At 32.6% G+C, this 72,089-nt stretch overlaps 1 protein-coding gene across 1 annotated transcript; it reads left to right on the top strand.

The window, feature by feature from the left end:
* The first annotated feature begins 26,480 nt into the window (after positions 1–26,480).
* On the top strand, positions 26,481–71,291 carry LOC134689812 (mucin-2-like). Its single transcript, XM_063549778.1, has 9 exons — positions 26,481–26,648; positions 49,245–49,608; positions 50,318–50,365; positions 52,349–52,467; positions 62,532–62,599; positions 63,214–63,413; positions 64,370–66,412; positions 67,222–67,341; positions 67,500–71,291. The coding sequence occupies exons 1-9, from the start codon at positions 26,625–26,627 to the stop codon at positions 67,604–67,606; spliced, it is 3,093 nt and encodes a 1,030-aa protein (XP_063405848.1). The 5' UTR covers positions 26,481–26,624; the 3' UTR covers positions 67,607–71,291.
* The last annotated feature ends 798 nt before the right edge of the window (positions 71,292–72,089 follow it).

Below are 72,089 nucleotides of genomic sequence, written 5' to 3'. Positions count from 1 at the left end.
CATAACATTAAAATCTTTATAAATGATGAACTGTTATTTTTTGGGGAAATCATCCCATGGAAGATGTAAGTGGTGTTTTAAAGATGCAAAGTTTCTGTTGCTTGTTTGGTTGGTTGAAATTGTTTCTGTCAGAAGCAACAATCAGTCTTCCAATCTGAAGTTGACTGCTGTAAAAAAATCAGTTAGCTGTGATTCTAGATCTGAAAACCACAAAACATACATATATATATAGATCAGGCTGTTAGCTTTCATATTTTTTCATTTTCTAATTTTTGGCCTTTTATGGCTGAATAGATATGCAGTATTGGTCTTGTGCATTGTTGAAGGCCAAATGACATATGAAGACATATAGCTTACATGTGACTTGTATGTGATTTTTTCTCATTGGCAATCAAACCACTTTTTTTTCATATTTTTCATTTACATGTTTACATGTACCACTGACAGGAAATAAAGATGACAATCAACCACATATTGTGCTAATCTTTTCATTAAAGTTTCATTTAAAAAGAACAGTTATCTCAGTAAAGGACACATTTTGTGGAAGATGAAGAAAAAAAGCAAGTTTGAACAAAACATTCAATCATGATACAGCTCTGAATTTTTAATAGGATTAAATATTTGAAAAAGAATATGGTTTCTAACACAGAATAAATATGGTACATGTATAAAGATAAAGTTTAATAGATTAAGCATAAAATCAAATTAAGATTTCAAATTAAGTTAAATTTTGGATCCTTTGTAATTCAATTTAAATAAACTTCATAACATTGCCCAACAAGAATGTGTACTGTGATAGTGCATAGATTCCCCACTCAAACTATCTTTTTTTTGTGTTTAGTGGACTGTGAACTTGGGGTAAAAACTCTAATTTGGCATTTGAATTAGAAAGAGCATATCATAGGGCACATATGTATATATAAAAAAAAATATATAATAGAGTTAATTTTTTTTTTTGAATTTGGATACTTTGGACCTAAAAAAAATTATAAATTTTAAAACCAGACCAAAATTAACAATCTAAATATTTAGCATTGGCATTTTGTTTATGAAAGAACCTAAGAATTCAATTTTTGTAAAGAATTTTTTTTTAACCATTTTTGAAATCAACATGAAACAATTTAAAATGGGGTCATTGCAACTTCTTAAATTTAAATACATTGTCTAATTTAGCATATTAAAGAACCCAAATAATGTAATTTATTTTGATATGTTCTTGTCCTTAACATTTGTGTAAACATGCATGAACTATTTGTCATAGGACATAAGAAACCAACAACCAATCAATTAATCTAACAGGTGAAGTATCTTCAAAAGTATCAATAAAAATTTCTCCCTTTTTTATATTTAAAATGGAATGCAAAATGTACTAGCAGACAGTTCATTAGTCATTGTTAGTTGTTGAATAGATTATATAGGAGCCGCCCTACATGTACATGTACTACATGTATTCGTACTACAAATTAAATTAGTTTATTACATTGGTTGCAATGAACTACATTGGTGTGCCAGTTAAATAAAAACCGATAATTTCACATGTGAAATAAATGTGGTTAATTCATTCTCTGACGTCATACAACAATAGGCGATGTCAAGAAGTCGATATCGTCGGATCAAAACAAATTGTAAATGCGTAGGTAAAACATATAGTTCCTTACATTTTGTACATTGATTTCATAAGAAAAGGCCATTAGCCAATGTAATAAAAAGTATAACTAATCGCCTTATTTGAATATCAAAAATAAGACAACTTGTGACCGAACGCCACTATGGATTAAACTCGTTTATAGTCCATGCGTCGTTCGGTCACGCATTGTCTTATTTTTGATATTTCAGTACGGTGATTAGTTATACTATAAATAAAAGAGATTTTTCAATTGGAAAACCAAGTTAACAAAGACATGTTCAATAAAACTGATGTATAACATGTATAATTATTATAATAAAATTAACGGTACCAATTTTGTTTCGACAATACATGTCTCTTCAGTGATGCTCGTGGCCAACATATTTGAAATCCAAAGCATATATAAAAGATGAAGAGCTATAATCCAAAAGGTCCAAAAAGTATAGCCAAATTCGTGAAAGGAATCAGAGCTTTGCATGAAGGAGATACATTCCTTAATTTATAATAATTTCTAATATTTTGTAACAGCAAATTTTAATAACACAAAAAAATCCGTATTTTCATGCCAGTACCGAAGTACTGGCTACTGGGCTGGTGATACCCTCGGGGACTAATAGTCCACCAGCAGAGGCATCGACCCAGTGGTAGTAATAAAATTAACGGTTCCAATTTTGTTGCACCAGATGCGCATTTCGATAATACATGTCTCTTCAGTGATGCTCGTGGCCAAAATATTTGAAATCCAAAGCATATATAAAAGATGAAGAGCTATAATCCCAAAGGTCCAAAAAGTATAGCCAAATTCGTGAAAGGAATCAGAGCTTTGCATGAGGGAGATACAGTGATGACATATATACTTTGTATGTTATGATAACCATATAATATATAAGTTAAGAATATCTTGCAAGTATCTTGTTCTTTACATGTATTTAGTTTGACCTGGCTATCGTCACATTCACAAAAAATCATCAGCATTGCTTGCATCTATTATAGTCCTACAAATGAAAAGTGAAAAAGCTATAAAATAATTCTTCAATTTTGTATCACAGGAAATGTAGGGTAGTGTAGCATCACTGTGCATGTATTTTTTGTTTCTTTTAAAAAGGGCTCTATAAGTATAATTTTTAAATAATAATTTTATTTGCAAAAATACACCCATATGGGTCAAGCAAACACAAATAAAAATGTACAACATTTAATACAGACAGTGAAGAATTACAAATATAAACATAAAAAAACATAGTTATAAATGGTAATTAATGTAGCCTTTGATGGACATGGACCTCATTTTCGCAATTCTAATGATTGCTTTATAAAGTCACCAATTTCTGTCAAAAGCTCAGATTTAGGATTTAAAAGTTGTTTTAGCTTTAAAAGTGGTTGATAATTTGTAAAATCAGGATTTAAATTATTAATCTTTAAAAATAAGCAATCTCTTAAAGTTGAGTTTAGTTTGCAGTATAGTAAAAAATGGTATTCATCATCAATTTTATTACAAAGTTTACATAACCTTTGATCTCTGGGTACATTTTTATATCTTCCCATTTCAACTTCTAGGTTATGGTCACTAACCCTTAATTTAGAAATTAATTGTCTGGTTTTAAAATTTGATTCTTTTAGTAAATAATTTTCAATTTTTATCTCAGTTTTTATTCATGTTATTTGACCATATAGAAATAATTTCGAACTGTCTGTTATAGAAGAAAGTTTATTCAAGACTTTTTTTGTATAAAATTCATGTGATACCTGTTTAAACTTCATCTTTAAGGAATATTTAATTTTATTGTATGGTTTATCACAAGTTTCAAAATCTTTAGCATTTAATCCAGTCTCTTTAAAAATATTTAGAGCAAATGTATACCAACTATGAAAACCATCATTATGCAGGGACTTATTTAACTCATAGGCTTCTTTTAACAGAGGATTAATATCATGGGTATGAAATCTACAGAAATATAGCAGAACTTGTGGTTTAATAAATGAAGCCATAGAAAATCTGCCCAGTTCTGTTTTTGCTGAAATATTACATGCAGTTTTCCTAAGTCCTAGGACAGATTTACAGTATTTGTTATGAATCATTTCATAGCAAAATTTATCTTCTAACGACAAAGTATCACAAACAGAACCATGTTGTTCTGAACGTTTCAAAGATTTAAACATGGATAAATAATCTTCCATAAACCATACCTCACTATTATATAATAAAACAGGTCTTATTAAGACATCAAAAAGTTTGCATGATAAATTAACAGGGATGGATTGAAAGTTAGAAAATCTACTTTTTACAGCAAATAGGACCTTCAATCCCTTTTTTGATAGTTCTTGGATAGCATTTTTAAAATTACCCTTATAGTTAATAATGTTTCCTAAAAAATTGTATTCTTTAGTTTCATTTAATTGGATGTTTTTATAGCATACCACAGGGGTGGGAGAAAATTTATTCTGAAACGTAATAACTTTAGTTTTTTTAGTATTAACTGTTAATTGCCAGTCATAGCAGTACTTCTCTAGTTTATTTATTGCATTCTGCAGTCCTATATGTGAACTTGACAATTCATACACTACATACATGTACATGTAAGATCCCGAAATTGAACTTTACAAAAGTTTGCAATGCTTTTGATTTTTTTTTAGGTTCCATGGCCTACATTGTATAATAGATCATTAAACAAGAGTATTCTTTAGATAAAGTTATCAAGTATTTCATGTACAGTATGTTGTATGTAAAACATGTTTTGAGTGCAGCTTTACCCCGATATAGAAGCTTTTTTTGTAAACAAAGAGCTAAAAATGTACAACTTCCATTAAAAACTATAAATTTTGATTATTATCATGCTTATGGTTTATAAATTATTTTTTAAGCAAAAAATTAATATACATAGATATAGGAAGATGTGGTGTGAGTGCCAATGAGACAACTCTCCATCCAAATAACAATTTAAAAATTAAACCATTATAGGTTAATGTACGGCCTTCAACACGGAGCCTTGGCTCACACCGAACAACAAGCTATGAAGGGCCCCAAAATTACTAGTGTAAAACCATTCAAACGGGAAAACCAACGGTCTAATCTATATAAACAAAACGAGAAATGTACATGATGTATTTTGTACCCTGGTTAATAGCTTAACAATTTAAATTCTGTCCTAAGCTGACAAGGACATAAATATTTTGACCATTCTAATCCTCCCCCTTTCTTTTTGGTAATTAAATGGTCCCAAGATTCATGCCATGTACATTTTTATAAGGGATATACTGTAAATTCTAAAAAAAAATGCGTGGATTTATTATTTCGATTTTTTAATTCAAAACTGAAATGTGATTTTAACTTTTGCGATATTCAGAAATATCCTGTTTGTTTCATATAAAAAATACTCAAAATGTGAGTTTTAATTAAATTGCAATTAATACCCTTTCACATTTTACACAATAATAAACACATTGATATAATTCTGAATTTACAGTATATTATTTGTTTGCACTTGGCTATAGAAAACAGAAAAGATGTGCTAGAAACAGGTCAGGTGTAAAAGAATATTCACATGCCCTTTCAACTCCCTCCGTTCTTTTTTTTAATCTGGCTATTGTATCAAATGTTGGTCCCCTTATTTCAGATTGACTATATAGTGGGTCTTTTGAGGGTCTAAACGTGATACGGGATTGTCAATTTTTCGTAAGCGTGACACGGGAAAGTCAAATTATTGTGCCGTGAAAACAGGAATTAAGGTCTAGCGGGACAAGGGAAATTAAAAAAAAATGAGAACTGCTTCGGTGAATAGTATAAGCAGGATACGGGAATCTAACAAAACAGTAAGCGGGGTTCCGGGATCAGAACCCACCAATGAGACCCCTATATATGAGGAACTAATGAAAATTGATTGTAAAGAATTGTACTTGATCCTAGACTGATTTTTTTACTGACATAAGCAATATAAACATTTTAGCTAATTAATCAGTAAACATGTCATCTATCTGCTCATAATGAAAGTGATTAGGTAACAAGCTTTTAGAAACAAATCCGTCAATTTAACGGAATATTTCCTACAGTAGTCAGATTTGCTAATTTCTCCGGCTCGGGTAAAAGGGTTATCTTTACGAACAAATTCTGGAGCTGGTTTGTAAAAAACATAACGTTTAATTTTTCTAAGTTGTCCTGTGTGCAATTTGCCGAAACCGTCAATTTGCAATCTTTCTAGATCCACTGAAAATTCAAAATATAAAAATATAGATTGATTTATATAAATTTGAAATTGATTTATGCATATTTTATATATATTTTTTTTTAATTTAGAAGTAGATGCTAAATTTGTGAGGTGTTTTCTTTTTCTTTTTAAACTAACTATTTCAAGTGGTGTGCTTCTATATTGTTGAATTTGGAATATAGCTCATAGGTTAACATGTTGTACGTTTCTGCTTATTAACTACAGATTATTTATTAATTAAGAGTTTATTAAGAATTCTAGAAAGTAGATCGATATGTATTTTCAATTTCAACTGAGATTGTGTTATGCAAAACATAACTACCACTATCTGTTGTGTCCAATGTCATGGTGATTTGAGCAGATATTATTTATTGTACTTGTTACAATAAATGTTAGTCAAAAGACATAGTTTAAAATTTTACTCAATAATATTAATTGCCAATCTTAATTACCGGTATTAAATTTAAAAAATCAGATGGATGTATTAAGTTTTGAGTTAAATGAAGGTTACACATGGCCTACATAAATTCCTTGGGAACAGAAATTTTTGATTCATTTTTAACTGAAATTTGGTATTAATTACTTGTTTAAATGAGAATCTACAAACCTTGTTTGTTGTCCATTGTTTGCATACTATTTTGGCCTTTCTGTCTACTATAAATAGTTTTAAATACATGTGGCTGTGAATGTTTTCTCATTGGACTGATATATTTCATGATCCATTCGCTGAAGTTATAAACCATAGATTGTTCTACTACAATAGGATTTGGAGTAAAAGAATTTTCAAATCCTTTGATTACCACTTGGGTTAATGACTCTGTTTCCATCTAAAAATAAACATATCAAATGATATTCCATAAATGATGCAGATAATATGCACATTTATAGATCTACAATCTTTTTTGTTATAAGTAAAAGACCTTAAGTATATTGAATGTACCCTTTGTTTTCCTTTTTGAATTGTTCTACACTGGTCATTTTGGAGCCATTTATAGCTTGCTGTTTGGTGTGGGCCAATGTTCTGTGTTGAAGGCCGTACTGTGACATATAATTGCTTACGTTAAACTACATTGTGACTTGGATGAAGAGTTGTTTCATTAGCTCTTATATCAGTGATCAGTCTTATTGGTATTGAATTAAGGGACAAAAAAGTATAGAATTAGGCTTTAGTCCTTTAATATATATAACATAGTGAGACAATAACAGTTTTAAATATTTAGCAAAGCTGCACTAATTTGTTACCTGTTACTTGTTTCTTAATGTTATAAAATGATGATTCAGGAATTCCTAAAACTGCTCTCCAAGCCGCAAAACAAATTGGAACCGAACCAATGCTGAAACTACATTTTCCAGTTGAACTAAAAATACAAATAAAAGAGAATTTGAGGCGTTGTAATACTATGAACACTACAAAGTTATGACCCCTTCTTCAAACATCTACTTTTAATGGTTTATGCTCATTGCTGAAAACTATTCTTAATTGAGTAGGATTTCAGTTTTAGAAGGGGACTATTTATTGCCATTCCATTCTGACAGAAGGCTTGATATTATCAATGATGTTCTGTGTCCAGACTTGCTTTATTTCCTTAAAATTATTTTCTTTTCTTTTTATCATTTATCTTTTTTTTAATATATGTTGAATGCTTGCCAATATTTTAATAGCATGTGACTAGTTAAACTTACCTTGTATTTTAAGTATAATGGTGTCCATAATGTACTGGATTTTTTTCTTGTTTGGTCTTAAGGCAGTAATGTTATCTTGCTAAACACATATCTGCCATTGGAATCCCTCCTAAGCAAAATAGGGAGCAACAAAAAAACTCAAAGTGTCTCCACTGGCAATAACTTATCTGAAAGGTAAACAAGCCATAATTTAATATAGTATATGAATGCGAACAGTTATATGTTATTTACTACTATAGATCTGAATGATAAACAAGAGTCTCTCAAGAGCCTAAATCGCTCACCTGTATTTTTTTGCTTAAATCTTTCATCAATGACTATTTTTGGTGTTTATCTTTATCTATAAAAATATTCTAGACAATAACCAAAAACTGCAAAATTTCCTTTAAACATGTTAAATCATCAATAAGTCGCAAACTGCATTTGACCCATATGTTCTTTTTTTTAGACATGGCAGGCATGTTTGTTGATGAACAAAACTTCAGATATAATTCATAAACTCAATCACCTTAAGAAAATTAAGTTAAAGCTTTAAAGTATTTGGCCAAGTAGTTTCAGAGCAGAAGATTTTTAAATGAAAGCAAACATGATTGTATTGATGACGAAATTGTGTAAAATTGTCTTTAAAGGGCAATAACTCCTTGAGTTATCAATTAACAATTAATGTCATTTGACTTATTTATAGATCTTACTTTGCTGAACATTTTTGCCATTTACACTCTCTTTTTATCTATCATTATATTCAAGATAATAATCTAAAAATGCAAAATTGCCATTTATTGACAGCATCCCAGCAAGAACCTGAAATCTCTTTCAAGTGTTTTTTAGTGAATTTTGTTAAGATCTTTCATCAATGGTTATGTACTTTTGTAAATTTGAAGAATATTGGTCAACGTTTAAACCAGCAGCAAACTAATTGCAAACTTCTTTAGGTCAAATATTAAACCAATTTGGGGACAACATATGGCATACACATTTATTCATTTTTTCTTATTTGGAAAACATATTTGGTTAATGTATTCTGTAAAAATGACATATTTTACACTTACTTTTCTTTGAGTCTTCATTTAATTTTCTTTTCTTTATTTTCAAATGCATATCCAATGACACTAAAATAAATTTTTTTACATGGTGTTAGTTAGCGAAAAGAGAGCTGAAATATAATAATGTAAATTATGTGAAGAAAAATATTTTGAATGTTATGAAGACTTGGTACTTGTCCAATCTTTTCAACTTCCATCAATGATCAAACAAGAATATTATTTGACAAACGTGTAAAATTTTGCCTGCTTCACCTAATATAATGATCAAAGACAATAGCAATCCAAACTAAGGAGTAAACAAAGACTCATAAAACCAAAAGACATTTACATCAACAGTTAAAAATAATAAATAAGAAACAACACTAACTCCACTAAAAACCGGGAGTGAAATCAGGTGCTCCGGATTGGAAAGAATTTCCTGCACCGTATATCGCACCCGTCGTATTATTTCTTGGTTCAGTCCGGTAATGATGGAAGGTTATTATGACTGAGGAAGAATATCCGATATGATTTCTGACACACTTTTGTCATAATGGCCAATCAGCTCATGATGGCGACCGTCAAATTTCTTGAGTGATGACTTTAATTTGATTGATTCATAGCCCTGTCGTAGCAAGTTTTGAGAAAGCAGTATTCCTCGCTCAACAAAATCAACGTTTTTTGAGCTAGCTCTAGAGCAACGCTGGGATGTTGCTAGAAAGAAATGGAAAGTTGACTAGAGGTAAATTGAAATCATCAAGTTTGTCATTATTTTTGGTATTTAACCTACCATCAGTAGTTATTTCGAGAAAAAGGTCTAAATATGAAGCAGATTTATCTGTGTCGGTTGTATCTTTAATTTCAAATTTATGTTTTATATAAGCTTTGTTTAGATCAAAAGCTATTAAAATTTTACCGACATTCCTCGTCAAATTCATCAGACATATCAGCCTCACAATCATGGTTCACCTGATCCTCCTCATCATCAGTTATACCCAACCTACATATGTTATTACTTTCATCAGAATCATTATCATCATCATCACCATTCCAATATAAATTGAATCTTATATATCATGTATATATCTATGCATGTGGTAGGATTATTCTATAACTTGCTTTTTGTTTGATAAAAATAATATCTTGATCGAATTTCAATTGATTAGTAACATTGCTTACAGATGTATTTAGGTGAGGTTTAAGAATTTGTTTACATGTTCGAAGTATTTTTTTTTCATTCATTATAAGGTAAAATGTATTGACTGATTTTTTTTTTAAATAAGATGTTATATTTATTTTAGATTAGTAAACACAATACATTTTATTTACAAACTCACATTTCACATTTTTTGCAAACGCTCCTTTTATGTGTCTTTGAATATCCCTCATGGATAGCATGGGTCCTTCTAAATGGCAAAGGCATCTTAAAACATTTTGTCTAAAAAAAATTTACTTTTCCAAGTTTGTTACTTTCTTGTCTAGGGCTGTTCATAATTGCCTAAAACAGATTAATCATAACTGTATATTTTGATGAAAGTTGTGCACAATTGCTGGAATGCATTTTAGTGATATAACCATCATAACTCCAACTATTTAACATATGATTCTAATTTTGGACAAGGCACATCATAGAAAAAATGATGATTTACATAAGTTTATTTAAATATATTGTTGAAGGGTCAGTCTCTTGCGAAAGAGAAAAGGGACAGCCAGTTTTCATCACAAAACCAAATACAAAAATCATCATCATACATCCTCTTTAGAGTAAATATGGTTTATCTGGTCAATATCTAATTGCTCAGGGTTATCATCGTTCATAATATCATCAGTCTGTATCATGATGTCGCCATAATGATTAGCTGGTATGTCTCTCCCATCTGCATTTATAACTCCACCATTTGCTACTGCCTCATCATCTGTTTTTGAATTCATAGATAGGTTGGTCTTTTCATGAGCATTACTGATCTCATGGTCCAGAACTGCACTGATCTTTCTGTTGAACAGCCTGTTATGAATTTATTTTGCCCCTGTGACCACTTGAACCCGGTTTATTTGTGTTATAATAATCTTCACAGACAGAGCAAGTCATTGTGTAATTTTTAAACTTCAGACACAGTTGATTTTCTTGCCATTTATTGTCCAATTTCCTTGCTGGTCTGTGTGTCTCATATAATTTACTTTATTCTCTCTTAGTTCGTCAGTTTTTTTCTTTTTTGTAGCTTAACATGGAATAGCTCTTTCCGTCTATTTTAAAAATACAATCATGTTATAAAAATTTGAAAATACACATAAGTAGTATTTTACCGAAAAAACGATAATAATAAAAAAAAACAAGACTGGACAATAAAAAAACACGGGACATTCGGAAACAAATTTTACCAGACCAATCAATTATCCACCGGATTTGTCCGACGGTCCGACGAATTTCGTGTAGTCTGCGGAATTGCCAGATATTCATAATTTAAAGATAAGCTGTATTCTATCTTTTAGTAACCCTTCTAAAATCTGTCTACCCCAAAAAACAAAATCAAAATGGCGATAAGGGAATATAAGTATAGATCACCCTTGATCTTCTTTGCTAAAACCATTTTTCTGCTATGCGGGATGTATTAATACGCAGCCACGTCCGTTTAAAATGGGAACGTTTTATCCGAGGATTTATTTAAAGGGATTGCCACGCTCCTCGTTAAGAACCTTTACAAAAACTCTTTTGAGGGTACGAAGGTGACTTTTTGCAAGAAACAATTCCCTTCCCAACTGATCCTCATTTCCAATAGGAGTCCAAACTTCCCAACTTTCATCATGGACAAACCATTTTACAAGACATTTCCAGTAATTTGTTCTCGTCATGTACACAAATTAAATATTTTCAACTGGACTTTAGCAACCAACAAATAATCACGCAATATTATATCTGCTGTCATAAAAGGTATCATTTTTTTATGATGTCGAAAGCGCATCTTGAGAACAATCAGTAAGTGAACGTCAATGTTATAATAATCGCTTGGTCGACACCTGTTAAAGTGGAATATAGGGGGTATATCACTTGCAAAGTTGCTTCTTTAAGGTTATATCCTCAATGCTCTTTAACTTTGTACTTGTTTGGCTTTATAAGTATGTTAATATGAGCGTCCCTGACGAGTTTTATGTAGACGAAACGCGCGCCTAGCGTACTAAATTATAATCCTGGTACCTTTGATAACTATAGCATTAAAATACGGATTTTGATTTCATTGCTTATTTTAAATTTAGAAACAATTAAGAAAAGTTCGGACTTCTTGACCTGATTAGGGTGTACTTGATGTCCTTGGTGGCTTTATCAGCTCTGCAACGTGTGTCAAGATTTTGACCTCGAACATCACTTGAAAGACACGATATGAGTTTTCAAAATACACATAACAGCACTTTAATTTAACTGCAACATGATGTATTGTGTATTTAAATTCCAAACATTCCACAAGTTTAAGTCAACAGAACAAGTGTGTTAGTGCATGGCTTAGGGAACCGTTCCTTACAGAAGGTAACAGGGCGGCTTGGATCAAACACAAATGTTGGTAATGTTTTAAATCCTGTAGTGAACGTTTGGATAATTTCAAATGGCACACCAGTCTCTTCTTCCAAGAAAATGACGTTTAGGGAGCTAGGATGAAATTTGAAAAAAATAGGCAGGACAGGAGTTTTGAGTAAAAAAAAAAGGCAGGATGAGACACTTGCAAAAAAAAAATAGTCAGGACGACGATTAAGGTAAAAAAAAAAAAGTCAGATTAAATTAAAAAAAAAAGGCAGGACCGAACAGAGTGAAAAATAAAAAGGCAGGACAGAGATTACAGCTAAAAAAAAAAGCAGGACAAAATTTTTCATCCTAGCCCCCCCATAAAAATCAAATGGTAGCTCCCTTACTTTATATAACCTTTAATATATCTCCTACAAATAACGATTTTCACTTTTTTCTTAAATTAAGTTCTGGACAATATCAGGTTGAGGCTAAATTTTTTTCGAAATAACTAAAACACGGTGTATATTCGGAATGCTTGCTTTCAGATTCCGGAAAAAAGTAAAATCACAAAAATACTGAACTTAGAGGTAAATCATTTCGGAAAGTCCATAATCACATGGCAAAATCAAATAACAAAACACATCAAAAACTAATGGACAAGAACTGTCATATTCTTGAATTGGTACAGACATTTCCAAATGTAGAAAATGGTGGATTAAACCTGGTTCTATAGTGCTAACCCTCTCACTTAAATGACAGTCTCGTCAAATTCCATTATATTTACATTGATGCGTTAAATAGTCAAAAACACATACTTTCCGATATTCCAATCTCAAAATAAACAATTCAATACCGTTTTTCAGGAATGAAATTGTGGTTGACGGAACAAAACAGATTACCAGGTATCGAGATTCATGATTTATTATCACATACACTTGTAGATGAAAGTGATTTCGTTTACAACAAAACTGCGTTCCCTTGTTAGTCAGAGAGCACTGTCAAACTTGTCACTGACATTTATCTTATTGACATTTTCCGAACTTTCTCAACATAGTTTTTTTTTTAAAGTTATATAGTATCATTTTCATACAAAATGTAAGACAACAAATAATTTTATCAGGTGTTTTCCCCGTTATTCTGGTAATCAATGTGTAACGCTTACTTTAAGATTTCGGAAACGCTTACTATGAGATAAGGGAAACGCGTACTTTAAGATTTAAAGGGCACCAGTTCAGAAAAATGTAGTTCGACGCAGCATTCAATACGAATCTTTCCCTAACATATATATATACAAAGGATACAAGGGAAACAAGATCAAGATCTTTTATTTTAAGCGCCATTGAAAATACAAAATATTTTATCAGTTGTTATTTTACACATTATAAGACCGTGGAGGATTCCATGATGGAAGGGTTCCCGGGATCAATGCATAAAAAAAACATAAGGTGGTCCTTTTTTTAGGACCCCCCCCCCCCTTTCCTGTTTTTTAAATCGCTGGAACTGCCTCTGTAATCACCGTGCATCAGTTATTTCAAATCACCCTAAACAAAATTCTTAATTTTTGTTTCACTGATTTTTTATTTCTGACCAAGGGGGTAGGAGTGAGAATATGGAACATGCGTTGGGGTAAGAGGTATGGATAGAAGCTGGAAACGTAGACGTTTGGTTAGGCAAGAGAGAGTGTCAGTCGCCCCCGAAAGCACCGGGGAAAATGCCTTTTATAATTTTGTTGACCGGACTACGGACGACCAATTCTTACTCTTGACACTCAATCACTTTGGGAAAAGATCAAGTTCATTGTTATGAGTCTTAAAAGGTTTTTTTTTCTGCGCATGAAGGTTCCAAAGGAAAAAGTCAACTCGTAATTATTATTTGAACTAGCCCAGGAAGTAATTGACTCGTTCAATTTGGCTCTGAAACTAAATAAGCTTGCTTATTGACTTAACCATGTGCATGCAATATGCAATTAGAACTTTTTTTAATGATGTTTGTTATTAAAAAAAAAAGATGGATCCTTTTCTGGGTTCCTTCGAAATCGGGCTTCTTTTTATCAGCAAATTATTTTATGACTAGACCCTATATTAACTGTCAATATAACATATGATTAATATGACTTATTTATATTGTCAAAAAATATAATTATATACATAAATATCTAGTAATTGGTTGCTGTGTGTACATGGGAGAAAAATACCCTTATATCTAATCAGTTGGGGCTGCATATCATTTGTATGCAACTCAAAACACCATATCTGTTTAAAGGGGAATAATCCTTACAGAAATTGATTGATTGTCTCCCATATTACTTTCTATTCCATGTGCATGCAATAACTGTTCAGAGTTCTATTGTCATGTATTTCATTTTATTATTTCATTGTTATAACAAATCATTGTAATCATTGTATGAAATTTAAAACCCGCAAGGGTCCATAATTGGATTAATAAAGTATTCTTATTCTTATTCTTATTCTATTGTCCAATTCAAGGAAATAATATCCATTTTTAGCACTTAATTTAATTGAAACATAAGAATGGGTGTCATATCCACCTTTTTAACATTTCAAAATAGACACGTGGTAACAGTTAACAGCCGCGTCTGACAACGAGGAACTTCTATATCCCCGTGACAAGATTTATCTCTCTTTGTCCTTGAACATCGTAATGGGCTAAATAGCAGTATTTCTAATTAATGTCGGACTTCTAATAATACGGGTTTCAGTAAAATATTCTGAGGATCTGATCCAAAGAGTACGAAATATGAGTTTAGTTGTAGAAAGGGGGGCTTAAACCCAAATTTGAACGGTTCCAACGAGCTATTTTAAATATAATGGGAGAAGCAAAGTCATAAATGAATATAATTAAAATCAAAATACAAAAATAAAATCAATGCATAAAATTCAAATAACTACCACAGCAAATAAAAGTTTCAGGGTTCATTGGTCAAGTTTTGTGGTTAGGTCCTCTTGTAATATTCTATTGAAATACAAAAACAAATATTTGGTGTGCAAAATGTACATATATTTCAAATATTTGGTGTGTAAGATGTACACATATTGGCCGTACGTTAGCCTTTAGTTGTTAATTTCTGTGTCGTTTGGTCTCATTGTGGAGAGTTGTCTTCTAAGTTCCAATTAAACCACATCTTTTGTATATGTGTTGGTGTCATGTCTGTCCGGGAGGGTTCATCAGACCGTGACCTAAATTTCATGTTATATTATACAAATCTAGCGTTTGTACGAGGTCGAAACAAGGATATATTGATCTGAAAGAAGTAAATTGACTGAGGACGAAGTCTATAATTGTTATATTATTAATGTATTTGAGGATTTTTTACCGTCGAGAATATAGTTTAACATGTGAATATTCCGGAACAAACCAAATTGGTTAAAATGAACAAATTAATAACATTGCCCAATATAACATAAAAATTAAAAGCATATTGCACGGTAACAGTTAATGAAAGCAAAATACAGCTAAAAGTACTGTAATAAATAAGCCAATACTAAGCGTTGAATAAATAATCTCTTTACTTTGATCATACCACAAATAAACACTTAAAAAATTCTGTAAAGGAAACGAACATTCAACTTCCAGGTGAGAGGGGGGTTATGCGGTTTTTTTTCTAAAAATAATTTACTCCGATCCCCAATTCGATGACAAAAATGTGTTCTGGTCAAGCATGCAACTGTCAACAAATATTATTCAGGATATGAATTGTCCATTCGTTTTTTAAATGTTTTGTCATTTGATTTTACCATGTGATTAGGGACTTTCCGATTTAATTTTTCTCAGAGTTCTCAAAAAATAAATGATAATTTCCCCTCCCCCCCCCCCCCCTTTTCAAGTTAAATGGTTGCTCCCTAATTAGGAAATGCATCTACAATTTAATGAAGTATTTCTGTTGTCTGTTTTCAAATGAACTTAAATCGTGACAAAACAATGTTGGATTAATTAGCAGTGCAAGTAAAATGGAGAATGGAAAGTACTTACATCAGATTCGGACATCACAGATCTAATCACCAGTGCTGATCTGTTAAAGGAACAAGAAGATAATCCATATATCCCAATTGAACCAAATCCCAAGAAATGTAACGTTTGTTATTTAGAATTCACAGAAAAATGCAATCTGAGTCGTCATATGAAAAAACAGGGATACAATGGAAACATGTCAGCAATGCAACAAGGTGTTTTACACCAAATTTGAATTATCTCGCCACGTTGACCCTTTTCATAAACATATAGTTTTTGAATGTTCTACATGTGAGAAGAGATTTAAATCAAAAACAGGCCTCTCGAACCATAACAGAGAACATTCCGACCAGTTCCGTTATCTTTGCACGTGGAAAAGGCTTCAACTACAAAAGACGGTTTGAGGGACACAAAGCGGACCATGACAATTAGAGAAAGTTCAGCTGTTCGAGATGTGCGAAGTCGTTTCAGTACGAAAATAGTAGAGATTTTCGCGCATGCGTAAACCCTGCACAAGTCAAATATTCATGTCTAGTGAATTCTTCACATGTAAGGGTAAGGAAAGTAGCTATCAAACCTGATAGCTGTTTTTCCCTCAGAGAAGGTTAACGAAATATTTTCCAGAAAAAAATCAGTATTTTCAAACTGAAAAACTGCCATTTTAGAAAAAGGCCGTGGCCATCTTGAAAAAATGTTTTTTTTAATGGCCAGCAGTGGTTTCTTAAAAAGTATATAATAATGATGCTTTGTGGTAATTTTCATGCTTGTATCATCATTTGCACAATTCCTTCGAATTTGCCTGCTAATATCTTTCACTATAAGTATCACATAAATTAACTTATATAAAGATTCATGGCAATGGAGTCAATATCAGATGAAACCTGTCAGGCAGACACTGTACACCTTACGATAATTCCATGGACCAAATTGTATGAATCTAATGTTTATGGTAATTGAAAGATAGACTCACTGAACCATGGAAACAATACATTGACCGATGCAATGAACATTATTATCTAGAAAGACACTGTTTTGTTTCATTTTGTGTATCCAAAATATATGATGAATCTCATCTTTTGTTATTTTATATACTTTACATGTCTAATCAAAACAGAGATGCAAACCAAGAGATTTTCTATCATGATTGTTTACGCACTCCAAATAAGCTAAGCTAAAACCCTAAATTCCCTTTTTTTTTTTAAATAAATGCACCAATGCTATTTCTAATTGTTCAGTGGAGTGCCACAAAATATTGATCCAACAGAGATGTTCGAGTAGTTTTAATATAAGAACCTACCGCAATTGACCGTATTCAATCTCGATGGTTCAGTTATTGTGTTCCTTACTTTTTTTAAAGAAGGTACATGACTTCAATTGTTTTCGTTTTGACTGAGTAGAATAACAGGTTCATCACTTACCCCGTTTTAAAATGTTTGTTTGGGTTTTTTTTTTTAATGCCTTGAGTTCAAGTTTAATTTTTGTAGCACGATTTGTTGACAAACTGAATTAAAAAATACATCTGTTAAATAAAAAGTGCTGATTTGTGCAATTTAAAATATATATTATATCTCCTTTTCTCTAAAATAAAGATATGAAACAAAATCAGTCATATAAAATATACCACCGACTCAGTCCCTTATTTACGAACTAACCTATTAATAATTTCTGCCACTGACACATATTTTTTTCCCAAAATAACTAGTAAAGATGAACTTGCTGCACTGGATGGCAAATGAGCATTACTAGTATATTTAATCTTAAAGAATATAAAAAAAGATGATGTGGTATGATTGCCAATGAGACAACAGTCTAAAAGAGACCAAAATGACACAGAAGTCGTGTCATGCATGAAAATCGGAACGCATTTGTTTCCTAATATCGGAAAGCAGTTGTTTCCCCAAACGATGCTGAAACAGAAATATCTGAAAGACAGCGTTTTTTAATATTTTTTTAACGGACAATTTGTAGTAAATTAAAATATATTTTTGATATACGGATATGAATAAACTAGTTAGTGGTCAATAGAGGATTCGATAACTGGCTAAAACTAATATGTTTTAAACAGATTCATGCACATGAAAGGCATTTTTCTGTTCCATGATTTGCAGTGTTGCGGTTGTTGGACCGTTTACGACCTGATTTAAATCTTTCAAAATGACATGCGTTACACTTCTAACAAGTAAAATAACTCTAATGTTCCGTGAGATACATAAAAAAAAACACCACATACAACCAGATCCATATTTAGCACCTGACTTCTGCTTTTCCGTCAACAAACATCTGAAAGCAAGCGTTACACGTATCGGGAAGCAAGCGTTACCGGCGATTGAATCTGAAAGCAAGCGTTCCGAATATATACCGTGTACAAGGGAGGGTGGTAAAGGGATAGCTTGCACAGAAAAAAACGTAAAATAAGACTTAATTTCACGTTGAACGTGAAATAACTTCTGGCATGAAAAATAAATACTTTGACGTGAACCTTTTGATACTGAGTCATTGTCTTCTTGTATATATTAAGTCTCTGTGTTACTTGATATTCCCGATTTAGTGAACATATTTTTGATATAATTGGTTGACGGCTTTTAAAAGTGATTTCTTGACTATCCCTGCCAAATGTTTGATTTTGATTTGAAAAATACCGAGCATTCAAAATAAGCATTTGAGAAAAAAAGGTAGAATCACAAAAATACTGAACTCGGAGGAAAATCTAATCGAAAAGTTCATTATAAATCACATGGCGGGCAAAATCAAATGGCAGACGCATCAAAAACGAATGGACGAGAACTGTCATATTCCTGACTTGGTACAGGCATTTTCAAATGTTAAAAATGGTGGATTGAATGCCCACTTTCTTGACAATGTCATCAAATTCAACTATATTTGAACTAAATAGAAATAAATAATAAAATAGTCAAAGTATGGGTACAGCAGTCATCATCGTGTAACAATTTTAAAAGAAACAATTTAACAGACCACAAAAACATCTAGAGTGTTTTCGGCTGAATTCGGCCACTTAACCTACTTTCTCGTCTACTGGTTACACACTTAAACGTAAAATGTATTTTAGTCAACATGGTGAATTTGGTTGTCAACCTATGGAATGTTAATGCATATTTAAATATCTGATTGAGGACAAGATATGGAAAAGTTCATGTTCACATCGAACATCGTAGGGAGTTTTCGGCACAGATCGACGTCAAACTTGGGCCGGACTTCGACTATTTCCGGCCACTAATTTTTCGATAGGATTCCAGTCAAATTATTCTTTTTTGTTATGAATGCATCGGTTAACAAAGTCTAATCATGTGGATTATCGTTTTATTTCATTTATAACCTACATATATAATATCATGTGAAGGTCGTCAATTTTCGGCCACTTTTCAGATATTTAAAAAAAAAAAGTATCGACCTTCGGAGAATATTGCCTATTGTTGAAAACTGTCAATATGTACCAAATTTCACATCTGCCGCACCCAAAATGTTCTTAACATTTTCAAAATCTCTTTCTTGTAGCTGCATTTTGATAGAGCATTTTTGAAGTATTTTCCCACCATAAAATGCTGGATCTTTTGGTAATTGTAAAAAAATATTTCCCCATAAAACCATGTCCTTCCTCAATAAGTGGATACATCGCTTGAGCAGATTGTCTGGAAAGATATCCCACAATATTGTGTGAGTCAAGTGTTTTTACAGCAATTGCTTTTGTGTCATAATTATTATTTCTGTCTATCTAGGCATGACATATAGTTCAAATAACAGGATTCTTTGGCAAGTAGAACTTGACCCCAGTGATGTAAATGTTTTTAATGACAATACTGTTCAAAGACGTAGCTAATCCTGAAATGAAGAAAGTGGTATCAATTCAAAAGTCGAGAAGCAAAACACTGTGTACGATTGTTCTTATAATATTACGAGATTAACAATTTAATAGACTTGTTACGTTATTATCTTCCTCAGTTTGCGTGACCTAAGAGTTAAGACTGAATATCAATCAGATGGACGACAGTTCTCATACTATCTATCATCCACAGCCCAAATGACCTAGTGAGCAAAAATGTTTCTAAAATTTTTAACCGTATTCCATATCTTTGTTTGTATTGAATTACTTTCTATTAGTCCAGTCAATCTATCTTAAAATCGACCCTAACCCGAAAGTAATTGCAACAGAAGATTTTTTAAGTTTTTATCTTTCGCATTATACCCCAAATATACACAGAAAAAAGTCCCATGAAATCTAACTTAAGGAAGACTGAAAAAATTCTAAATTCCTATGGAGATTTGCATTGAAAAGGGAGATAGAAAGGAACTAAAACATTTTCTGTTGCAATTAGTTTGAGGTTAATTTAACCTTAGTTTGACTGTACTATAATTGACGTTTACCGGCAAACATTTCATATAAATGTTATGAACAAACAATATAACAAATGTGAGTGTTTTGTTTGTTGTATGTTTTACACAATTGCTGTCTTTTTGTGTTTTATTGTTGTTTTGTTTTTATATGTTTTCATGTACATTTTGTATTTCAGCTCTGGTCCTTTTGTATCCGATTTTATACTGAATAACTGTAGCTAGTTATTATAGAAGAGATTTATAAAAACATTAAATAATTTGTTTATCAAAATAGATAATTCAACAATAACCAGTCAGTTAACAGAATTCATATTCAAAGTAATCTGGGTCAGATTCTCGTTCTTAAACTCGACACTGTGACAAATTTGCAGACGCTCTGTTGAAGTGACGTTCACAGTAAGTTATCATTGATTGATAACACCATTACTTCTATTTCACTCTCACATTTATAGCAAGATTTAATTTCCCTATTGTTCGTAGCCTTGTTTTTTCGTTTCTTTTTTCCCTGTTTTGGCTTCAAACTTTTCATCTGCAGACCAGACAACGCTTTAGGCAATGGAACATACGTTTTTATCTTGCAAACGTCTCTTTTGCTTTTGACAATTGTAGGAATTTAGCAAAGGAGTCCCTAGAAACAGAAGTTTCACAAAATAATTTAGTATGTGAAATCAAAGTTGGGATCTCGGCTTCTACCTCGACAGTGAACACATTTGCCATTTCAATTGTTGGTCGTGCAGTTCTCAATATGACATGTAGGAAGCACAGTACTTACTGTAACAATTGAAGCGTTGTCATCAACGGCAGCAGTAACTGTGGATAGAAACACAGTACTTAAAATTGTAGCGTTGTCATCAACGGTAGCAGTAACTGTGGGTGTGACTGGTAAGGGATCGTGCTTGAACTCTGGAAATGAACAGCTCGGTCTTATAGATATTGGACACAAAAGTTCCTGGCAAAAAAATCCGAAAATGTTTATTTTACTGTGAACGGTAGTTGAAGTCAGCACCTGGAGATATATGTATTCTGCATTTTGTTTGGGGGGAGGGTGTACCTTTATAAATGCGATATAAAATCATGATCTAACAAACTCATGATTTAAAAATGTCTAAACCCCACTTTAGTTTAACGTGTGAACCCGGAAGTTGGTACCTTAACCCTTTTTCTCTCGTGATCAATCTTGCCTTTTACACAAGACAAACTTGATGAAAATAGCTTTAATCATCAATGATATTTGCGCTAGTTTTTTATCATCCATGTCTATAAATATAGACTATTTTACACGTGACCTGTATTTCACATTGCGTCTAACTATAGAGCCAATCGACTTTTTAATACCATCCAGCTAAATATATATCTAAAGGCAGAATAGTGCAAATAACTAACTTTTATTGTCAGTAATGCACTTATATATGATTTTGTGGCCGATAATAACCTAAGACAACACAATCAAAAGGACAACTTCGGCCACCCATTTATTTATTTTTTTCTATGCTGTCGACGATTAACGGCCATAATAACATATGAGTCATGACCTCTGACATGTCTGAGTATGTATAGACCGGGGAATTTAAAAAAATTGACATGTTAAAACGACGTGAAAACTTGCATATGACCTGGAGATTCTTATAAATATTTTTAAAAATGGCCACCGTGTGATATGGGAGGGATAAATTATATTCTTTACCTAAAATTCTAGCTGCAACACAAATATATTGGTTCAGGAATGCGGAATATGGTATTTTCCTTTTTTTTTAAACGGCGATCACGTTGCACGAAACTAACGGATTTTCAAGGAATGCCTTCAAGCCCTTCGACGCGTAAATTGCATATATTTAATAAACATTAAAGTAGTAATAGACCTTTATTTGAAATCCCTACAAACTTGCCGTCAGAGTCGTTCAAGAAATAACGCTTCAATTAAGCAATGGCGGTCTCAGTTTGATTATCATTACCCCTTCATTGCAAACACCGTATTTAAACAACATCTTAAATATATCCTTGATCAATGTTGTGTCCTCATACAAAAAAAGTTTTTAGAATCGCAATGTTTTCCAACACACCGGATGTTCGGAGACAGATATAAATCTAAAAAAAATAGATAAAGTCTTCAAAATATGACACAAAGAAAACGGACATGTAAGTTTGCATTATTTTATTTGTTCTAAATGAAGGCTTTGTACTTGTTTGACTTTATCAATTTTTTTTCTGGCGTACTAAATTATTATCCTGGTATCTTTGATAACTATTGTAGACCTTTATATATGAACTAAGATAAATTGGAAGTTTCATTTGTCATTTTCAGATGTTTTGAAGATCGTTTGTATCATGTCCAAAATATGCGATACTACATAATACAAAGTCTTATTACAATATGTTGGTGAAAATGTTCATTGAAGTATAGTATATGTCCTCAACAGCTCATAAACTCATCGTATTTTCAAATATTAATGACCTAAACTATTGATGAGTTTGATTTTTTTTTTAAACTTTGAAGCAGGTTTCCATTTTGTTAAGGGTGTTTTGAAATTATCGATATTTCCTGAATAACATCTTTTGTATATATCGTTGTCTCTTCAGTTGAGGTTTAGCTAGCTTTAAAACCAATTTTTTTTCGACCAGACGTGACTGCGTATTTATACATCCCTCACTTCAAATGTGTGTATCTTGTATTCAAGTATCGGATCCAGCCATTTTAAAAACCAGTTCCCAAAACAGGATAAAACGAGAGAGTGGTTTAAACCATGTAGCCCCTTTCTAATGCATTGCTCGTCCAAATAAAAGGGGTTCCGCCACTGTATTCTAAAACAAAAACGGTCTCTTGCGCCGTAATGCTTCCATTTGCTCAGCCATATTACGAAGAAATAAGGTAATCTCTACTGCATTCTTCAGACATTGTAGATTAAACTCTCACATCATGAAAATGATTGAAAAATTTTACACAAACTTTTATGTTTTTATACCCGCCTAGTTACTGACACGACGACCCAAAACAGCAGTTTTCACTAAATAGAATTGTTCAACTTCATTTTTGGTGAACAATCACAAAAACCTATGTTTTTTATGATTTTGTTTCCGAAATCAAAGAGGGACGAAAGATAACAGAGGGACAGTCAAAGTCATAAATCGAAAATAAACTGACAACGCCATGGCTAAAAATGAAAAAGACAAACAGACAAACAATAGTACTGTTACGATTTAGTGATCGTATCATTAAATTAATGGTACTCGTGTTGTCCATATTCTATAGTAGTAATTTTACGAGTCAGTTGTTTTTGTTTACGTTTTCGCAACGCTATTTTTACGATGGAATGTCACCTCGTACAGAATATTTACGGTTGGTTGGCATGTATTTTTATGATGCATGATGTGGTAATGTGTTTACCTTATTAGCTTATTTATTTTCTTAATGTAATAACTTGTGTTTTAGCTGTAATCATCTAAATCCCAGAAGTGCCATAGTTTATTTACAAGAGAAGCCATATTTATTTGTGTATTGGCGGTCTGTGCCACGAGATTACCTGTGAACATAACAAACGTTTTGATTGGTTGATCCATTGACCGGAAAATTATAAATAGAAGGTTGATGAAACGAACTTTAGAATTATTCTCATCGTCTGCAAGATCAGTCACATTTCTCGTAGCAATATATATATTTAGTAAACCTAAATCAGAATGTCTGAACCAAAGTCAACCATTAGTATGGTACGCAGGTTTTAATTGTTTTAAGAAAAACTTAAACCTTCTAGCACATGGCTATTGTTTGTTTTGCAAAAGTCAACCTTCGACCTATGGGAAAGTCCCGTCAACCATCGTTCCACTTAATCAACCTACTATCGATGCAATAACATGAAAGAGGTTTTCTGGAAACTACTTTCGTTTTAGGAAATAAGATATATGAATATTTTATTATAAACCAACCCTTTTAAGTATTTCATACTTTTGGAAATAGAAGGTTGAAAAGTTCAACCTTCTATAAAATCAACCTACGGAAACAGTCAACCCTATGGAAATTTAAAATCAACCTTCCTGACCTATATTAGGCTAAATAAAGATGATTACGGCAAATTGTTTATAAATATGAATGTATGTTTTTATGATCAATTGTAAATATTGGATTATATAGATATTATATAAAATACCTATGAAATGTTACCTGACTTAGTTATTATTTCAACCATATACCAACTCAAAGGATCCATGCAAATTATGTACGATCGAGCCTCCTTATTCCATTTAACTTACCACTCGGTTTAAGGGGCGAAATAGTTACAGTACACATGACACATCCTATCATATATATGACGATTAAATGGCACCCGTTGTGTTGCTTATGTTATTACAAATCCGGTAAATAGTCTCAAACAAGACTTCAGGATTAAAATGATTTGTCCCGGGAAAATAAGCATTTCCTAATCTCTGCATTGTACCTGTTTAATCCATTTATTAAACTAACTAGTAAAAATGGAAGTTCTTTAACAACAAACAAGAAAGCAGGATTTTCTTGGTGTGTTTTACGCTCGGTCTTATGCGCTCTTCTGTGTATATTTCTATCACGTCTATCAGGAACTTGAAATAGATTTTTCAGTGTTTGAATTCAGTAGTTTTATAACGTCGACACAAGAAAGTTAAATGTTGTATTGATATATATAAGTTTTAAACGGAATGATAATTTTAAGATATAAATTGAAGCTGCATTTTTTTTTTTTTTTAATTCCTCAATTTTGAGTTTTTTATTTGTCTTCAACGGATATAGAAAATAATTTTGAACGTGAACGTAATGACTTGTCGATGATTTTTTTTTCAAATAAAAGATAAAAAAAAATTGTAAACATCAATGATTATGAAATGCTTAAACAGGTTAAAAATAAAGGAAACAGTATGATATAATCAAATAATTATGTATTATTTTAAATCTCGAGAAAGAAATAATGTAATCTATTGTCTAGAAAAGGTATTGAACAACTGAACTATTTAATTCCCCAAAAAAATACAAAATATGACGGTGTCTATCATCTACGCAATGGAAATGACATCATTATTCCATTCTGCAGACTAGCATTAACTAATGATTCTTTTATTCCATCAACCATACGTCTTTGGAATAATCTTGATGATTCAACTCGTGATGTGGAATCAATTAATAAATTTAAAACTGAACAAAAAATACGTTATCCTCAGAGTAATATATTTGTACCGAAGCAATATGAATTTGGAAATCGAAAATTGAATATAGTTCTCACCCAACTTCGATGTTTTGCATCATCCTTAAACTATGATCTATATAGGGTCAATATTATTTCTGACCCTTCTTGCCGCTGTGGTGTTAATCGTGAAGATTCCTATCATTTCTTTTTTAAATGTATATTATATTCAGACATACGAAATAAAATGTTTGAAAGTCTGCGCTTGCTTCCAAATGATTGTAAAATTAAAATAGAACTACTAACCTCGGGTAGTTGTCTTCTTTCTCTAGAGCAAAACCAAACCCTTTTCAAAAATGTCTTTGAGTTTATTAAAAGTTCGGAAAGATTTCAAATTGTCTAGATAGCAAACCATGATCGCACAAACATCATCATCTAAGTAAAATTCTTCCCCCTTTTTTATTTTTCGTTTTTTAATTTTGTATTTAATTTTTTTGTGTTTCTGTTTTCTAAATATTCATTTATTTATTTATATATTTTTTTTATTTTTTTTCTGTATTATTATTATTTTCTTTTTCTTCAATTTTCCGTCTTTTTATCCATATATATATATATATATATATATACTAAATAGATATACCATTCTATACATGCATGCTCATACATATATTTGTGTATTATATTGCTATAAATGTTAAATGGAGAAGACTTCATAAGTCTGTTTGACTTGTGTCTTATCCAATTTGTACTTAAACAAATAAAATATGTTTAAACTAGAACAACTGAACATATCGATCCTTTTGATAACCAAAAGAAACCTGAAATTTTACGACTAAATAACATTCTAGTACCCGAGTACTATAATCATGCCTATTCTTTGTACAAACGACATCAACATTTATTCCCATTCATTAAATAGCTTGACATTGGAAGCAAGTCACCCGTAACTTTAAAGTTTGCCCCCATTTACTTATAAAAAGTACCGTTAAAAACAGGTGAAGGTGTGTTTACAAAATTAAAAAAAAAGTATTTCGCAATTTGGATGCAAAATTCAATTATAGATATTACGCAGAATAAAAGGATTATGTATTAAATAGTGATAATTTGTGTACGACTTAACTCATTTTATAGAAAATGGACAGACGCTCACGATATGAGGTAAGTGTTGCTAATCCTTCTTGTGTTTTGTCTGATGTATAAATTCTTTATATTTCGTTCTTTTTCAGTCTTCAATTAAATCAGGTAACTTGGCAGGAACAACGACATGTGTCGGTTCTTTGTGGCGTTAAAGCCGTTATTTTGCCAAATTTCATTTGACTCGGTGGCTGCATATTAAGCTGGAATAAGAAAAATGTCCAATGACATTTTTCATTAACTCAACGACTAAAGTTAATTTTATAAGTAGATATAGCAGAAAATGAATAAAAAGAGTGAGACAATAATAATATCTACCAAAAGTACAAATATTTGCCTCATTGTTTCTGAGTTCAAATATTGCCGATTCAATAAAATCTTCTCTACACAGTCGTTTTTTAAACGGTAGCCATTTTGTCCAAGTTGATATTTCATTTTTCAAAGCAGTTAACCAGTTAATACTGGTTCTCTGTAACCATTTCAACTCTTACATAGGGAGTGTGGCACGCATGGTCATGGATTTTCTTCAAACTTCACACATTTACTAGTTTTGATGAAACAAACAAAAAATGGCAAAATTTTGGTTGCTAAGCACATTGGTTGCCATAGCAACCGATGACCGGTTTTTACCTCTTCTCAATATCTATGAATTTAGGCGCAAAAGGGCTATTTTCAACATAATTTCTCATGGTAAATGATTAAGAGAAAGAATGTTTTTTTATGATTTTATTAAATATATGCATTTTATTAATGTAATCAAATAACTGATATTTTCATATTCATTTTCAATCATAATCACATACACCCCCCTTTTTATGTGATTTGCATTAGGTAAAAAATACCCTTTTGAGGTCATTTTTAAATGCTCACAAAAAAAATTTGCGGACACCTGAGTTAGAGTCAACCATCAATTCATAAAAACCAAAGTCTTATCTGATCAATGATGTGAAAAAGTCATGGGGAAGTATATCTCATTTTTTTGTTACCATGGATACAAAATGCCTAGTTTTCATTTTTTCAGAAAAAAAAATTTTGAATTTTTTTTTTCATAAAACCTAATTCTGCAAGTCAGAAAAAATAAATAAATATCAAATTTGTAGAAATTATTGTAATCATCTAAATTTTAAACATTTTCATAAATAATGGTATTATAGTCTTAACTGTGTCGCTATTGCAACAATTTGATAATGATACACAAGTTTCAAACAATTTTGAAAAAAGTTTCAGTTTCTTAAATTTGCACAAAAGTAGGAAAACTAAAACTCTCATTTAGTTTCACTGTACACACACCTGTGTATATATCAATGAGTATGCAAGAATATTATATCCATAAAGGTGTAACCACTTGGAGGAAACAAACACAATTTCTCTAATCTGGTTAAAAGTGCTGATTGTGAACAAATTTCAGTATGTTTTCATCATCATGACAAGTGCACAAGTAAAACAATTATTCTTTCTTAAAAAAAAATTAATACAATCATTCTCAAAATTATATATATTCAATTGTGCAATATTTGCCATTGAATTCGTTGCCAGGGAACATGCAGTCCATTTTCAAAATTATTGATGAGTGCTGATTTTTGCAAATTCGTTTTAATGATCCTCGATACATATATATCAATGAAAATATACTTTTTTGTTTACATTATCCAGGCCTTCTTGTTTATGGGAATTATCAATAATATTCCAGGCATGATAAGTGATAGTGTTGCAATAGAAACAATAAATTATATGCATAAACTTGGAAAACACTTTAAAATAGAGTAAATCTCCCATACACAATCTCTCTTCTGTAAGTTTTTCAATTAAATGCAGTGTCAAAGGACAATGGTTTTTACAAGTTAGTTCCTTAAACTATAATTATTCAAATGATCAGTTATCACGATCAGGAAAAATGACTTTATACCTAATTTTATGTAATAGGCTATCAAATTGCATTAAATTTATAGAACCATTGATTTATAAATAAAAAGAAAATATCAAATGATATTTAAACATAATAGTTAACGACTTTCGGGAACATTTAAACTAACACAAGGCTCTGCCTCTCTGGCATACTTCAAGTTAAATCCGCGAATATGTTTACTTATACTTGATGAAAACGTTCAAAACTACCAAGATGTTGTGCATACAGGAGGTCAGGCATACTTCAAGTAGTCCACAAAATGTTTATTTGTGTGTTATGAAAATATTAAACTAACAAGATATCCTGCACAAGGCTTGGGCATGCCTTCAGTAGGACGTGGAAATAATTATATTGGATTGATCAACTTACATGTATTTATGGCCTTCTTCACACATTGTGTGTGTTACTCTATATTTGTGATCAAACGTGTCAAATTATAACCGGTAATATACGACATAATTTACAACACAGTAAAATACAATATAATACTCAATATTATAAAAAGTTTAGATAACCCATGCTCGTCACAGAACCATAAACTGTTTTCCCAAAGGTTTTTATCATTATTTGATAAAGACTTTACCAGTTAATCTTACTGTTGGTTTTTTTAATAAATTTTAAGCAAATCCTATAAGATATACATACCATACCGTATTAGGAAGTACAACACACAGGACACAGTCAACGTTGGTATATAATATAACCTCCTTGGTAAGGTCAAGTGTTTTACCCAAAAACAGATATTTTTCCTGTTTTTTTTTTTTTTTTAATAATATACTGTGAATTAACACAGAAACGCGTATTTTTTATAATTGATCAACACAAGAGTTAGATACACGAAGAGTAAAAAATGCCAAGAGTCTTTCCTTATTAATATATATAGGAAGATGTGGTATGAGTGCCAATGAGACAACTCTCCATCCAAATAACAATTTATAAAAGTAAACCATTATAGGTCAATGTACGGCCTTCAACACGGAGCCTTGACTCACACCGAACAACAAGCTATAAAGGGCCCCAAAATTACTAGTGTAAAACCATTCAAACGGGAAAACCAACGTGCTAATCTATATAAAAAAAATGGTATATATTTACTTTGAATGTGTCAAGCATCTATAAACATATTAGACTTAGTTTCATATACAGCGATGCTTTTAATTTTCATTTTGAAATATTGATATACGTGTATATCGATTCTGATGAATTTATATTAGCATATAAGAGTTGACACTTATGATAATTTTTGTGCAATAGCTATATGTGTATAGATTTGCCATTTTTACATTTTTTTGTAAATGTTGCTTGCAAAGTAAAAACAATATTGCATCGACTCTGATCCAAATCAAAAGCATACCTATTTTCAAATTATAATTTTATATCATATACAAAATGTTTAGACTTTAAAAATCGATAAGATTATCTAAAAGACGGTTAAAACCAATACATTTTCGGTATCCAAAGAAAAACGTGATAATACGCATTGACTAAACACGCCTTCTCAATAAGGGTCTTATCTGACCTTGCTTAATCTTAAGTATTGAAACAGTTTATCTGACCTTGTTTAATTCAACATATTTGGGTCTTAAAGGAATAAAATGCTTCCACACATTACAAAACGGTAGCCAATTTGTCCAAACGTCTGAAAACGTCTAAATTCCGAAAGACGCTAATTTCCGACGTTACATTTGCTAAAGTTTCAATTAAATGTTCATGATAATTAAAACAAATCGTGTTATGAAATTTGGAAAAAGAGGTTCATGATTGCTGCCGAAATAAAAGAATAGTGCATGTTGCTATAGACTCCGCCCGGGGATATAGGTTCGACACAGGTTAAATTTTGCAATTTTTATTAATCGTTAATAGCTTTTAACGATTTATTTCAAAGAATGATGAAATGGGGGGGGGGGGGGGGGGGGGGATCTCATTACATGAACTTCGTCCAACTTTTGTAAAGACAAATTGGAGACACCAAGACAGTCCTCTTAATGTAAAATGCGAATTGAAATTTATGTTGCGGAAGTACTCCGAAATAGATCATTTAAAGTCGTCACTTCAGTAGGGTGCAATCACCAATATTAAAAGACTTAATAAAACGGACGCCATCACGAGTTGGTTGACCGTTATGGAATAACCGTTTCACATATGATATCGGATATGTTCCTTACGTCGTAACTACAATCCCCTTCCCTTTCATGAATTTGACCTACCGAATTAGACTATTAACCGGATTTGTAATCACATAAGCAACACGACGGGTGCCGCATGTGGAGTAGGATCTGCTTACCCTTCCGGAGCACCTGAGATCACCCCTAGTTTTTGGTGGGGTTCGTGTTGTTTATTCTTTAGTTTTCTATGTTGTGTCATGTTTACTATTGTTTTTCTGTTTGTCTTTTTCATTTTTAGCCATGGCGTTGTCAGTTTGTTTTAGATTTACGAGTTTGACTGTCCCTTTGGTGTCTTTCGTCCCTCTTTTAATACCAGTTCACGAAATGTTTTACTTTGCGATTTGTCCTGCTATTCATGCTATAACTGTCGTGATGAAAGTTATTCCTGTACTAGCGAAGCCGGAACTTTTCGTCAATATTAACTTGTGCATGAAATGTAGGTAATTGAAATTCAAATCCCAAACAGCGACGAAAACCGTTTCATCGAATAAATAAAAACCCCGCGGATTATATTAGCCGTTTTCGCGGACGATTCAGTAGTAGATTACTATATTTTAAAATGTATATCAGAAGTTAAACACTATAGATGACTTTGGAAATATTTCACAAGCCAAGGTTCAAGTAATTGAAGGGTTGTATTTCAACAACTTATGTGCCAGGGAAAATACAATTCTATTCAAATTAAACCAAGGGTAAAAATGTTCGATTTACTTGCAGAGTGTCAGATATATTTGTATTGGGGTTGAATTAAGATATAGAAATTTTACAATGACAGATGATATGCACCTTGAAAGTTAAACATCCTATGATAAAAGTTTTGTACATCTAATAATATTTTTTTTATGGAAAACCGTATACATGTACTTCCGTCCCATCCTTCCTTCATACATTACTTGCAACAGTACTGCATTTTTAGTTGAAATAAATTAAAGGGTAAACATTATTAAATCGATTTCCACAACTTGAGGTAATTTATGATAAAATGACATCTCAAAACGAACAGAACCAGAATCAACCAACATATAAAAAAACGAATAAAACTTGCAAAAATTAATCGAAGTCAAAAACCCTCTTCGACGCCGCATTTAAAAGTGTAACGTCGTGATGTAGGAACATCGTGCCAAACGTTTGAAAGTAGAAATAGAGCAATCAATACTTCAATTAACCCTTGTAAGAGAAGGCATGTAGTTTGCGATTATTTAATGGGAGGTGGAAAGCTTGGTTTGCCTTGGAAGGACTGAATGCCAGTCCTCATACAATTCCACATTTTATTCTTACAACAAATAGAAGTTTATTTTGCCTTGAATGGCTTTACTGCCCTGCCACGTTTGGTAACACATTAAAATTTAAATTGGGATCTATAAAATATATAAGTTTCCCACAGAAGGTAACCAAAGAAGGTAACCAAAGATTTTGCGACGATGCAAATATTAAACTTTACAATATAAATAAATATTTAACCAATGAATTCAAATAGCAAAAGCTATGCAATTAACAAATATATACTTATTAAGATTCATGTTCATTATTTAACAATGAAATACATTAAATATGAAATTTGGAGTTTTACCAAGGGAGCTAACAATTAATTAATAACACTGTCTGCCACATAGCATTTCGGGGACTCTCCCTCTCGTATCTTTCGTTCCTCTTTTATAGCTGACTATGCGGGTTTTTTTCTAATTATTGGGGGCATTATGATGACCTATATTTATTAATTTCTGTGTCATTTAGTCTCTTGGCAATCATAATACATATTCTTATATATATATAAATTGTCGTTATTACGACATAGCTATGTCGTTAAAATGACATAGTGATGTCGTTATTACGACATGTTATGTCGAAATTACGACATAGCGATGTCGTTATAACAACATGTTATGTCGTTATAAAGACATGTTATGTCGTAATTCCGACATCGCGATGTCGTAAAAACGACATGTTATGTCGAAATTACGACATGCTATGTCGTAATTACGACATAATTATTTTTTTTAATGGCCCTTATCGGCTTCCGTACAATTGTGCTAGCGTTATAAATAGTTGATATGATTAACTCAAAAACTGAACAAAAGTGTCCTTAAAATTATAAATTAACGCAGTTGTTTAATTATAATTTCTTTCATGTTTTACTCTCTTGGAATTCTTTTTTAAATTCGTCTATTTAGCCAACTTTAATACAGGAATGCACACATTTTTTCTAGAAGTATACTTATTGAAAACTGGGAGGAATAATTCATCAACTGATTTAAAGTCTTCTTATAAGTCTCAACACATACAGTTCTTTAATTTTCTTTCAGTTTCACTTTCTTGGAAACTCATTTTGTATATTGAATTTCGTCTATTTAGACAATTCAATATAGAATTAAAACAATCAGTTTTCAAGAAGCCATTGGTTGGTAAACTATGACAAATAACTAACAAACTGGATAAAAGTCTCCTTATAATTCTTAACAAAACAGTTGTTATTTATTTTTTTTCAATTTTAACTTCCTTGGAAACCAAGGATGCCATTCATGTATTATAGCGCACATGAACCTTTCACAGTGAAATCATCGTACTAGTGTTATAATATGTGAAAGTAGTTTTCGCAAAATGGTCTATCGAAGTGTAAACCAAGGAACGAAATTCGGATGGACCAATCACATTAAAGAATTTGAAGATATAACAATCCCATAAGGATTACAAAAAATATGCGTGTATTGGGATCTGTTAAAACGTTATTTTTTTTTCTTTTATATACCGTAAGTCCAATGATCGATATTTAAAATGTGGTGGAATGAAATCTCAAAAACTAGAATAACCCGGTCTCCCCATGATCGTGTGCCTGTATCCATTTACTCCATTTGTGGACCCAGTTACCATTAAAATCATGATCGAGAATGTAAATTAGGAAGTTGCCAAGACATAACCACCTGACCAAGAGCAGAAAACAGCCAAAGGACTCCTAGATGCATGATTTTTTCTTAATAATTGTGAGTGGCTTTGAACTAGCTGTCACTAACTACGAGTACTCTCAGATCAGAACTAATTGTCTTTTTGTTGTTGGAATATACAAGTACCCGGCCATGTCCACTCTGTGTTTTTGTTATTTTGTTAGATGTATTTCTATGTGTATCCATCTGATGAGTTAAGCCATTTTCAACTGATTTTTCGATTTCGTTCTTATGTTGTCCTGATACACCACTGTCCCAGGTTAGGGTTAGGGTTTGGATCCCACTAACATGTTTAAACCCCGGTACATTCTGTATGTATGTGCCTGTCCCAAGTCAGTGCCTGTAATTCTGTAGTTTTCGTTTGTTGATGTCTTATGTATTTGTTTTGTTTATTTTTTTGTACATAAGTTAGGCCGTTAGTTTTCTCGTTTGAATTGTTTTACATTTGCCAATTTGGGGCCTTTTATAGCTGACTATGTGGTATGGGTTTGCTCATTGTTGAAGGCCGTACGATGTCCTTTAATTGTTAATTTCGGTGTCAATTGGCCTCTTGTGGAGAGTTGTCTCATTGGCAATCATATCACATATTCTTTTTTTTTATATCTAATGCGTCTTTCCGCTCCCCGAGACAGGCTTCAACTGACCCCTTAAAATACGTATACTAGATCAGTGAAAATGGAAGTCATACTCAACTTCAGAACATGAATGAACTATTTTTTTTAAACATATACAAGATTAACAAAAACCAGAGGATCTTGACATGGGATGCGCGAAAAAATACGGCAGGGTTCAACATTTGTGGTGAGATCTCAACCCTCTCCCTATACCTCTTGCCAATTTAGATTGGTGTCACATGTGGAGCAGGATCTGCTTACACTTCCGGAGCACCTGCGATCACCCCCGTTGTTTTTTGTGGGGTTCCTGTTGTTTAGTCTTTAGTTTTCTATGTTGTGTATTGTGTTCATTGTGTTCTATTGTTTGTCTGTTTGTCTTTTTCATTTTTAGCCATGGCGTTGTCATGTTATTTTCGATCTATAAGTTTGATTGTCCCTCTGGTATCTTTCGTCCCTCTTTAAGAAACTCGTCAGTGGTTGTCCTATGTCATATCATAATGATTTTGTTGGTTGTTTAGATAATTTGTTTTTGATAAACTCTTTGATAGTCCTTACTATTTTAGTAGTTATGCCCTGCCTCTAGGCGAAAGGTGCATTACGTGTTACCATTGGCCATCCGTCTTTCCGTCCATTTTAAAATCATGTTTACATAAATATAAGCAAGCTTGAGCGGGGGCATTCTATTCGTGTTAAGAACTAAAGAAATAGGCGTTGTTTTGTTTTGAGATTTCTCGTTCGAAAACATATTTAGGATTTGCTCATTGCAGAAGGCCGTTCGCTGACCTTTGTTACAAAAATATATACATAAAAATGATATCGATCTGTTAACTTAATGTAATAACCGTACTGAAGTTTATTGACTAAATATATATTTTTAATTATAATAATTCACATTTGTTCAAGGTTGTCAATAAATGCACGATTTCGAAATTCAAACAAAACATGAAATGGACCGACAAAACAAAAATGTTTTGATAAAAGGACACCATTCAATCAATACTTTTTTTAAATACAATATGATGTATGACTCGTTATTTAAAGATAGAAAAATATGAATAAGGCCTTGAAATCAAATCCACGGTGAAAATGACATTGATTTTATCACGCTAACATTGGTGTTTTTTTCTTCATCAAGCTACTGTAACCAGAGACATATATGCATTCTTCTGTTGTTACTTACCAAATGCAACAGACTCTGAAAAATTCGAATATAAACAACAAAAATTATTTTTTTGCCTTCAGATATTTCAATTTCGCACGATAACAAAAAAAAATGCAAAAAAAACCGAGGATCCATTTGTCTTTCTTACCGTGTGCATTATTCCCTCTCAACCCTCTCCCTATACCTCTTGCCAATTTAGATTGGTGTCACATGTGGAGCAGGATATGCTTACACTTCAACCCTCTCCCTATACCTCTTGCCAATTTAGATTGGTGTCACATGTGGAGCAGGATATGCTTTCACTTCCGGAGCACCTGCGATCACCCCCGTTGTTTTTTGTGGGGTTCCTGTTGTTTATTCTTTAGTTTTCTATGTTGTGTATTGTGTTCATTGTGTTCTATTGTTTGTCTGTTTGTCTTTTTCATTTTTAGCCATGGCGTTGTCATGTTATTTTCGATCTATAAGTTTGATTGTCCCTCTGGTATCTTTCGTCCCTCTTTAAGAAACTCGTCAGTGGTTGTCCTATGTCATATCATAATGATTTTGTTGGTTGTTTAGATAATTTGTTTTTGATAAACTCTTTGATAGTCCTTACTATTTTAATAGTTATCCCCCGCCTCTAGGCGAAAGGTGCATTACGTGTAACCATTGGCCGTCCGTCTTTCCGTCCATTTTAAAATCATGTTCACATAAATATAACCAAGCTTGAGCGGGGGCATTCTATTCGTGTTAAGAACTAAAGAAATAGGCGTTGTTTTGTTTTGAGATTTCTCGTTCAAATTCAGAAACATATTTGGGATTTGCTCATTGTAGAAGGCCGTTCGCTGACCTTTGTTACAAAAATATATACATACAAATGATATCGATCTGTTAACTTAATGTAATAACCGTACTGAAGTTTACTGACTAAATATATGTTTTTAATCATAATAATTCACATTTGTTCAAGGTTGTCAATAAATGCACGATTTCGAAATTCAAACAAAACATGAAATGGACCGACATAACAAAAATGTTTTGATTAAAGGAAACCATTCAATACTTTTTTAAATACAATATGATGTATGACTCGTTATTTAAAGATAGAAAAATATGAATAAGGCCTTGAAATCAAATCCACGGTGAAAATGACATTGATTTGATCACGCTAACATTGGTGGTTTTTCTTCTTCATCAAGCTACTGTAACCAGAGACATATATGCATTCTTCTGTTGTTACTTACCAAATGCAACAGACTTTGAAAAAATCGAATATAAACAACAATAATTGTTTTTTTTGCCTTCAGATATTTCAATTCCGCACGAGAACAAAAAAAAATGCAAAAAAAACTGAGGATCCATTTGTCTTTCTTACCGTGTGCATTATTCCCTCTCAACCCTCTCCCTATACCTCTTGCCAATTTAGATTGGTGTCACATGTGGAGCAGGATCTGCTTACACTTCCGAAGCACCTGCGATCACCCCTGTTGTTTTTTGTGGGGTTCCTGTTGTTTAGTCTTTAGTTTTCTATGTTGTGTATTGTGTTCATTGTGTTCTATTGTGTGTCTGTTTGTCTTTTTCTTTTTTAGCCATGGCGTTGTCATGTTATTTTCGATCTATAAGTTTGATTGTCCCTCTGGTATCTTTCGTCCCTCTTTAAGAAACTCGTCAGTGGTTGTCCTATATGTCATATCATAATGATTTTGTTGGTTGTTTAGATAATTTGTTTTTGATAAACTCTTTGATAGTCCTTACTATTTTAATAGTTATGCCCCGCCTCTAGGCGAAAGGTGCATTACGTGTTACCATTGGCCGTCCGTCTTTCTGTCCATTTTAAAATCATGTTCACATAAATATAAGCAAGCTTGAGCGGGGGCATTCTATTCGTGTTAAGAACTAAAGAAATAGGCGTTGTTTTGTTTTGAGATTTCTCGTTCAAATTCAGAAACATATTTGGGATTTGCTCATTGCAGAAGGCCGTTCGCTGACCTTTGTTACAAAAGTATATACATAAAAATGATATCGATCTGTTAACTTAATGTAATAACCGTACTGAAGTTTATTGACTAAATATATGTTTTTAATTATAATAATTCACATTTGTTCAAGGTTCTCAATAAATGCACGATTTCGAAATTTAAACAAAACATGAAATGGACCGACATAACAAAAATGTTTTGATAAAAGGACACCATTCAATCAATACTTTTTTTAAATACAATATGATGTATGACTCGTTATTTAAAGATAGAAAAATATGAATAAGGCCTTGAAATCAAATCCACGGTGACAATGTCATTGATTTGAACACGCTAACATTGGTGTTTTTTTTATTCATCAAGCTACTGTAAACAGAGACATATATGCGTTCTTCTGTTGTTACTTACCAAATGCAACAGACAGAAAAAAATCGAATATAAACAACAATAATTGTTTTTTTTTGCCTTCAGATATTTCAATTTCGCACGAGAACAAAAAAAAAATGCAAAAAAAACCGAGGATCCATTTGTCTTTCTTACCGTCTGCATTATTCCCTCGACTCTTACACAGCATTTCCATTTTAATGCCTTTTATAGATGAATATGTGATATGAGTTTTATTCATTATTGCAGGCCGTACAGTTAGTCCTATAGTTGTCTTTTGGCAGTTGTACCACATTTTATTATTTTTATAAGAAGTTGGTGAAAATGCCAGAGTAAGTTATATTCGAATATCTCCTTAAATCGCAGCATTAGATGCTATTTGTGTGCATTCAAGTATTTAAAGACTAACTATATTTGTCATTCATCAAGAAAAACTGAAAATGCGAAACTTATGCATACATTTACATTGTCGTTCTACATTTGTTTTGCTATCGTGTGGCCGCTAACACACTATGGGTGACACAACTAAAGAACAATGTCATACCGTAACGGTAAATAGTGAATATGTGTATGATGACAATGATTTTGATCCGTTTACCGACAACAATAACAATGAAGAAACACAAAGTAATTCGCAAGAAGAAATATCTGATAGTCAATTCAATGATGAAGATATGTATCACTTGATGCAGTCTAATTTCGGACAACTTGATAGAAAAACATTTAAAGATGAGTTAATTAAACATACAACTACACAAGATATGCGACCCATTCGAAACTCCCTTTTCGACCTTTTACGTAAGAGAGATTTGACTTTGAAAGACGCAAAGCTTGTTGAAAGAGCACAGCGAGACAATATTGGTGAAAAACTTGCAGATGACATTTATATTATTTTCCAGTTTCTCGAAGAAGCTAATAATATTTCAGAATTAAAGCAATGTATATCTAAAAGTCCGCGACGTATGACTACGGGAGGCGATGATAGTGACTCGAAAATTACAGATATATGTGTAAAACTAACAAACAGAACAAAAACTAAACAAACAGATAACGCAGTTATTATAGCGTTGATTTTAGAACTCAACAAAGTTTCGATGAACATGTAAAGAATACGGAAGGGAAAATTGACAAAATGGTTACGAAGTATGATGAAGAAATTAAGAATTTACTAAATAAAATTGATGTAAAAGACATTGAATTTATAAACCAAAAATCACAACTAGCTGAATTACGTGATAAAAATACGAAGTTACAGTCTGAATTAAAACTGAAATCACAACAATTACGAGAATCAGAAGATGAAAACAGACAACACGAAGAACAAAAAGAAACAAATTTAAAGATTTTTAATCGTTTAGAAGCAATCGATGGAAAATGTAAACAGATGTCTATGGTGTCGAAAAAACAATTTTCTGACGTTGTTAAAGATTCAAAATTATCAAAACCTAATACCGAATTTATTACGCGAGAAAATGACACAGACCAGTTTGAAAATGAAGCACAAATTGAAAGCGTGAGCAGGGTGACTCCTGAACATTACCCAACGTACACGAATAATGATAGTGAAATCACAAACGACCGTTTTAATCAAACTCTAAAACCTAAACACGTTCTGTCAAACCTAGTTGTATTATCAGGTAATGACCAAATACCAAAAGGGAACAAAGGACAGTCAATTGAACCATTAGTTTCAGACAGCGATACTTCAGTATTTAGGGGAGTAGTTCGAAAAAGGACTAAACGTATTGTACTTTATAATGTTCGAGCTGACAAACCATATGAACTTGTAAATGGAGCCGTAAAATCGTTTGCAGAAAAAAAAGGTGTGAAAATAACTTTTTCAAAACTACTTAAGAAGCGTGAAGGAAGAGGATATTCTACATATATCATGCGTGTAAACATTGTTGAGAGTGACTTTGGGATCGTAGAGTTGAACGAAAACTTCTGGCCAGCGGGTGTATACTGGAGAGAATACGTACCCTACAATAGTAACTTTAACAATAACAACCAAACAGAACAATCATGGAATTAAAACCTATATTATATTTTGTATATTTTATATTTTTTGTCATGCTAAGGTTATTATGTTGGAACATGAGGGGTGCAATGTACGGTGTGTCGTACTTTCAAACTTTACTTAAGCAATCAGATATATGTTTTTTTACTGAACATTGGTTGAATGAAACTAATGTATGTTTTCTTCATAATATTGCTGACGAATTTCATGTTGTTTATAGTATTAGTAGCTCTTGCATGAATAGTTCAAGGGGCTCGGGTGGGACAGCAATATTGATTAGGAAATCATCAGGTTTTAAAATTAAGCCCGTAGAAATTCAAAATGACAGAATATGTGGTGCGATATTGTCAATCGATGGTTTTCAAGATATATGTGTAATTTGCACTCTATTACCGTCTACTAATTATTCTCAAGATGTATATCTAGATTATTTAGATGTTTTATCGTGTTATTATGATAGAATGAGTGAAGACTATATTACAATTATAGGTGGTGATTTTAATGTTGACATATCTTGTGAAAATGTTAGCACAAAAAGTAATGCTTTGAAATGTTTTTTTTTATAGTCGTAATATAAAAGTTCCCCACTTGTTGAATGAAGTAACTGGGCCTAAATATACTTTCAGAAATAAAGATAAAAGTCAAAAATCCTTAATAGACTATAAATGTATACCAGAAATTTTAGAACATGATATTTCAAACTTAGGGATAAAAGATGACTGTCCATATGATTTTTCTGATCATTACCCTATATACATGTCTCTGAACATTGATCTGCTATCTGCTATGTGGGTCGTCAGGTAGCTCCAAATTGGGCCGTCATGTTTTAAAATGGACGAAAGCTGATGAATTTGAAATAAAGATGTATCAAACAGAAATTGATAAAAGTTTAGACATTATCAAACCTAAAATCGATAATTGTACCATTAATGATCTGGAACATTATAATACAGTTTTAACTAATGCACTACACATGTCGGCGAATGCATATATTCCGTGTGGAAAGTTTCGTCACTACCTCAAACCATACTGGAAATCTAATGACTTAAATGCAGTTCATTACGAACAGCGCGAAGCTCGTCGTGAATGGAAAAATAACAACAAGCCTCGTAACAAATCTAACCGCCTTTACAAAGATTATAAAGATAAAAAAAGAATTTTCAGGAAACGTAAACGTCAGGCCGAAAAACTATGGCGAGAGGAAAAGTATGAGGACATTAAAAATGCGGCAGAAGTTGACATCGGAGAATTTTTCAGAACTGCACGTAAAATGAGGAAACAGAGACCGACAACAGATAAACTTGTTTATGACGATACCGAAGCAAAGACACCTGGAGATATATGTATGTTATGGGGGAAATATTTTGAAAATTTATACTCTATAAAAGAAGAGAATTGCTTTGACAAACAATTTTACGGGAAAATTTCCAAAAAAGTTCATGATCTTTTCAACAATAAATACAAAGGTTATATTGATACTCTCGACAAACCGATTACTATAAATGAAATCAAGGATCAGGTACGAACATTGAAAGTCGGTAAATCGCCAGGACAAGATTATATATCAAATGAACACATACTATATGGTGGTGAAAACTTATTAAAACATCTGAGTGTATTATACAATTTAATTCTCGAACAAGAATACTTACCTTTATCATTTAGACATGGAATAGTTATACCTCTTTATAAAGGAAATAATAAAGACAAAACAAATCCAAATAGTTATCGTGCAGTTACTTTAACTTCTTCATTAGGAAAACTGTTTGATAAAATAATTTTGAATCGTATTCATAAACACTTTGTTGATATCAATAGTGTGATGCCACATCCACTCCAGTTTGGATTTGTAAAAGAACATGGTGCGATACCAGCTATTTACACCTTGAAAGAAGCAATTCATTATTATCTTGAACGTAATTCGATTGTTTATGCCATTTTTCTCGACAACGAAAAGGCCTTTGACCGAGTGTGGCAAGATGGCCTACTTTACAAACTGAACCAAATTGGAATTCAAGGTAAATTGTGGAATCTGATATATATGTTGTATAAAACTGCAACAGCACATGTGCAGCATAGTGGACTAACAAGTCAAGTGTTTCGGATTGAACAAGGAGTAGGTCAAGGCCGTGTGTTGTCTGCCTGGTTATTTTCCTTATTTATCAATGACTTGATTTGTGAACTCTTATCGACACATTGTGGACTACTAGTAGGCCCGATAAGCATACCAACAATCTTGTTAGCTGATGACACAACTTTATTAAGCGCAACTGTAAATGGTGCTCAGACATTATTAAACGTTGTTAACAGCTATGCGCTCAAATGGCGGTTAAAATATAATGCATCGAAAAGTAGTGTTTTGACTTTTACACCACCAAAAAAGACTCGCAACAATTATGACTCTGCAGCATGTCTTAACCTAGGTAATATTGTACTCGAAAGAAAACGTACATGTACTTACGCTGGAACACTTATTAGCTCAGATGGTAAAACTTTCGATAGATCAGATAAATCCAGTAAAAAGTTAAAACAGAAACTTCACTCACTATATACTGTTGGTGTTAATCCACGAGGGATGAGTGCCTTAACTAATAACTTGATATGGAAAAGAGTTATTCTTACAACTGCACTTTATGAATGTGAAACTTGGGGTCAGCTACCCTATCGTGAAACTGAAATGTTGGAAATAACTCAAAGATATTTCGTCAGATTTATACTAATGATGGATAAACGTAGTCCGACTGACTCTTGTATTAGTAATGTTGGTTTGTGGTCTGTCGAAGGATATACTGATAAAATGAAACTTTTGTTTTTTGGGAGACTGTGTCGTGCAAAATCGACAACAATACATAAACGGATGTTTAATTTTCGTATGGGACAAATATTAACCGGTGAGGCCAGTCAAATTTCATTGACTTACGATTACATCAAAATTTTAATGAAATATGAATTTGATGTTTTTGTTGAAAACTTTGTGGCTGAAAATTTTTTTCCAGACAAGCTACTGTGGAGCAAAATTGTAAAACAGACTTTAGACATATACGAAGAAAACAAATGGAAACACTCAGTTGAACGGCGACCAGAACTTGAGCGGTACCATAAAATACATACTTGTTTGACGGAGCATCGTTTGTTACGACTAGCGGTAACATATCCATCACTAAATTCAAAATTTATGACGCTTGTGAAATTAGGAGCCATAGCTATTCAAACAGGAAAATGCTCCTTGTGTAACTTATATAATACGGATATACTTGTGCATTATATACTTTGCTGTACATCTCTTTTACAAATTCGGACAGAAATGTTCTACAAAATTGTTGATATTCTTGACGTAGAGGATTCCGTTCGTTTCTTTAATCAAGATGATGACGAAATTATCGAGTCGTTACTTGGAAGTATGAATCATACCATGCAAACTATAAATGCTGATGTATGGAGCCTCTTGATGTGCCACATAGCAGATTATATGTATAAACTATATCAGGTCTTCAATTATGATCTTTATAGTCACATATTTGATCTTAACTAATGTTGTTCTTGTATGAAGTTGGTGAATTATAGACGTTTTGTTTTTGACTCTATTTCATATGTAATTATGTATCTACCTATAGTCCTTTTTATTGCTGTTTGTATACTTTGATGTTGGTTAGAATATGTAAATATGTTATGTTCTTGATTCTGTTCTTATAATATAAATTGTAAAATCTTCATATTATGGAGGAAATAAAGATAATCAATCAATTAATCAATCAATCAATGCACGATTTCGAAATTCAAACAAAACATGAAATGGACCGACATAACAAAAATGTTTTGATAAAAGGACACCATTCAATCAATACTTTTTATAAATACAATATGATGTATGACTCGTTATTTAAAGATAGAAAAATATGAATAAGGCCTTGAAATCAAATCCACGGTGACAATGTCATTGATTTGAACACGCTAACATTGGTGTTTTTTTTATTCATCAAGCTACTGTAACCAGAGACATATATGCATTCTTCTGTTGTTACTTACCAAATGCAACAGACAGAAAAAATCGAATATAAACAACAATAATTGTTTTTTTTGCCTTCAGATATTTCAATTTTGCACGAGAACAAAAAAAAAATGCAAAAAAAAACGAGGATCCATTTGTCTTTCTTACCGTCTGCATTATTCCCTCGACTCTTACACAGCATTTCCATTTTAATGCCTTTTATAGATGAATATGTGATATGAGTTTTATTCATTATTGCAGGCCGTACAGTTAGTCCTATAGTTGTCTTTTGGCAGTTGTACCACATTTTCTTATTTTTATATCCAGAAGATTATAAAGTTTTTCTCCACATAGATAACGGCCGTATTTATGTGCCAATTTAGAGAAAAAAATGAAACATTATTTTGTAATTGGCGCAACAAAAAATATTGAGGCATATAAAAACAACATCCATATGACGTAAACAACGGAACATCACCGTCAAAAAACGTAAATTCGTTTCGTTTTTTATCGATTGTGTTATGGATATAAGCAAGTGTAATTATAATAGAATATTTTGATGCATATGAAATGCTGTATAGCGCAATTGCAAAAGGCTGTCGCTGCGATATAGCTGATGCGGCGTTTTAGCAATAACCAACCAACCAACCAAAAGGCTGCATATGACCTGAGATGGGGTAAAATAAATATACATGGTACGTCTGTTGATATAAAAATAAGAAATACACACGGATGACTGATTCAAAAACCTATACCTCAGCATAGTAGTAAATAGACTATTCTATTGAAATGAGCAGTTGAATTCGTTATAATTAACTTGTCTGACTATACGATTTTTGTCAGGGCCCGACTTTCTTCATTTCGGGGAAATTGAAATTAGAACCACATATGTACTTTAAATCATTTTCCGGAGAAATAAGAAAACTGCAAGCAAAGTATCATTAACCACGTAACCAGATCATTTTAAGGATTGGTTCGTTCATGCACAACACTACACCATGTGAAATATAAATTTTGTAGGTAGAAATTGTATCCTAGTCTTACAAATAAGATCTATATTAAAAACTAATTTTAAATTCAAAAATGGTTATTTATAGAGCTTACTTAAAAATCTTCGTCGCATTATAGACTTTTTGTACTGAGGCGATATTTGAAATTCTCAAAGAAAAATATTTGAAATTCTCAAAGTACTGAATTTAAATTGATATATAGATTTGAACATTTTCGGTTTATGTCAACCGAGGTATATTTGACGAGATTTTGTTGATACATCTGGAACTCTGGGAAATTCAATACAGGTACAAATGTACAAAACTGTTACCGGAAAACTGATCATCGACTTAAAAAAGGGTGCAAAGAATTACAATAATAAAAAATGACACCCGTGTGAGAGAGAGCAATATCTCTTGCACGATAAAGACACCCTTGTAGATTTCGAAAAAGAGTAGGCTAATGTCGCTTCAAGGGCAGCACTCGCACCCGCAAAGTGGAGAGGGATTTATATAAGTTGTAATAACTTGTTTCCCAATCCACAATAAATAAATATGTTTAAACTAAAGAGGTCTATTTTTTTCATTGACAACACATATTGATATATTCAAAAAGCTATGGCTATGACTTTTCGTTTGATTTATGATAATTTGATAATTTATGTAGAGCAAAAAAAAGACAAATCTGTCATCGACATTTATATTTGAAGATGTGATTTTTCAAAGTAGACTTTGAAAAGTAGACTTGTTATGCCCCACCTACGATAGTAGAGGACCATTATGTTTTCTGGTCTGTGTGTCCGTTCGTCCGTGCGTCCGTTCTTCCCGCTTCAGGTTAAAGTTTTTCGTCAAAGTAATTTTTGATGAAGTTGAAGTCCTATCAACTTGAAACTAAGTACACATGTTCCCTATGATATGATCTTTCTAATTTTAATGCCAAATTAAAGTATTGACCCCAATTTCACGGTCCACTGGACATGTAAAATAATAGTGCGAGTGGGGCATCCGTGTAATATGGACACATTCTTGTTACTAGATATATTTGTCACATTTAGTATTTTATAAATAAATGTACACACACATACACAAACACACAAAAAAAACCCAGCAAATAACAAAAAGATCATAAAAACGTACAAAACGAGCATGGCTGTTGATAAAAACAATTTTGAGTCGAGCTTCACTGATTACTGAGTCGTTTGCAGGCGAAAGGCATCTGTGGCGTTCATTTTTTAAAATCGTGGTATTTGTGATGAGTAAATGGATGTTTAGAGCTTGCATATATGTTTTCATGTCAGGCCTATGAACATGTAAATAATGAAAAGTATGAACGAAACTGCATGTGTGACCTCTCGTTGGAAATACATATAAGACTTTTCTACTAATATAGTACATTCAGCAACCTTGTCTAGTATTTCTCGCAATGACACATACTTCAATTATTCCAAAGACCGAGCAGACATTTAGTTGTACAGCGTTTATCACCCTTACGTTATTCCATTGCTAGTTGAGTTTCGCATGCCGTATAGTTGGGTATTTTCGCGGGCTGTTAATTTTCGTTATTTTTGCGGTTTGAACAAACTCGCGAAAATAAATTCCGCCAATTTAAACGTGTACATGCAAAGGAATTGAAGTTTTGAATCCGCCAAAATAACAATCGCCAAAATATTTCTTATACCTTGTTCAATGAAATTCGCTAAATTTTACACCCGCAAAAGTAACCCGCTACCCGGTATCTCAATATATAACCTCAAAATGTTTTTTAAACAGGTCAAAACTACAAAAGAGTACTTGAATAAGTTAATTTGTGCAAATATAACCGGGCGTTTTCCGTGTTATAGTGATTCAAAGACGGAATACCAATACTTTAAACTTTATTAGCAAGGTCCGGACAGTACCAGACCCAAGACCTAAACTGACAACAAAATGATATACAAAAGCATATATAAAAACAGTTACTATAGAAAAGGATTAGTGTCCAACGGATTAACTTGTCATGGTCAGAGTGATTTCCATCACGACAAACATATATTTAACAATAGAATTAATTAGACACAAAGAAATGTAAAAGGTTTGATAAAAGGATTAATAAATTGTCACTATAGCACTTAAAATATATTGTCTGAACTTGATTTATATCTAAGTCCTAATTGTCCAAATCTTCCTGGTTATATTCGCCACTACTCCACCTAAACTTGGTCTCCGAGTTTGTCGACTTCATTTTGTTATCGACGTGGGTATCCTCCTCCACGCCGATGATATTGCTGCGAATTGCCACGCGAGCAAATTGCAAGGGTCGAACGCACACCTCGGTTTGAATGTTTTATGTCTAGATGTTGAATCTCGTGTCTATTATTTACGTTCTCTTCCTTAAGTCTTTGAATTTCGACTTCCATATCCTTTAATATGCGCTTGTACTGCATGTCAGAATTTTTGAACTCCATTGTTAAGCGTTGTCTGGTGTTGGTTAAATTACGGTTTTCCTATTTCAAACGCATTATTTCTATTTCAAAATTTTGAGTTCCACTTGCATGTTCAGCTAACTCCAGCTGGATTGTTTGGATTAACCGAACATGTTTTAAACGTTCCAAATTTAAATTGTCCAAACTGTTCCTTAACATCACGTTTTCTTGTATTACTGTATCTAATTTAGAATTTTCGCACTTCAGCGCAGCGATTTCTTTGATGAAGTTTCGGTTATAGACTCTTTTAACTTGTTAATGTGTAGTTTCGCGGATTCGTCCTGTATAGAGCACGTAAAAGCGGAGAGTTCCTTGTCCTCAAGTCCTTGAAACGGAAATTGAGACATTTGTTTTTTCTCGATAAACATTTTCATTCTGTCGCTGTCTCTTTGAATTTTAGATTTTGACTTTTTCTTCGGTTTTCGGATTTCACATGACTTCACGTGAAAATTGCACATACGGGCAAAATGTCCATGATGTCTGCACTTGTAACAATAAGCGTTAACTGCATAACACTGATGGTAGGTGAAAACCGCAATATTTGCATAGAAAGTCCAAACAAGTATCTGTTTTTCTCATCGGAAACGGGTGTCCATTTCTGCAAGGCTGGTAATTCCAGGATCCTTTCATACTGCTGCTTCTGGAGGTATTTATTTTTACTACTTTGGGGGAACTAGCTCAAGATCGTGCCGCGGGTACCTCAACCAATATATAACCGGACGTTTTCCGTGTTACAGTGATTCAAAGACGGAATACCAATACTTTAAACTTTATTAGCAAGGTCCGGACAGTACCAGACCTAAGACCTACACTGACAACAAAATGACATACAAAAGCATATATAAAAAACAGTTACTATAGAAAAGGATTAGTGTCCAACGGATTAACTTGTCATGGTCAGAGTGATTTCCATCACGACAAACATATATTTAACAATAGAATTAATTAGACACAAAGAAATGTAAAAGGTTTGATAAAAGGATTAATAAATTGTCACTATAGCACTTAAAATATATTGTCTGAACTTGATTTATATCTAAGTCCTAATTGTCCAAATCTTCCTGGTTATACAAACATTTACAATAGTTTTAAATTGACATTCTTGTTTTTTTTTTCTACACGAGATTTTCGCAAACAGATTGTCATAATACTCACACACCGGCAAGTTGAAATAAGTATAACGTGAATTATCAATATAAATACGAATGAAATAATGTTAGAAAGGAGAAAATGTCATAATAGTAAAGGTTTATCTCAACAAATTAGAAAATGAAAATTTTTGACATTATTCAGAGGATTGTCAGGAATATTTGTTCTGTCTTAGTGGCGGATCCATGGGGAGGAGGGTTCCGGGGGTTGGAATTCCCCTTTTTTTGGACGATCAATAAATTTGAATGGGGACATATAGTTGGAATCGCCCCCCCCCCTTTTGTCCTGGGTTAAGACCCCCCCCCCTTTTTTTAAATGGCTGGATCTGCCCCTGTATCTGATATCAATGTTTATATATTTCGCCTTAGTTATTTGGTTTAGGAAGAAATAACCCTGTTGTTGGGCTTTGGATTTATTTTTTGATATGTGCTATGGTCTTATCTTAAAAGATATTTTGCTACAAAATGTCTTATATAATTGGTGTTAATTGGGGAGGGGTAACTATCTTTAAGGGTTTATATATCCTATAATATCTACTTTTTGTTCATAGGTTTTAATATTAGTTATGTCATTCAGTATGATATAAATTAACTAAAAAAGACGACAACAACAAAAAAATGCACGAATACGATATATGTATACCTTAAAACCGCCGGAAAGACACACACGTATAAATTAAAAAAAAAAACATACCTTTTAATCAAACATATCGTATACAGTTTGATTTATTTTTAGAATCAAAATCATTCTTGCTCAAAAGACAAATTGTATTTTGGCGCAATTGAAATGCAAATTGGCACAAATGCAAAGCACTCAAAGGAGGAAATTTCAAACAAGTCTACGTGAACAATCTTTTTTAGATCTCAGCGTATGATATATTTTTTCAGGAGCATCGACGAAACGGCAAAGACCAGTATCACCGTGATAACAATTCTTACGACAACCCAGGCTACCACAGGGAAGGCAATGATGGATATAGGCCAACTGATTATAGACAAAAAGACTATTTAAACCAAAATTTTAATGTTTGGGATCCTAAAACTTTCCCTCAACCACATCATGGATATCCAGCTAGTCAGTACTATTGGGAAAATCAGAGAGCAGGTTCCGATCAGCATTTTCACGGAACTATATCTTCAGATTCAACATCAGAAACGAAGTCTCGGAAAGCTATAGCAATTGCTATAGGAATAGGACTTTTAATAGTTGTCGGCGGTGCAATAGCTGTAGCTGTTTATTTTACTAGTCTTAGTAAGTTTAAACAATTTCTTGACTCTTAATTTGTATTATTTTGATTGATGTATTGTATTTCATTTACAAGCATTTTATTCGTCAAAAGAACTCTAACCGGTATCCGACTTTCAAACTATGATATTTTAAAATATGTTATAGTGTCATGCAATACAGTAAAATAGGAGCCAGTGTCTTGTCGGACAATGAATGACATACCTTATAAGGAAAATATATCTAGATTTGCCGTACAACCGAGTTCAACCCATGCACACTTTTCATTTCATTAAGAATATGCTTTTAAATCACTTAATACATGTATTTACAAAAATAGTCGTTTGGCGTGTTTTTTTATTGTTATAAATTGTGCAGATCACGATTATATTTGAAAATTGGGATATTTTTTATATATCTGAGAGATTCTTTTTTTGAATTTGTGATTCATTTTTGTTAAAAGCACTTTAATTTATATTTTACAATGGTACGTTTAGACAAGTTTTAAGAATTAGGGACGGTTTGAGCATCAGACAAACGATAATATTTCTGTTTCCAACATAATAGAAACGTTTGAATCTTCGAACTACAGATTGATTATAAAAAAAGAAGATGTGGTATGATTGTCATGCCAATGACTCAACTCTTCACCAGAGACCAAATGACACAGACATTAACAACTATAGGTCACCATACAGTTATCAGTTTTGATGTTTTTTTATTTCTCATTTTACAGCTGATGTTCAGAGAACGACTGTCTCGACAATACCAACAACGACACCTGGTAAGTAAACTGACTGGTTCCCTGTTTAATGATTTGCTGGTTTAGTGCGGTTGACTGAGATTAAACTATTTGATGATTGGTTAGTTGGTGTGGAATTGAGATAAGTAAATTTATTGTTTGATTGGTTGAGTGAGAAGTTAAGATAAGATATGTGTTTATTAATTGGTTAGTAAGCAGTTGAGATTGGTATATCTATTGATTGATTGATGAGAGAAAAGTTAAGATAAGATATTTGTTTATTGATTGATTAGTAAGCAGTTGAGATTGGTATATCTATTGATTGATTGATGAGAGAAAAGTTAAGATAAGATATGTGTTTATTGATTGGTTAGTAAGCAGTTGAGATTGGTATATCTATTGATTGATTGATGAGAGAAAAGTTAAGATAAGATATTTGTTTATTGATTGATTAGTAAGCAGTTGAGATTGGTATATCTATCGATTGATTGGTTGAGTGAGAAATTAAGATAAGATATGTGTTTATTGATTGGTTAGTAAGCAGTTGAGATTGGTATATCTATTGATTGATTGGTTGAGTGAGAAGTTGAGATAAGATATTTGTTTATTAATTGGTTAGTAAACAGTTGAGATTGGTATATCTATCGATTGATTGGTTGAGTGAGAAATTAAGATAAGATATGTGTTTATTGATTGGTTAGTAAGCAGTTGAGATTGGTATATCTATTGATTGATTGGTTGAGTGAGAAGTTGAGATAAGATATTTGTTTATTGATTGGTTAGTAAGCAGTTGAGATTGGTATATCTATTGATTGATTGGTTGAGTGAGAAGTTAAGATAAGATATTTGTTTATTAATTGGTTAGTAAACAGTTGAGATTGGTTAACCTATTGATTGATTGGTTGAGGGAGAAGTTAAGATCAGATATTTGTTTATTGATTGTTTAGTAAACAGTTGAGATTGATATATATATATATATTGATTGATTGGTTGAGTGAGAAGTTGAGATAATATATTTGTTTATTGATTGATTAGTAAGCAGTTGAGATTGGTATATCTATTGATTGATTGGTTGATGATGAGTTCAGTTAGATATATGGATTGATTGATTGGTTTATCGAGATGTGGAATTTAGATTAACATATATGATGTTTGATAAGGTGGTAAAGAGTTGATATTACGATATGTGTTGATTGATTAGTTAATGAAGAGTTGAGATTAACATGATAATAATTATAGATTGATTGGTGAGTAAGGAACTGAAATTTATATATCTTTTGATTGATTGGTTAGTGAGGTGTCAAGATTAAGATATGTATTTATTGATATCTTATTGACGAGATATGATTTACATATTTATAATTTTCTTGGTTGCTTCTACGGGCGTTGAGAGTAACCTATTGATTGATTGATTGACTGGTTGGTTATTTGGGAGTTGAGTTTAACACAGTTATTGATTGTTGATGCTAGTTATGAAAAATATATGTTTCCTCTTTGATTTTTCACTCTGTTCGTGAATTATAAGTATACCTACTTATAATATGAAACGAAAGTAATACCATGACAACTGATGTGCATTAACGGATAAAGTGGACTGAGGGAACTGTTGGTTTACAAAGTGACACACAATGTCCGGCCGTTGGTTGATCAAAGACATCCTCACATGTACCCTTTCCTCCAAAGAATTCGCCTGTAACCTTTAGAGATATAAGCTTTAAAATTTATTGTCTAGGATGTTATTGGCTCGTCTTTCTTTTTTTTGTTAAAAAAAACCAACAACCGCAGTGGTAGATCAGATTTTTTATAACTTGAGGACTACTGAGGCATAAGAGGGGGCACGCTCCAGTTCCCAGTGATACCCTATTTAATCACCCATTTTTTTCCACAAAAGGGGGCAGGGTCCCCATGTCCCCTCTAAATCGGCCTCTGCATTGTGTTATCTCCTGAATCGTTACCGTTTATGAAAGAAAAATCCGGTAAAGTGTATTATTTGGTCTGTAAATTATCTGCTTCTTTTTTCAACAGTTCCACCTCAGGAGCTGGTGTTTCAAGGAAACATAACAATTGATAAGAACTGGAATGACGATTTGAAAAACTCTTCTTCGCCTATATACAAACAGAAAGCAGCAAATGTTTCAAATATGGTAAGTATATGATCAACTTTATTAATTAATCAAAAATTCCATGTATATTTTGTAAGTCTCTGGCATCTACCATATTTATTCTTTTAGTTTTTATTGGAGTGCTCGCTGAACATGGGATCCTACTTTTGATCGTCTATATTGGCACATATGTATGTTCATATTATGGTAGTTATGACCCACAGGCACTTGTTTCTATCCATAGGAAGGTTGACTATCCATATTTCCCATATTTATGGATAGTCAACCTTCCCATGGATAGAAATAAACTCATCATAGATACCAGGATTAAAATTTTATATTTACGCCAGACGTGCGTTTCGTCTACAAAAGACTGATCAAGACTTATCAGTGACGCTCGAATAAAAAAATGTTTATAAGGCCAAATAAAGTGCGAAGTTGAGGAGCATTGGATACCAAAAATTCTTAATGTTTTGCCAAATACAGCTAAGGTAATCTATCCCTGAGGTAGAAAAGCCTTAGTATTTAAAAAATGCAATGTTTTGTTAACAGTTAATTTATTATAATTATGAACATAGCAATGACCACTTAAGTCAATACAGAAGTGCTGACTACTGGGCTGGTGATACCCTCGGGGAAATAAATCTTCACCAGCAGTGGCATCGATCCAGTGGTTGTAAATAAACTCAACATACATGTAGATACCAGGATTAAAATTTTATATTTACGCCAGAAATAAGTACATGGTCGTACATGTTATATATGACCTGTTACCCGCAACTACTGAAAGATAGGCTCATTACTCCAGTTGATCTGAAAGATACATTGTATCTCACAAACCTGAATTTTTGTGTTTAAAAAAAGATAAAAAAATTATTGAGAACCAAAACATAATTTTTTACTATACAAATCCTTGAATATACCAATCCTCTTGTCGTCAAATCTTGAGCCACACAGTTCTGTTCTGTTCTGTTCTGTTCTTGTAGTATTCCTCCACTATCTTGGAGAACCATTGGTAATACAACGTAATACGTCCACTACTGTTCTTCAATTATGGACTGAAACACCATCTAATCGTCTTGGGAGATTCTTATTAATAATATAAAATATAGATCCTTAGTAGAATTAAAATTATTATTTAATTCCTCTAATGAGATCAATAATCCTCCGTCACTCTCACGGTAACCCTATGAATACTCTCACTCTACAGTAAAACATAAATGTTCCTGTCACCCTGTGACACTAAGTTGCATGTCTGCTCTCACTATATATTTTGTAATTAAATAATGAATGTTCCTGTCACCCTGTGACACTATATTGCACTTCTGCTACGACCACAGTTATGTAAAGTCTTAATCCTATCACTTCTCTCAATGCGTAATGCAAATCACAGGCCTCTGCTCACGGCCTCAAATTCTTCTTGTCGAGATCAATGGAGATGGAGCAATTACTTGATATCCTGTACAGTAAGGAATCAGAGACAACAACTCATCCAGCTGTTCAAAAATTGCATCAGTGAGTTTCACATCTCTTACTACCTCAGTGTTTTTTTCACGTAGTATTTTCAAGAATAGACTTCTTATACTGTCAAGAGCGACACATTGAATTAGGAAATGTTTCCGATCCTCAGCACCATTATGACATAATAAACAGGTTGAGTCTACTTCATACTTATTAAATTTTTGTTTATGAATTTGAAGTAAATAAGTGTCTAACATAAGTCTGCATTTGATACCTGCCCTCTGGATTGAGAAATGTTCAAATTTTGCACTTTTCCATACAAGATGTGGATTATCAAAGGTTAATTGTTCAAAGTTTATATATTGTAGAGATGATTTTTCACGGGCTTCCGAATGTATTTTATTAGTCCAATATGTTTTTACAGCTTTAGATACTAAGTTTTTCCATGAGAATTTTCCTGGTGGTTCTTGTAGAAGTACTGATGAAGAAGGAAGATTATATTTCTCCAATAACTGTTGCACATAAATAAACCAGCTTTTTTAGATTCTGTCCTTGATAGCTAACTTTCTCTGTGCCAGTTTAAACACCACTGTATTTGAACTTCTTATAATATTTCCGAATAAAGTTAAAGTTCTTTTATCGATTTCTGCTTCTATTGGCATCTGACCAGACAGAAGATAAGTTGCTGAATCAGCTGTTCTTTCTGGAAGTTGCCGAATACGTTTTAAAAGTTGTTTGAAATAAGATGACAGAGTTTTAATATCACTAACCATTAATCTAACTACTTCAAGTCCATGTATGCGTCTTGGAATTATAAATATACGGATAATATGGATGAATACAGTGGGGTTTAATCCGTTCAGACCGACGTGGAGGCCAGCTCCCATAAGTGCATATGTTGCTTTTCTTGCAGCACTGATCCTTGCGTTGCTAACATTCTTTGTGCCAAACTTTGATGAATTATCTCTTTCAATACCTAGATGCACAGCAGATTGTGACGTTGGAATCTCTTCTGAGTTCATGGTGAAATTCCTAGGTTGTTTGTCGTTAAATTGAACCACAGATGATTTTGTTTTACTTATACAGTAATGTTCTTTATTAGCATAATCCCCTTGTATGTCAAGCATTGCTTGAAGATCCTCTGAGTTGTTTGACACCAGACATACATCATCTGCTACTGTTGGTGTGCCACAATAAATTGGTCCAATATAAGTTCCTAGATTTTGAGTCTCTATATGGTCCAACATTGGGTTAATAAAAAGTTTATATGCTGCAGGGGAGGTAACTCCACCTTGTCGTACCCCTTGATGTTCAGAGCATACCTTTAATAGTTCACTTTCCCATTTGATTTGAGATGTTAAATCTTTATACCATTCCTTGAACATCAGCCATGAGTCACTTTCAATACCACTTTGATGTAGCTTTCGTAGTAGTGAGCTGTGCCAAACTAAGTCAAATGCCTTCTGGGCATCAAGAAAGGCAACATATAATGGCCTGTGCCCGCATGTCCTACGCCTCTGCAATTAGTTCATTAAGTATCAGAGCTGTATTTAGTCCAGATATACCCCTAGTGAAACCCCTTTGTAGTGGGCTCTGTGCATTTTTGAGTGTTTCATCTTTCTTTTCTAAATATAAGTTTTCTAGTATTTTATTTAGAATACTGGTTAAAGTTTTTTTCCTATAAAAGTTTGGGTCATCTAGTGGTTTCCCTTTACGCTTATATACTGGCGTTGGTACCAAGTTTGAGTAGATCTGGTATTGAACATACATCAAAGATCATATTGATTAGTTTTGTTACTGCTGATATTACTATTTGGCCTCCGTTCTTTAAATAGATACAGGAAGATGTGGTGCGAGTGCCAATGAGACAACTCTCCATACAAATAACAATTTAAAAAGTAAACCATTATAGGTTATAGTACGGCCTTCAACACGGAGTCTTGGCTCACACCGAACAACAAGCTATAAAGGGCCCCAAAATTACTAGTGTAAAACCATTCAAACGGGAAAACCAACGGTCTAATCTATATAAACAAAACGAGAAACGAGAAACACGTATATATTACATAAACAAACGACAACTACTGTACATCAGATTCCTGACTTAGGACAGGTGCAAACATTTGCAGCGGGATTAAACGTTTTAATGGATCCAAACCTTCTCCCTTTTTCTGAAACAATAGCATAACATCACAACAAAGAAAAACATACGATAAAATATCAATTGGCAGACTTAACTCAATCAAAAAACCTATGATTAAACAATGAACGAATAAATTTGATCTGCGATATCTGAATACAAATGCACAGTTAATTAAATATTAGAGACAAACATTCATGACCAAAAAGCTAACAAACAAATTCAAACACAGGACATGACTGAGAAATATTTAACCAATCAATGTTCACTTTAGAAAAAAAACGTTTTTTTTATAATCTTGAAGTTTATACAAATGTTGTAAGAATAAGTGAAAAATTGAAGATATTACAAATAATCAAAGCTGGTGTACAGACAAGATCCATATAAATCAAAAATAACAAAAGAGCATACACCTTATCGCTATTTGTCCGCCATTACTGGATATCACACAGGTTCCCGTAAAATTATGACGTCATAAAACAAAATAGCTGACGCCACAATGAAAAAGTGATTGTTGTATGCGTCAATAGTTCAAGCGGCAGGATCAGCCGGGAATAGCGATAAGGTGTATTATAAACAGTATCAACAGGTCGAATTAACAAGAAAATACGATTTGAGAGTACTCGCAGTTACTGACAGCTAGTTAAAAGCCAAAACCAATTAATAATAAAAAATCATGCATCAGAGACTAAAATCGACTAAAATGTTCACTTGTCAAGTTTGCACAATCGGCTTCTTTACCGCTCTTTAAAGTGTAAATAACCTTTTCATATAAAAAAGAAGATGTGCTATGATTGCCAATTAATGAGACAACTATCCACAAAAGACCAAAATGACACAGACATTAACAACTATATTGATTTTGTTATCAGTAAATTAAAAACTAACTAAATATTACTAGTATGTTATATACATATATATATTCATGGATCTACAATCTGTCGATACCTGTAACTTGGCATTGCACAAGGTCATGTTTTTCTTTGGCTGTTTATGACGTCTTTACGCTAAATCCATTGGATGTTGGATGTGTACGGATTGATTGTTTAGTCTTAGATGCATGATTTTTTATTAGTTGTTAGTGGCTTTGAACTAGCTGTCAGATAACTGCGAGTACTCTCAGATCTGTTCATTGCGTCTTTTTGTGTCGGGATGTATAAGTACCGGGCCACGTCTATAAAAACTTGTATTTTTGTCCATCTGATGAGTTAAGCCTTTTTCAACTGATTTTTATAGTTCGTTCTTATGTTGTACTGTAATACCACTGTCCCAGGTTAGGGGAGGGTTGGGATCCCGCTAACATGTTTAACCCCGCCACATTATTTATGTATGTGCCTGTCCCAAGTCAGGAGCCTGTAATTCAGTGGTTGTCGTTTGTTTATGTGTTACATATTTGTTTTTCGTTCATATTTTTACATAAATAAGGCCGTTAGTTTTCTCGTTTGAATTGTTTTACATTGTCTTATCGGGGCCTATTATAGCTGACTATGCGGTATGGGCTTTGCTCATTGTTGAAGGCCGAACGGTGACCTATAGTTGTTAATGTCTGTGTCATTTTGGTCTTTTTTGGATAGTTGTCTCATTGGCAATCATACCACATCTTTTTTTTTTATATAGGTCACCGTACGTCCTTTTTTACTATTTTGCAGATTTGAAATATATGCATCTTCAAACAAAAGACAGTCTAACTCTACTTGGTTGTTATATAGAACATCTTCGTAGTTAGAGCTTGAAGGTGTTGCTAGTTCCTCAAAGTACTCAGCCCACCCTTTCCTTATTGAGTCAGGGTTGTCATAGATACCATTCTTAAATTTCAGTTGTGTTGTTTTTTTCCATACCGGTTCTTCGTTGATCATTTACTAACTTAAAGAAGAGTTTTTGGTCACCTTCCCTAGCTGTCATTACGTTTTCAAACTTTTATTTTCTGGCTACCGCTTCTAGATGCCTTAGAGTTGACCTAAGTTTGCGTTTTCCATTCTTCATGTTTCTAAAGTGAATGTTCTCCTGATCTCAGGCTTTGACGACCACTGAGCCATCTTCCACTTCCAAAAATGGTGTTTATTTTCACAACATGCCTTTTTGATTTCATCAGGCCAGTATCTCTTTCGAGGGCGATATTTTTGCTTATTTGGTTTTGCACATTCCTTAATAGCTGAAGTGTCTACAATGTATAATGTTAATACAAAGCATTTCTGTGAAGATATTTACATTGCCGCGTAATATTAATATCAAGATTGTCGATGTCAATTTTTTGGAGTTTTTCATATAACAATGGTTGATATTTTGTTCGATTTACTTTTTCCCAGTTAATCTTTTTCGAATTAATATGGTTGTTTTCTTTGATCGGTTTTGCAGTGATACCTACTCTGACGAGAGCAATGACAGGATCGTGTTGTGAAGTGTTCATATATATAGTCTCTTTCCAAGTTCACAAACTGATTAATGATATGATGGTTACTTTGTATTATGTAGTCGATTCTTGACGAACATTTCCCACTATGGTGAAAATAAGTGTCACATTCATTACTTTCTGGTATGTGAAGTTCAAACTCATGGATAAAATCTAAAAACAAGTTGTCTTTCCGATTCATATTTTCCATCATTATTGAGACATTTACATCACCAGCAATCACATCACAGGTTGGCTTGAATTTATATTTTATTTCCCCTATTTCCTCTTAAATCGCTTTAAACTCATCATCTGCATTTTTCGAGCCGCTACACGGCACACACGGCATATATAATACACCAATAATTATGAGTGAAAAACACGAAATTTAGGTTAGTACCTTCCGAGATCGGTCTGCAACTTGTAAAAAGAATTTCCGGTTGCTGTAAAAATTATTCTTGAAAGCTTTCTAACGTTCTTTCTTTGTATATCACATATGTAAGATGGTAGTAAAGGGCGGGGGGGGGGGGGGGTGCTTGCACGGAAAAAACGTGAAATAAGACATAATTTCACGTTGAACGTGAAATAATTTCTGTCATGAACGTTGCTAGCTGCGGAACCGTAGCTCTTAGGTCCTTATGTTATTTTTTGACTATTTGCGGACCATGGTCATAATAACATAAGGACCTAAGAGCTACGGTTCCGCAGCCATGGTCCGCAAATAGTCAAAAAATAACATAAGGACATAAGAGCTACGGTTCCGCAGCTAGAACATTGCACGAAAAATAAAGACTTTGATGTGAACCTTTTGTGACTGAGTCACTGTCTTCTTATATATATATAAACTCTCTGTTTTACTTGTTATTCCCGATTTGGTATACACATTTATGATATAAATGGTTTACAGCTTTTAAAAAAAGTATTTCTTGACGATACCTGCCAAGTGTTTGAATTTTATTTGAAAAGTACCTAGCATGCAAAATAAGCATTTGAAAATCACGTTGCACGTAAAATGAAATAAGCAGAACACGTTGAACGAGGCACCTGTCTTGCTCGACTGAACGTCAAATTAAAAAGTAAAAACATGTTGAACGTAAAATAAAAAACGGCGATCACGTTGCACGAAAATAACCCTTTACCACCCTCATGTAAGCCTCCATGGAGCAAACACTTGACAGAATAACCAAATACATAACCTAGGGGATAATGTTTTTTTCGGTCTCCGTCCGTTCGTTCGTTCGTCCGCCTGTCTGTGACTATGTCTGTTTTTAATTTTGTAATTACTGGTCATTTTTTTTTTAGTGATTGATTATTTGATTACCAGAACAAATATTTTTTGTTTTTTTTAAATAATCTAGGAGTCCTGTTTTTTTATTATTTGATTATCTTATTTAATTTGTTTAATGATGATGTGATTATTTGGATTACTTAAATAATAGCTATGGTAAAAAGTAATTAAAGAACTATTCAAAATGGACCGATTTGATGCTCAGTCATGTTATTTGGATGTTAAATATTTTACAGTGTTGATTTACCCTAGGTGGCTTCCTGTCAATCAGGACTATTTCGAGTGACTTTGTTTAAAAATTATGTGCATAGACCCTTATAGGTCTCATTGGGGTCTAAGACGACGTGGGATTGCCAATTTTTTATAAGCGAAACACATGAAAGTCAAATTATTGTGCCGTGAAAATGGGAAATGAAGGCTAACGGGACACGGGAAATTACAAAAAAATGAGAATTGCTTACGTATATAGTGTAAGCGGGATACATGCATGAATCTGACAAAACAATAAGCAGGATCCGGGATCAGAACCACCCCAGTGTTCTCCCCAGAAATTTTGGATAGCATCACATTTTGCGTAAAAAAAATAACTGTATTGTTTTTAATGTCGTTTGTCGCGTCGCGTTGATACTCTATTTCCTTTATATGTTTTAGTTTAAATTGTTCAATTCATAACTGAGAATACAATTAAACTATAACCACAAAAACAGTTGTTTCAGTTTATGTTTTCTTTATTCATTTATAGTTACAGAATTATTTTTTTCCTCTTGTGCCAAATAAAAATAAATATGTGGTTTCAGTTACCCAACAATAAGCCAAATGAATGAATGGTTCATTATAGATCAACCTGTTTATATACAAAACTAAATATCTAGTACACAAAATTAACTATTTTTTATATTATATCAAGTAAAGATAAAGTAGCAAAAGTAGCAACAACAAAAAATCAATTTAAAAACTTTTCTTTAACATGTTTATGAAATTCATTGTTTCATGGCACTCAATTAATTAGTCCCAGTTGTTTCTTATCTTTACATCAAAATGATATGTATTTTTAACAAAGTTACCTAACAAATAGTCTGTTAATGCGTAGTTTTCTCTCTTGGTATATTTTTTCTGTCTACTGTCCATCTGTTGTCATTATCGTGATAATGCGGATTTTTGTCATATCTGGTCCGGTTCCGATCCTCAGTTTACACAAAAATGTGCAATGGCGGTAAGGTGTAAGGTCAAGCCAGTGTCATTTCACAAAAACTTAAAAGTAGTACGCCATACGAACATTATTAAACTAATCAAAATAATACCTCTATAACATCAAAGTCATGATTTCAGTTTATATAAATTTTCATCTTACAAGAAAACTTAGATACTTTATTCTTACACTAAAAGTACATGACAATTATACTATATCTTGGTTGTTTAAATTAACGTTAAGCCTAATTAAATAATGTAACTCAACATCCAAATTAGTCATGCTTATGTTTTATATTGCATTGAAAAGCACCTGTTTAAATTTATGAGTCTTCGAACATGTAATTTATTTAGTATATCTCTTGCCAATTTAATACTACATTACTTAAAAAGTCCCTATATTAATGCTTATAGATAAATTCATGACTTGTTATAAATACAATGTTTTTATGGTGGAGGATGCTGTTCATTCATATTTTACAGAGGATTTATTGTGTGTTTTAATGTACATATACTGTTAACATTTATCGGTCTCATCCGAGTGCTCCTAAACAGGAGGGAATTACGAAAGAAGAAGAAGGCGGCCTAAGAAAAAATTACGAAAATGAGTCCGAAAATAAACATTGTTTGACAAAAGATTGTGCATGAATAAGACACTTTTAATGCATTAAATGGATTAAACATAAACTTAAGCCAATTATGATAACTTTTTAAAGAAGTATTAAACTTAGTTTAGCTCTAAACCAAAATCTCGCTCTCGTATTACCCGAAGAGAAAGAAAGTAATTTTTGGAGAGATGCACAAATAAACGACCTTAAAAAAATTTAAAAAAATCGTTTCAATCTTTGAAATTTCGTAATACAAAACGTAGATTTCGAATTGTTTTGTGATTGCATTTTTCCATGTCGAAATTGGTGATTGCACGTGGTATTAGTCATGTCACACAAGTGTCAGCTTGGGATATTCGCATCAAAACAGTTATCACCCTGAGGGCAATTAACACCTAGCTATTTAATCTCTTAATTGCCTTTAGTGTCCGACTTGAAGGGATTACAATTAAAGGTGATATAATTTTTATGATCATAATCGATAATAGATGAAAGTTCAAAATTGAGGACAAGTAAAATAGCATCTTCAAAATAATTATAGCGTCGCAGGAATAATTATAGCATCACGGTGAAAAAATATAGCGTTGCGGTACCGCGACGCTAAAACGGCCTGGGGAGAACACTGCACCCAATAAGAACCCCTTACAGTTATTATATGCTTATCCTCAATCTTTATAGAACATCCGAGATCACCTCCAGTTTTTGATGGGATTCTTGTTGCTCAATGTTTAGTTTTTAGTTTTCTATGTAGTGTTTGGTGGACTATCAGTTTCTTTCATTTTTTTGCCATTGTTTTCGTTGTCAGTTTTTCTGTGACAAATTCACAATGGACCTCCTCTTTTTTAAGGATTTTTTTTCTTACATAAATGCAAGTAAGTATTCAATCAGTGTGGTTAATATTAATCATTGCAATGTGTTATTGTGAAAGATAAATAAAATATATTACATATTACATGTAGTTTCCAACATTTTGTTTACTAAGTGAAATATTAAACATGTCAAAGAAATACATTTATCCTTATGTTTTTTCAGATAGACAAAGTCTACCAGTCTAGTGACCTAAAAGATATATATATACGAAATGAGGTTGAAGGCTTTAGGTAATATGAATAATTGTTATATGTAATGTACAAAATATATAAAATATTATGTCAAAAACATACTGCAGCATATAAACATGATAAATGTGGTCAGAGAAAATTAAAGCTCTACATTATTTAGGACTTTAGGATCACTTAAGGTAACATCACTCCTGTATAGACATGTAGATACATGTACCCCCATAATAATGATAGAAAAAAATACCTATTCTAATACCCGTACAAAGAACAACTATTGGCTCTCACTGTACAGCTGTTTATGAGCTTTATTTCTATGAGTTTCTCTGTGTAAAAAGTAGTATATTTTAAAATGCTGTGTTGTTCAAGCTTACATGTGATAAACCTTTGTTCACAAAACCTCAAATGAATAGTTTAAGGATACATGCAAATCATGTTTGAACTCGTCACATGCTTTTTGAACAGGTATCTGATTTCGATTCTTATGATTTGAAGAAAGAGAAAACCAATAAAGGATCATAATCAGCCCTAAATAGCAACTACATTATTAGGTTCACTATCAAAAAATTCACTTGTCAGTAAAAAGTAGAATATAATGAAAATTAAAATATTTTGACCTTTAACAACAAAGCAACTAAATAATCCTTCTTTTTCAGACAAGGTAGTACGGAGGTAATTATTGATATCATCTTCAAGAACCCTGCAGTAGTCAAAGAAGATGTTTCAATTTCAACAGCAGCGCCACCTGTTGTGAAGTTGGATAACAAAAAGATTGCAGACACATTTGTTGAAAGTCGTGTCGTGGAAGAGTACAATGATGTTTTTGATATTGACACAAATACAGTCTCATTTGCTGGTAACTATGCAGAGTGTAAAGTACTTTATACTTAGAACTACCTCATAAGTCTTGTGGTAACACTCAGCCTGCTACTCGTGAGTGATGAAGGTTGAGAGTAAAATCTATCCCTGTGAAGGTCAAATAAAAAAGGGTAGGATTGCCCTTTACCATCAGGCTAAAAACGTCATTTTTGGCTACTGTTAGCGTCAACTTGATTAAATTTTATTGTGATTTTTCATGATATCCATATCTTGATTTGTCAGATGTCTCAAATAGTTATCGTCAAGGTTACTTTTGGAACAACATCAACGTGATTCGTCAAAATCAGTCAATTTTTTTAATCCTCTAAAAAAAAGAGTACATTTTATCGCCATGCACCAAAAATTACCATTTACATTATTTGGGAAGAATTTTTACTGTTATTCGTAACATAGGTTCCCCAATTTTTACCCTCATAAAATACTTTAGGATTGGTATATGTTGCTTCACTTCTAATCAAACAGCTTTTAAGGACAATGAAGGAGTAGGAGCAGAAACTGGTAAGTTTATCAAAATGTGATATATTTAGGATTGAACTGTATGACTTCAATGCTCGCATGAATTAATTATCAGTGTTGTTTTCGGTCACAAGTTGAATATTTTTCGATATTTGAATTCTTTGATTAGTTATTCGTTTTATTACATTATCAAATGTTGTTATTTTTAAATTAAAGTAGAAAATGTAAGGAACTATATCTTTTTCTACGCATTCACAGTTTGTTTTGATCCGACGTTATCGACGTCTTGACAATGCCTATTGTTGTATGACGTCAGAGAAGTGAAATAACCATGTTTATTTCACATGTGGAATTATCGGTTTTTATTTCACTGGGAAATCAATGAAATTCATTGCAACCAATGTAACAATTGATGATAATTGCATTAGTTGCCTGGTGAAATGAATTTATGTTAATTTTGTTTTTATTACTTTTTAGATATCACACCACCAGCCACAACAACTTCACAAACAACAACACCAACAGCGACTACCACAGCACCAACTACTACTTCACCAACTACTACAGTACCAACTACTACTACACCAGCTACTACAATACCAACTACTACTTCACCAACTACTACTTCACCAGCTGCTAAAGTACCAACTACAACAGTACCAACTACTACAGTACCAACTACACCACCTACTACAACTACTACAGTACCAACTACTACTACACCAGCTACTACAGTACCAACTACTACACCAACTACTACTTCACCAGCTGCTAAAGTACCAACTACTACAGTACCAACTACTACAGTACCAACTACTACTACACCAGCTACTACAGTACCAACTACAACAGAACCAACTACTACGGTGCCAACTACTACACCAACTATTACAGTACCAACTACTACACCAACTACTACAACACCAACTACTACAGTACCAACTACTACACCAACTACAACAGAACCAACTACTACAGTACCAACTACTACACAAACTACTACAGTACCAACTACTACAACACCAACTACTACAGTACCAACTACTACTACACCAGCTACTACAGTACCAACTACTACGGTGCCAACTACTACACCAATTATTACAGTACCAACTACTACACCAACTACTACAGTACCAACTACTACAACACCAACTACTACAGTACCAACTACTACAACACCAACTGCTACAGTACCAACTACTACACCAACTATTAAAGTACCAACTACTACACCAACTACTACAGTACCAACAACTACACCAACTACTACAGTTCCAACTACTACAGTACCAACTACTACAACTACTACAGTACCAACTACTACTACACCAGCTACTACAGTACCAACTACTACACCAACTACTACGGTGCCAACTACTACACCAACTACTACAGTACCAACTACTACAGTGCCAACTACTACAACACCAACTACTACAGTACCAACTACTACAACACCAACTACTACACCAACTACAACAGAACCAACTACTACAGTACCAACTACTACAACACCAACTACTACAGTACCAACTACTACACCAGCTACTACACCAACTACTACGGTGCCAACTACTACACCAATTATTACAGTACCAACTACTACACCAACTACTACAGTACCAACTACTACAACACCAACTGCTACAGTACCAACTACTACACCAACTATTACAGTACCAACTACTACAGTACCAACGACTACACAAACTACTACAGTACCAACTACTACAACACCAACTACTACTACACCAGCTACTACAGTACCAACTACTACACCAACTACAACAGAACCAACTACTACGGTGCCAACTACTACACCAATTATTACAGTACCAACTACTACAGTACCAACTACTACAGTACCAACTACTACACCAACTACTACAGTACCAACAACTACACCAACTACTACAGTTCCAACTACTACAGTACCAACTACTACAGTACCAACTACTACTACACCAGCTACTACAGTACCAACTACTACACCAACTACAACAGAACCAACTACTACTTCACCAGCTGCTAAAGTACCAACTACTACACCAACTACAACAGTACCAACTACTACACCAACTACTACAGTACAAACTACTACAACACCAACTACTACTTCACCAACTACTACAGAACCAACTATTACTACACCAGCTACTACAGTACCAACTACAACAGAACCAACTACTACACCAACTATTATAGTACCAACTACTACAGTACCAACTACTACACCAACTACTACATCAACTACATATTGTATAGAGGCCACATCAGGTTACCATAACAACATCTGTAAACCATTTGGCTTTAATTTAACGTCATTTCCCAACTTTGGTGGCCACCAATCAGAAGCAGAGGCTAGCCAGTTTGCAAAACTATTGCTAGATTATTTCCTATTTATGGACTGTACAGTAAATTCAAGCCCTGTACCTGTATATGTAATGATGTGCTCAATTTTAACTCCCTCCTGTGAAGGAGGAAGAGTTATACCACCATGTTCAGAGCCATGCTACGGTAAGTTTATATCTATAGCAATAACATAGAATTTTCTTAACATGAGAATACAGTCAAACCTGATTTAAAGAGACCACCTGTATTAAGCAAAAACCTGTGATATTAGACCATTGATTTTGGATCCCTCTAAATTAGTGCATTCCATATCGATTTAACCTGTTTTAAAAGAGCACTTGTCTTATGAGACCACTTTTTTGCTCTCCCTTGATTGATCTCTTAATACAGGTTTCACTGTACTTTGAATTTATATATTTTTATGGATATTTGATTTTGTGGATTTTCCAAAGTGTGCATACAAGCCTATAGACAAATTTAAAAAAAATAATATTTTCCTAGATTTTGTTATGGATGTAATGCTGTTATTTCTCCTAACAATTTTTATGATTAACCAGTTTTACACAAAATTTGTTTGGAGAACACTGGACCTCTTGAATAAAACTTCTAGAATCTCTTGAAATTCAAAATATTGTGCATGCATTCATTAAATCATAATTGTTGAAAATAGCAAACAAGTGCAGTTTTCACCCATCTGATTACAATACAGATACTGGGGTTTACTTTCTGTTCTGGTAATTATTACATTAGCCAATGAAACTTCAGCCTTCAACTTTTTAAAGGTGTGTATCAATTAGACCAAACCACAGGATCCTGAAGGACTTTATAACAGAACGAGTTTAGATCCTTGTAAGCTTTAATGGCTTAGACACAGATCTGGATTTTAATCAGATTGAATTATCATAATCTTAAAAACATCGCAAAATTTCAGAATTGAAGTATGCAAATTAAATGACAATAACTTTTGTTTTCAGATGTGGCCCTGACTTGTCGATTACAGGATATTATAGAAGATGTCCTTCAACTGTGTAGCTCATTTCCTTCTTACAATAGTGGTCAACAATGTATACATTATTTGGATCGAATTCCTTCAAGTAAGTTTATCAGTGATGTAAGGTTTTGTATATGGCTATTCAGAAAATTTCACTGGGAAATCAATGAAATTCATTGCAACCAATGTAACAATTAATGATAATTGCATCAGTTGCCTGGTGAAATGAATTTATATTAATTTTGTTTTTATTACTTTTAGATATCACACCACCAGCCACAACAACTTCCCAAACAACAACACCAACAGCGACTACCACAGCACCAACTACATCAACATCAACTACTACAACACCAACTACTAACTGAAGTAATTAATTCTTGTCCTGAACATGAATAAAATATTTTCAACTGGACTTTAGCAACAAACAACTAATCAATCAATTTTGTAACTGCTGTCATAAAAGATATCTATTTTTTATGTGACGCAATTAGTTGTGTTAAATTGGTTTTAGAGTTCAAAATTTTCATAAAAGGGAAACTTTTTTTCGAAAAACACAAAGTAGAGGCTCTCGAGAACCATATCCGTCAACTATTTCCTATGTTCTATAGTGGCGATGTACATTGATCGACAGCTTCATTGGATTAAAACAAGACATTTTAGGATGAGTGTGACGATTTGTTTATAAAAGGGTTATAGATTTACAAAAAAATGTCTTCAACCCTTGATGCGTGTAAGTGTGCATTTTTCTAAAAAAAAAAAACATGAAGTCTTAATGGTTCCTGATTGAATACACTCATTTGAAATTTTTCAACAAACTTGCCTACAATGTCGTCTAAGAAATCACGCCACAAAGAAACAATCGCTGTCTCAGTTTAAGGGCATACGATACAGTTACAGGGGAGGTAATGACGTTGCTAACGTAAATTGTTATTTTCGCGACGTCAAACTATGACTTGTCGGGAAAAGATTCAGTTTTCGACTGGTTTTTATCATTCAAATTTATCTAACTTGTAAACGAGTTCAGGACCCCTCTTTTATAAAATGCCATTTGGTTTGATTACGCGAGAAGATTATGTGTGCCAATTTTCATACCGTAAATAGTGCAATTTTTTTTAATTTGATAAATATGCAGCAAATTTTTTTTTTTTATGAAAAATGGATTTATGAGTTTTGAACAGCGGTATACTACTGTTGCCTTTATTTATTCTTTACCTTTCCCTCAAATGTGTCCGATTACCCCAAGCGCGTCCATATGACGTCAATGAACTGCTAAAATTTTAATATAAAAGGTCGCCAAAGCGTGTCATTTTTATTAACGCCTAAACGTCTCCAATCCACCAAACGTGTCCAAAACAAGCTTTTTTTATTTCTTTTACTGTAACTGTCATGCATTCGTGTCCATGTAATAAATACGTAGGTTATTTGGTTGTTGCTTTTTCATTAACGTATACTTATTTTACCATTTTATTAGAAAATAGAAATAAATTACTTTTAGGTCTTTTTAAACTGGCAGTGTAACCTGGTTGAACGTGGGGAAGGGCGGGGGATGGAGGGGAGGGGTCAGTTTGACTATATATATTGTTACGATTTAATGATCGTATTATTAAATTAATAGTACTCGTGTTCTTCATATTCTATAGTAGTAATTTTACGAGTTTTTTTTTACGTTTTCGCATCGCTATTTTTACGATGGAATGTCACCTCGTACAGATTATTTACGGTTGGTTGGCAGATATTTTATTATAAATGATGAGGTAATGTGTTTACCTTATTTGCTTACTGATTTTCTTAATGTAATAACTTGTGTTTTAGTCGTAATCATCTAAATCCCAGCAGTGCAATCTATACTATTAAACGAGAAGACCTCATTTTGTGTGTGGCTTCTCTTCTTTCCCCAATAAATTAATCAACATGCCTCTGTGTCCTATAGGTACAGTGTATAGTCGCATTTGTCATCCATTCATATGATTATTCAGATTGAGTTATTTTGGGAGAAAAAGACATCCGGATATTGTTTTCATCATTGGACAAAATTTAAAGTCAGATTAGACTTCTGGTTTGCGTTTTTCTGTATACTTTGAACATAAAATATACTACGAATAAAGTGTATTTTCAGAATTCTATCTGCTATCATTTTCAAGCTTACTATCCACGGCGGTCACAGAGTTTATTAAATAGAGAGGGTCTGTATGATATATCAATGACCACCGATCGATTAGTAAACTTTATTTATATAGTAACGAATGTTCAAAATATACAGGATCATACAGATAAGTGCTAAAATTATTCATGTAAACTTTTGATACTTTTTCTGAAATTCTCAAGTCAAATTTTTTCCAAAAAATAATTGATTACAAAAAATAGATGTGGTATGATTGCCATGTTGAGACAACTTTCCACAAAAGACCAAAATGACACAGAAATTTACAACTATAGGTCACCGTACGGCCTTCAACAACTAGCAAAACCCATATACCGCATTGTCGGCTATAAAAGGCCCCGAAATTACAATGTAAAACATATCCAAAAGAGAAAACTACCGGCCTTATTTATGTACAAAAAAATGAACGAAAAACAAATATGTAATACATAAACATATTGGATATAACATTAGACAAATTCAAGATATCATTGATTTTGCAGAAAAATTCAACATAGAGGGAGCTCTTCTTTTCTTAGATTTCTCTAAAGCCTTTGATTCTTTAGAGTGGGATTTCATGTTTTTAGCTTTAAAAAAATTTGGATTCAAAAGTTCAATGTTGAAATGGATTAAAGTTCTATATACTGATATTAAAAGCTCAGTTATAAACAATGGTTGGATTTCAAAACCTATAAGCATTTTTCGTGGGATTAGGCAAGGGTGCCCATGCAGTGCGATAATTTTTGTAATTGCTGTTGAAATTTTAGCATGTAGGATCAGACAAGATCATGACCTCAAAGGCTTTGAAATTAAACTTGATGGCAAAACTCACACATTAAAAATTAGTCAACTAGCAGATGATACCACTCTTTTTCTTAGAACAAAACAAGACATTTCAAAAGCACTTAATATGATTGAAACATTTGGAACATTGTCAGGTTTGAAATTAAACAGAAATTAAACAGAGCTAAAACTGAGGGTGTTTGGCTTGGGAAGCAAAAAAACTGCAAAGATAAACATGAAAATATTAACTGGACAAATATACCTGTAAAAAGCCTAGGTATATATTTTGGTCATAATAAAAAAGAGTGTCAAAGATTAAATGCTGAAAAACTTTTAGAAAAATCAGCAAAAATTATTCTTAATTGGAAAAAGAGAAACTTAACCATGATAGGAAGGATAACAGTTACTAAATCATTAATTATTCCTAATATTACATTTTTAGCATCTGTCTCAACCATAGATAAAGAGTATTTAAACCAGTTTAAAAAAAAATATATGAATTTTTATGGAATAACAAAACAGAAAAAGTTAAACGCTCCGTACTAAGTTACGACAAATTAAATGGGGGATTAAAAATGATTAATTTAGAGAAATACATAGAAACAATAAAAATAGGTTGGATTAAAAGATTAAATGCAGAGCAATTCTTAAACTGGACGGTAATACCAAAATTTTATTTCAACAAATTTGGAAATAATCTTATATTGCAAATGAATCTGGATAGTATAAATTCAATACCAGATATAAAAAAGCTACCAGAGTTTTATCTTGATATAATCAAAGTTTGGATCAAGAACAAAAATAATAATAATAAATACCCAAAAATCTACAGACTAATCCGCCAACAAGTTATTTGGGGAAATCAATGGATAAAATTTCAAGAAAAAACATTATTATTCCAAAACTGGATAGATAGATATAGGAAGATGTGGTGTGAGTGCCAATGAGACAACTCTCCATCCAAATAACAATTTAAAAATTAAACCATTATAGGTTAAAGTACGGCCTTCAACACGGAGCCTTGGCTCACACCGAACAACAAGCTATAAAGGGCCCCAAAATTACTAGTGTAAAACCATTCAAACGAGAAAACCAACGGTATAATCTATATAAACAAACCGAGAAACGATAAACACGTATGTATTACATAAACAAACGACAAGCAACATAATATACATAAATGATATCATAGATGAATCTGGAAATATAACAGAAAGATTTATTAGACAAAAGTTTAATAAAAAGACAAACTGGATTACTGAATTTTTAAAATTAAAAAAAAGCTATACCAAAAGAATGGGTTAAAATATTAGCTGAAAAATGTTCAAGAACAACTAATGTACTAACAGATAATGTTGTGTATATTTATGACAAAGATAACTTTAAACAAAATATAAATAAATTAGAAACAAGTAAAATTTACAAAATACTATTAGAACAAGATAAAGAAATACCAATTGGCTTTTACAAATGGAAGAGACTACTAAATTTTGAAAACATAGAAAATAAAGCTCAAAACATACTAAAATTTGTTCATAATTATTTGTAAGAAAATAAATAAAAAATGTTCAGATGGAAACTATTACATTTTATTCTTCCAAACAAAGTTTTATTAAAACAATGGAAAATATGCCAAAACTCAGACTGCAATCACTGTAACATTACAGAAGATTATGAACACTTTTTTATTACATGCCACGTTCTTGATAAATTTTGGAAAGACATATTTAATCTGTTAGAAAAAGTTAAACTTGGAAAACACATTTTAACACTAAAAAATTTGATTTGGGGTTACAAAATAAATGATATAGAATATTATGATATTAATTTTTTTCTTGCAGTTATTATATTTTCAATTCACAAAATACACTATTTGTCAGAGTTTAGAACAAAGAAGATAAATGTATTTCTGTTTTTAAAACTGA

Source organism: Mytilus trossulus, chromosome 11, assembly GCF_036588685.1.
Source record: "Mytilus trossulus isolate FHL-02 chromosome 11, PNRI_Mtr1.1.1.hap1, whole genome shotgun sequence".
NCBI classification, from domain to species: Eukaryota; Metazoa; Mollusca; class Bivalvia; order Mytilida; family Mytilidae; genus Mytilus; species Mytilus trossulus.
Note: the sequence above shows the minus strand (reverse complement) of the source record. Positions and strands in the feature narration are given on the sequence as shown.

Coding starts and splice junctions, on each gene's coding strand:
- LOC134689812 (XM_063549778.1), top strand. CDS start 26,625: ATGGACAGACGCTCACGATATGAG. Junction 26,649..49,244: donor ACAGACGCTCACGATATGAG/GTAAGTGTTGCT, acceptor ATATTTTTTCAG/GAGCATCGACGAAACGGCAA. Junction 63,414..64,369: donor AAATACAGTCTCATTTGCTG/GTAACTATGCAG, acceptor ATTACTTTTTAG/ATATCACACCACCAGCCACA.